Below are 64,986 nucleotides of genomic sequence, written 5' to 3'. Positions count from 1 at the left end.
CTCTAAGGGGGTCCACGTGAGAGGGTCGTGATTGATTGAGCAAGCAGGGGATACGTGACTGGGGGCTGCATGCACCAGTAGTTAGAATGGAACAGAACAGGACAGGGATTTTCACAGTGCTTTTCTATACAATGTCTGTAATCGATAGATAACATAACGGATTAGGTCAGGGGTCGATCTTTAACTACCAGGCCCAGGGTGTGGCGCCGGGCTGTTTGCTTGTGGATTTCATTTCTGCCTTTTAGTTTTTACTTCTCCTTTCTTTGGAGGCAGAAATTGGGCATAAGACAATATGAGAGGTGGTCTCCTCCCTTATTCCCCCACTTTGAGAATCTCACTCAGTAGTGGGAGTTCTCACTTTCATTCTCACTACCCATGTCTTCTTGCCAGACAGATTGATAGTGATTCATATAGTACACCTGAGCTGAAGCATTTTGGTGAACTAAGGTAGCAATGAAGCTTTTTATCATTTGAAGAAGTACAGGTAGCAAATGAGGGAGCAGTAAGCAGGTTTCCATTACTATTATAACTCCTATTATAAGTGTTTAAAATCTTTTTAGTGCTGGGAACCATCTTCCAAACATAGTCCCAGGATCAAATCCATGCCATACTTGCACAGGCACATGTGCCAGTTTTGTCATATCTCTATGTCTTCAACTACTTGCCCTTGATCATCTATGTGTAGACAGCAATTAGTAAGGTTAAATTTTTTACAGACCCTTCCTTTGGCTGCTAGCAAGTAGTCAAGAGCCAATCTATTTTGATAGATAGCATTTCTCTTCTGAGTTTCTTGCCAGTCCAGAATAGTCAAGGCTCTGCCGGTCTTATTAGTGATTGTTTCTAAGACAGCTTGTAACCATATGATTCGGTTGAGCATGTAAATGGGGGTCCAGTATCTCCACGAGCCATCTTGTGCCCAAGTACCAGGCCCATAATATTGTATGATTCTCTCAGGGGGCCATTTATCATCTTTTTAATTTTTTATAGCTATGCTTCTCTTTTTGCGGGAAGCACGGACAGGGAAGCCCAGGAATTCACCTGTCTTTATGGACAGTAGGAAGAAAGATGGTTTAATAGTGCCAATAACACAACTCCCTGCCCACTGGTCAGGTAATTTGGTGTAAGCTCTATGCCCACATATCCAGTATAATCCAGTGGGGGTTGTCCTGTGCTGATGGGACTCTGGGTGGGTTCACACAGTTTGCAACTTTGGGAATTTACTAAATGGATTTTTCTTAGTGTGGTTTGAACTCCACTAGGTGGCTGTTTTTGTAGTATTATTATACAAGGCAGCTGAGTCTTCCCACAGGAAAGGTGAAGACCTTCCGCACTCTTGCTATACAGTATTGTCTAATGATTGAGGCTTTTAGGACCCAGAAGTTATCAGGGTGATTCTTTTGAGCTGGGAATTCATCAGGAACTGGGTCTGTAAGTACTAATTCTCGGGCTTCCCATGGCCATTGATCTCCCATTACAGCTTCTCTACATACATAACATGAAGTGACATTGAGAGACTGGGCTACATGCTCAGCTAATTGCAAAAACAAATTTCTTGTTTTTCTTGGAATCTCTGGTACTGGCACATTCAGTTTATCACAGAAGGTTTGAAATACTGGCTCAGGAGAGCATTTATAAACTTCTCTTCAAACCACAATACTTACTCAAGGATCCAGTCCAGTTCCATCGATTCCTAGGGTTACATGCTCCCCTTTTTTCCAGCGAGGATTAAGGGGGTTGGTTATTACAGTTCTAAGAGGTTACACTGGTACAGGAAGGGCCACTTTTTCCTTTCTGAAGGTGGACAGGATCCTTTTAATTTTTTATCTAAGTAGCCTAAATGACACAAGACCAGTATTCACATTCATTTCCACACAGTTCTAATTCATGACAAATTTACTTGTTTTCTGCCATATAGCCTCTTTCCTAATTAAAAGAACCACATCCTATTTCTAACTTATTACTATTAATGACAACACAGGCATCAAACTTCAAGGTGACTTGTTTGGGCACCCCTTTTTCTTCTGTTTTGGCTAACACTTTACTCATATCGTTTATGAGCCCCCACTAGTCCTCAGTCCTTAATCTTATTTCAAAAACTGTGGTCATGGGAGGCTCAGATGGATCATGGCACACATCAGGTTGGTCATTTCCTGGGCTACATACATTGCATAGAATAACATTATACAAACAAGTTTTTTTTTTTTTTTTTTTTTAGAGTGCCGGTACCTTAGAATAATCATAAAATAATAGGACTGCAGCAACTTTTTGTCCTACCTCAGTGACTTGATGTATACACTGGAAACAGTCCTCAATCTGAGGAAGGTCAGTTAAAGTCATTACTGTACACGTCCAAATTTTCAGGAAAATGAGGCCCGCAATGAGTTTCCTCATGCTTCAGCCACATATGGACCAGTTAGCTTCTGGGTGTGACTGGAGCATGACTTGTCGTCTTCTTCAGAGTCACTTTGCAGGGGCTGGCGAAGCTGCTCCTGTCCACGTACCACTCACAGTCTACTGATGTTCAAGGATGGTCTCAGAGGTTGGGCCCATTAGAATAAACTGAATCCAACACCCCTACACAGTTATGTTCAACTGGGCTCTCTGATACCGGGAGCAAGGTGGCAGGGTTTAGGGTGTTGCAAACTTCAGTGGTTATGCGGGGATTTTCACATAGCAAGCTTTGGTACTTGGTTAATCTAGTATTTGTTAACCAATGATGTCCTTTGGTAGTCATTAAAGCTACCACAGAAAGGGGGGCCTTTATATTCAGGTTTTGCCCAAGGGTTAGTTTATCTGCTTCTTGTGCTAACAAGGCCGTTGCTGCCAGGGCCGTTAGACATGGAGGCCAGTCTTTGGAAACCCCATGTAGTTGTTTTGAAAGACAGGACACTGCCTTGGCCAGGGCCCCACAGTCTGGGTTAAAACTCCAACTGCCATTTTTTCTCTTTCTGACACATAGGGTTTTGCCAGGTCAGGTAGCTCCAGGGCTGGAGCCAACATGAGTTTTTCTTTTAACTCATGGAAAGCTCATTGCTGTTGGTTATAATAGATGTAGTTTATCCAATTTACATTTTTATTAACTGTCATCCACCAAAATACTGACTGAAATCCTGCAGCTATTTGATTTCAAGTTTTAAATTGATCTGGTATTCCCCATGGGACTTCAATTGTGTCTAAATGGACATGAGAGTCGAAAGACCCACAAGGGGCTTTTCTTGCTTTACAATGTCTTATTTTTCCTCCCTCTGGCTGATGAAATGCCATGGTGAAAGGGATAGCCATTTGGACTAAAGTACAAGTGCCACTCCAGTTATTCGGCAGAGTGCCCAATAAATGTCCATCACAGTACCACTACACATCTGCTCAGGGATGAACAAGGGCTGGCTGATTGATAAGCTCTTGAAAATTTTTAAGCTCACTGCATCCTTTCAGGTCTCCAAGGAATGTTAAGTTTCCTTCCTGTTGCGAGAGACATGAAGTGAATTTAGTGTTGGGAGACGGAGGCTGCATGGCCCTCGGGGGCTGACCCGCAGGGTGCCGGACTTTGGGATATAGCAGAGAGAGCTGGGCACGACTTATTACTCCAGGCTGTAAAATCCTGGAAAAGAGCTACCATGTAGCCCATGCCTGGTCGACTGGAGGACCACCTTAGTGGAAAGGGGACAATCTGGGCATCTGGCCTGCCATGTGCACAAGCATAACAACTGTTTTTGTTTAATGTGTGGATGGAATATTTGATCCATTCCAACCAGGCATTTGCATCTTGGTATGCTGTCTTAATTGCCAAAGTTTGTTTTAAGTCTTTAACTTCTATGATCCTCTAGTAAAACGAATGTATGATTTTGGGAAATTACAAAAACCAGTTGGGGCAGTCCATCCTTGCTCGTTAGTGGTCTACGGAATGTTGGACCAACTACGGCATAAAAGATCTAGATTGGGGAGCAAGACTCCTGGTTGACACTGGAGTCTTTATCGAAATTTCCCCTGATTAAATGCTCCTAATTTACTAATGCCCTGTCTGAGGAGAGTCAGGAGGGACAGAAGTACTTTTCTGAAGTAGAGAGTTGTCTTTGACTTGGTAAGTCCCCACAGGGTATAACAAGGCAAGCATTAAATGCAATAGTTTGAGGTGAAATCGACTTGGTTATGTTAATAACCAGATGGTCAGCAATAGAGTGAGGAAAGAAGAAAGAGTAATAGAATAGATGAAAGAGTTAAATATTTCTTAGCTTTAGTTTGGTAGAGTTTTCCCCTGGGACTGTGGCCCACGACTCTGGAGGGGGTGGCTCTTTGACTTGGGTATGATGAGTCCATCCCTTTTCCACTGTATGAACAGCAGCTTCGGTGATTAGCAGCATAAGGTAGAGTCCTTCCTAGGCTGGCTCGAGTTTTTTTTCTTTCCACCCTTTGATAAGAAGGTGATCTTCAGGCTGGTGCTGGTTTACTGGAAATTCTAGGGGTGGTACCTGTGCTAAAAGACTTTTAGTTTTCAGGGAAAGGAAAGTGGAAGATAAACCAAGTATATAATTTCTAAGAAATGACTTTTTGTTTTAAATACAAGGACATCAACAGTGGACTTTATAGTCTTTGGTGCCTTCTTACTGAGAAATTTCCTTTAGCACCTATTTTTATTAGTTTTTAGACCAAAGAAAGCCAAACACCATTTTATATTTAATAAAGCTTCTTTTATGATTTTTATACCAGATAAGCTAAATTTCACCTTTATATTTGTGTGCTATTAATGTTAAACTTAGTTTTAGTAAAACTTTGTATATATATTTATTCAATTTTTAGTGTCTTATGGTCTATAAGGTAAGATTTTTATAGACTCTTTCTAACCTTTTATAATCTTTGTTAAAGAACAGGTTAGTGCTTTCAGAAAAACCTGTTGTGTTTTTACTTTAATGTCCAGTTCACAGAAAAACTGGATGATACCCCTTTAACTTTAGCTTATATGTTTACACACAGAATTTTTTAAATTAATGTTTTAAAACTTGTTTAAACCTTCAAAACAAAATTTTTTTAACCTTTTAATGTAGGTAAAAATTTACATTCTTTTGCCTCCTTATAATCCTTTTACCAAAGGTATATTTTGCTTTCCTTATACACCTTGCACATAAACTGTTGTTTTTTTTTTCAATAGTTTTACATTCAGGAGGCCTAGTTACTTTTAAATTATACAACATTTCTTGCATAAATTTTTTTATAACTTTTTTCACGACTTTCGCAGACATTCTTCGACATGCCTCAACTTTCTGACTTACTACAAACATTTCTGTCTTTAAACAACCAGTTAATTTATTTCAGGACAAGAATTTACCATATAACACTCTTTTTACATAAATTCTGCCCTGCCTTTTTTTCCCCCTTTTTTTTCCAAAGATGATAACCATTTTTTTCCAAAGCAAACTTCTTTTGTGTCTGTGGACTAGACTGTCTAAGGCCACAAGATTAGAAATTACTATAATACATGTTACGCTGTTAACTTTTAGCAAATTTTACTTTTGTTGAAAACCTTGTAAGTTTGGGATTTTAATTATCCTTTGTTATTAATAAGACCTTGTTTTGTCCAAATTAACTTAGAATTGGTATAGATGGCTTTTTTTTTCCCCCCCTTCAATTACGTTGGAGGAACCGCAGATCCTCCTGTCCTGAAGGGAGTTCCTCCTAGGTCTGGTCAGATCTTTGTATGGTAATTAAGATTTAGAACCCCTGTTAGGAAACCTGCTGGGTTAAGGGACTTTTCAGTGGTTGATGTTAAATCATCCTTTGTTTTTTGTTTTGTTTTGTTTTTTCCTTAGGATACTTCTGAACTGGTGAGGTGTGCTCACAATGAGGTTTCCTCTAAAAGTTTTGTTTTTTTTTTTTAACTTTTTTCTGTTAGCAAAGCAGTTGCCGCTGCAGATTGAATGCATTTAGGCCATCCGCGGGTTACTAGGTTAAGGATTTTTGATAGGAAGGCCTCAGTGCTTTCGGATACACCCTTGTTTACACTAACAACAAAGTGGTATTGTAGTGTTACAGGGTTATGGAGAATACCTTCAATTATCAATTATAGGTTTTAAATTTATCTTGGCTTTTAAAGGAATAGGGTACACTTTTTTTTTAACTACTTGTATATTTCTTTCTTTCTTTCTCTTCTTTGATTTTCTGTCTCTTTTTCTCTTTGACTTTCCTTTTGCCTCTGTCTCTTTCTCTCTCTCTGCCTCTCTTTCTCTCTCTCTTTCCTTGACTCCCTCATTGTCTCTCTGTCTCTTCCTCTTTCTCTCTCTGCTGGTCTTTCCTTGCCTCTGCCAGCCACTTATGCTGCTATTCTCTCAACCACTGGGGAGGTGAGGGCTGTCTAAAACCAGCTGTAACCAAGTGTCTATGTATGGGAACTGGTCTAGGTGCCCTGGCTTACAGGTTACCTTGTGCCATACCTTTGAAACAAGGGACCTATCCAGGCTTCCTTCTGATGACCAACCCACCTCTAATGCTGGCCAGTCTATCTTACACAAAGCTTTAAGTTTTCCTGGGGTCATAGTACTCCATAGTCTCCCTTAAATCCTTTCTTGAAATTTTTCAACATAGTTCCTAGTGGGGTAGGCTCACCTTGTGCCTGACCCATGCTTCTTCGAGACAAAACACCACGCTCACACCACACACACACCATAAAACAAAGAATGGGTAAAAGGGGCACACACACACACTTTCACAGTTTATGCCAAACTAGAATCAAAACCAAAATCAGAGTATCAAGAAATCCAAGCCAGGTCAAAACCAAAACCAAAGTATCAAGCAATCCAAGTCAAGTGAAAAACAAAAACCAAAGTGCCGGTATAGGCATGTCATGGGTGATCAGGCCATGCTTCCACTCAGATGGAGTGGGCAAGTTCCAAAGACCAGTCTTACCAAGTTTCAGATGTCTGGACTCCAAGTGCCAGTTCCCTCCTGGCGTTCAGCCACTGTGTTGATCCTTCATGGGGGCCTGCCACGCACTGCTCTGGCAAGGCATTCCACCGGGGCAATTGCCTACCCTAGCACGCTCTCAGGATCCGCGTCGCTCAATCCGGAGTCCCCCGCAGGGCTGCTCCACAAGGCAGGCCTAAGCCACCTAAGGGGCTGCCTTGACTGTCTATTAATCACCTCACTTTCCGATCAGGGAACCAAGAAATGTAGCAGGACAAGTCGCAGACAAAACCCCTCAGACACGGAGTTAAAGAAGGAAGGGCTTTATTCAGCCGGGAGCTTCAGCAAGACTCATGCCTCCAACAACCAAGCTCCCTGAATGAGCAATTCCTGTCCCTTTTTAGAGCTCACAACTCTAAGGGGGTCCGTGAGAGGGTTGTGATCGATTGAGCAAGCAGCGGGTACGTGATGGGGGGCTGCATGCACTGGTAATTAGAACAGGACAGGGATTTTTCACAGTGCTTTTCTATACAATGTCTGTAATCTATAGATAACATAACCAATTAGGTCAGAGGTCGATCTTTAATTACCAGGCTCAGGGTGTGGTGCCAGGCTGTCTGCTTGTGGATTTCATTTCTGCCTTTTAGTTTTTACTTCTTCTTTCTTTGGAAGCAGAAATTGGGCATAATTTGTGGTCTCCTCTCTTAAAGGCAGGCAGATCATTTGAGGTCAGGAGTTCGAGACCAGCCTGGCCAACATGGCAAAATCCTGTCTCTACTAAAAATACATAAATTAGCCAGGCGTGGTGGCACACGCCTGTAATCCCAGCTACTCAGGAGGCTGAGGCTGGAGAATCACTTGAACCTGGGAGGCAGAGGTTGCAGTGAGCTGAGATCATGCCACTACACTCCAGCCTGGGTGACAGAGTGAGACTCTGTCTTGAAATAAATAAAATAAAATAAAATAATGAAGGGAAAACACGCCTGGGAGAAGTCCAGGAGAAGTCCAGGAGAAATCAGGCTCAAGGTTCTCACTGTCTTCCAGTGGAGCCACATAGATAGCACCTAATTCTCCCAGCAAAGATATTTGAAACATGGACAAAGCATTGCCCACCAGGGAATCTCACCTAGCTTTGGTGTCTAGTATTTTTATTTTTTATTTTTGAGATGGAGTCTTGCTCTGTCTCCCAGGCTGGAGTGCAGTGGCATGATCTTGGCTCACTGCAACCTCTGCCTCCCTGGTCAAGTGATTCTCCTGCCTCAGCTACCTGAGTAATTGGGATTACAGGCATGTGCCACCATGCCTGGCTAATTTTTTGTACTTTTAGGAGAGATGGAGTTTCATCATGTTGGCCAGGTTGGTCTTGAACCCCTGACCTCAAGTGATTCACCCGCCTTGGCCTCCCAAAGTGCTGGGATTACAGGTGTGAGCCACCACACTCCACTGTGTTTTTAATTAAGTGTCAGTCACACAGGGATGCAGAATCTGCAGGGCTGATCTTAGCTCCTCAGTTTCCAGCCCCCAGAGGTCAAATTGATACAGTGTTGTTCAAGGTCTCAGCACTCAAAAACACTCTTATGGGGTAGGATATTCCAAGGGCTCACAGGTGATCTTCCAGGAGCTGGCCAACAGATGGGTCCTGAAGACCTTTGGCATGTGTAAGGTTTGGGAACCCCAGGCAGTTAACCTTTTTTGCAAAAATAGACTTTCATATGATTTTAAACTTTTGATTAGGATCATTCAGAGCGTCAAAAATGTCAATTAAGTATGTCAAATTTTGAAGCCAATTACTATCTTTCAAAGAAATTGCAAAGTAGGTTGGGTGTGGTGGCTCACACCTATAATCCCAGCACTGTAGGAGGCCAACGTGGGAGGATCGCTTGAAGCTGGGAGTTTGAGACCATCCAGGGCAACATAGGGAGCCCTCATCTCTACAAAAAGTAAAAATTAGTCTGGCATGGTGGTGTGCACCTGTAGTGCCAGCTACTCCAGAGGCTGAAATGGGAGGATCACTTCAGCCTGGGAGGTAAGTAAGCCATGATCATACTACTATCACCCAGCCTAGGATGACAGAACAAGACCCTGTCTCAAAACAAAAAAACACTGCAAAGTGAGAGTGACTCACAATTTTTAAATTTTATTTTTATTGTTTTTTAAGCTCATAACTCCTTTTTTTAAAATTATTATTTCTTAAACTCATACACTCTTAACAAAACTGTTCCTTTGGAGGATCAACCCATTTCTGTATGAAACAACAGATAATAATTTTGTTTTCTTATTTCTTCACACAAGGTTGAAAACATACAGGGCTGAGAGGCTTGGATTTTAATTCACCATTTTTTATCACATCATCTATTGTGGAATTCAGATCTTTTAGGAAACCTTTATGATAGCATGTCTGTGAATAAAAGAATGTGTGGTGAGGTTTGGGCTTCTGGTTAAATTTTTTTAAAAAAGAATATATTGCGGCTGGACACAGGGGCTCACACCTGTAATACCAGCACTTTGGGAGGCCAAGGCGGGCAGATCATCTGAGGTCAGGAGTTTGAGACCAGCCTGGCCAACGTGGTGAAACCCCATGTCATGCGTGTCCGTGTGAAGAGAGTCCACCAACAGGCTTTGTGTGAGCAACAAGGCTGTTTATTTCACTTGGGCTAAGTCCGATAAAAGAGTCAGCAAAGGGTGGGATTATCATTAGTTCTTACAGGTTTGGGATAGGCGGTGGAGTTAGGAGCAATTTTTTGTGGGCAGGGGGTAGATCTCATAAAGTACATTCTCCAGGGCTGGGAGAATGTTACAAAGTACCTTCTTAAGGGGGCAGGGGAATATCACAAAGTACATTATCACAAGGGCAGGGAGGGTGTATTGTCATAAGGTCAGTTGATCAGTTAGGGTGGGGCAGGAACAGCTCACAATGGTGGAATGTCATCTTTTGTGGTTCTTCGGTTGCTTCAGGCCATCTAGATGTATACGGGCAGGTCACAGGGGATATGATGGCTTAGCTGGGGCTCAGAGGCTTGACATCCCATATCTACTAAAATACAAATTAGTCAGGGTGGTGGCGTGCACCTGCAATCCCAGCTACTCGGGAGGCTGAGGCAGGAGAACTGCTAGAGCCTGGGAAGTGGAGGTTGCAGTGAGCTGAGATTGCACCACTGCACTCCAGCCTGGGTGACACAGCAAGACTCCATCTCAAAAAAAAAAAAAAAAGAGAATGTATTACTTCAATCGCAGGATTTTTGAAATGATCTTGTGAAACCTTGATACCTTTTGTAGCCACTGGCTGCAAACACAGACTCATCCAGTGTAGACACAGATCTTAGTCTATTCAAAATGCTCATTTAGGCCAGGTGCAGTGCCTCACACCTGCAATCCCAACACTTTGTGAGGCCAAGGAGGGAGGATTGCTTGAGGCTAGGAGTTTGAAACCAGCCTAGGCAACATAAGAAGACCCCATCTCTATTTTATAGACTTTTTTTTTTTAATGCTAAAACGAAAAAGTACCAGATTCAAACAGAGACAATTTCCATCCTTCCACAACGTGACTTAACTTCTTCCCTGTAACCACTGATCTGACTTTTATCACTGTGGATTAGATTTGTCTGTTCTAGGACTTTGAATCAATGGAATCATACAGTACTTACTCTTTTTTTGGCTTTTTTCTCTCAATATCATGTTTGAGAAATCCATCTTTGTTGTTGTTTAAGGCTAAAGTTTATTTCTTTTTATTGTTAAATAGTATTCCATTATATGGATATACCACAATTTCTTTATTCATTCACCTGTTGAACATTTGGGCTGTTTCTAGTTTGGGGCAATAACGAATAAAACTGTTACACACATGCTTGCACATATCTTTTTGTGGGCATATGCACCTGTTGCTATTGAATGAATAGTTGGAACTAGAAACACTGGGTCAGAGTAGGTATATGTTAACTTTAGAAACCTTTTTTTTTTTTTTTTTTTTTGAAGCAGGGTTTCATTCCCATTGCCCAGGCTGGAGTGCAGTGGTGCAATCACAGCTTACTGCAGCCCCAACTTTCCAGGCTGAAGTGATCTCCCCGCCTCAGCCTCCTGAGGAGCTGGGACTACAGGGACGCACCACCACACCTGGCTAATTTTTGTATTTTTTGCTGGAGACAGGGTTTCACCATGTTGCCCAGGCTAGTCTCCAACTCCTAGGCTCAAGTGATCTGCCCACCTCAGCTTTCCAAAGTGCTGGGATTACAGGTGTGAGCCACCGCAACTGGCCCATTTTTCCATTTTTAATAGCAAACAATAACTCATCTTGAAATTCCATCAAGAATCACACTGTAGGCGGCTGGGTGTGGTGGCTCACACCTGTAAACCCAGCACTTTGAGGAGGCCGAGGTGGGCAGATCACTTGAGGTTAGAAGTTCAAGACTAGCCTGGCCAACATGGCCAAACCCTGACTCTACTAAAAATACAAAAATGAGCCGGGTATTGTGGTGCGTGCCTGTAATCCCAGTTACTTGAGAGGCTGAGGCAGGAGAATCGCTTGAACCTGGGAGGTGGAGGTTGCAGTGAGCTGAGATCATGCCACTGCACTCCAGCTGGGGCGACAGAGTGAGACTCCGTCTCAAACAAACAAACAAACAAAACCCAAATACATACACACACAGAAAGAAAACAAGATAGGATTTGTCACATGGAAGACTGGCAAACTGGAAAAAGCTTTATAACATCCAGTGCATTTGAGTGGGAACAGGAATAGGTGCTCTCACAGAATGTGGGAGGCTGTGTAGATCTATAACTCTTTGGAGGGAGTGTTGGTTACGGATGATGCCCACTGGCATGTAACAGAAAGCCAGACTTCATCAAATAGGGATTTATTAACTTTCAAAAAAAGATGCTAAGTCTAGAGACAGGCATCCCAGGCTAGTGCAGCCTCTCTGCGACATCACCAGGGTCTCAGGCCCCTCCACCATGCTTAGTACGAAGCTTTTACTCTCACATTTGCCTCATTGTGACCTCATCGTTACAAGATGACTGCTTTACCCCCAGCGTCGGGTTCACATTCCAGGCAAAAAGAAGGAAGTGGCGAGGAGAAAAATGTGGCGCCTCTATCAGGAAATCAATGCTTTCTTAGATGCCTCCAGCTGACTTTTATTGACATCTGAGTGTATGGAACTGCATCCACCCCTAGATGCAAGAAGAGCTGTAGATTTTTTAGCTCAGCACATTGCCTATTTGAGTGAAATCAGATATTGGTTTACCTGATCTGGCCTCAGCTGACTATCTCTTCTCTTATGATTCTACTCTAACTTCTGTTCTTCAACCTCACTGACTTTCACAGGTACTGTTAGCATTTTACCCAGATCCTTTTAAGATCCCCTTTTCCTCCATGTTGTGTGTGCCCCCAACTTTGCTAAGCTTTTTCTCTTAACACTTAGTACTTAGTACCCAACACCTAGCACCTAGTACCTATGGCTCTTTGGATAGGGCCCTACTGGAGCCCACTTTGCCCAGAGGAAGTGCCTGAGAATTTACTTGAAAAAGTTCCCTGGGATGACCCTAGCCAGGTGTTGATGGGAGGAGAGTTTGAAAGTCTCAGCAACCTTGCCTTAGGTTGGAACAAACACTGAGGTGTAACTTATGTGCCAGCACTCCCCTTCCTACCCCACTCTACCTTACCCCGCTCCGCCCCTCCCCCGTAGGATCAGGCTGAGACTACCTTCCTCTGGATTTTGCATGAAATCACACGCTTGCTTGGTTTCCTCCTCTTCCCTGCCCTGCTTCCCCTACGCCCTTGCTGGTTATTCCCCACCCTACCCCTAAGGGAGCACTAATGAATCACTTATACAGGAATCCTCTCAGAGTCTGCTTCCGGATCCCCTGACCTAAAACACCAGCCAACTTGCAGTTTCTAGAGCATGCTAAGCACGTTCCTATCACAGGGCCTTTGCACGCTGCAGGAATACCTCCCCCCAGACACACGCACAGTTCACATCTGCACTTTGTGTCTTTGCTCAAATGCTACCTCATCAGTGAGTATTTTCTTTTTTCCCTTTTTTTTTTTTAGACGAATCTTGATCTGTTGCCCAGGCTGGAGTGCAGTGATGCTATCCTGGTTCACTGCAACCTCCACCTCCTGGGTTCATGCAATTCTCCTGCCTCAGCCTCCTGAGTAGCTGGGATTACAGGTGTGTGCCACCATGCCCAGCTTATATTTGTATTTTTAGTAGAGAAGGGGTTTCACCATGTTGCCCAGGCTGGTCCCAAACTCTTGACCTCATGATTCACCCGCCTCAGCCTCCCAAAGTGCTGGGATGATAGGCGTGAGCCACCACGTCCGGCCATCAGTGTGTATTTTCTTAACCACACTGCCTGAAATAGAACCACTCCATCAACTTCTATCCTTTACCCTGCTTAATTTCTCTATGCCATTTAGCATGGCTTAACAGTATTTAATACACAGGGTTTTGTTTATTGTCATTCTCTCCTACCATAAGGTAAGCTCAGAGGCCAGGAACTTCATCTTGTTTTATTCTCCTCTGTATCCCCCTCACTGGGATTGACTAATGCCTTCCAGAAGAAAGGCCTTGACTAGGTGTGGTGGCTCACACCTGTAATCCCAACACTTTGGGAGGCCCACCTAGGTGGGCGGATCACCTGAGGTCAGGAGTTTGAGACCAGCCTGACCAACATAGAGAAACCCTGTCTCTACTAAAAATACAAAATTAGCCGGGCATGGTGGCACATGCCTGTAATCCCAGCTACTCGGGAGGCTGAGGCAGGAGAATCGCTTGAACTCAGGAGGTGGAGGTTGCGGTGAGCTGAGATCATGCCACTGCACTCCAGCCTGGGCTCAAAACTCTATCAAAAAAGTAAAAAAAAGAAAAAAGAAAAAAGAAAAGCCTCAGGTATATTTGCTGGTTGAATAAATTATTGAATATCTAAGGAGCTATGCAGACTTAGGTAGTAGACAGTGGGTTTTAGCTTTGAAGAAGGAAAACAGCTTTGTAGATTCCAGCATTTATTGATACACCAAAGCTGAGTCAGGAGCCGGAGGGAGCTCATGGTCTCAAGGAGGACCCAGACCCCACTCCATAGTGGCCTGTGCACTAGGCTATACAGACACAAAGGAAGAAACAATCACTTTTGCCTAGGAGAATCCAGGAAGGCTTCATGGAAGAGGCCATATTTGACATTAAAAAGGATCAGTTTCTCTGGAGGAGAAGGTGGGGTTGCAGTCCTGTTAGCAATAGCTTGTAGGAAGGCATAAAGTCCATGACCTGTCTGGTATGGACAAATTAAACAGTGCCTGAGGAGAGCCACAGGATACTGCAGGACAGAAAGCGATAAGTCACCAGAGGACAGCCAAGGACCTTGAATACTGAGGTTTGTCCAGAGGGCAGTGGAGAGCCAAGTGCGGGGCTTAAGCTGGGAGAGGGGTAAAGGCGAGTAGGGTCAGAGCTGGGTTTTAGCAAGTTACTCCTGATGGTGACATGGACGAGGTTGAGAGGGGAAAACCAGGGACTGGGAGGTCGGTTGAGGTCTCCCTTGATGTCACCCGTCCAATTTCAGCTCCAGGTGCAGAGCTGAGATGTTGGCACCAGAGGGCGCTCTGACCCAGAACATGGCCCTCCTGCCATTCCCGGACTGCTCCCGCCGGGCACTCACACGGCCCTGTCAGAGACAGTTCACACCTCCAGCCTGGGCGCGACCTGTGGGCTCAGCACACAGGCCTTGGGAAATCTTGTACATTACGTCCTGTTATTTGACTTTGTCTTTCCATGTAATGGCTGAGACTGTGAGGTGCTGCTGGAGGTGCAGTGGGGAACAAATAGGCAAGATCCCTGCTGTCCTAGAGCATGTGGTCTAAGCCAGTGGTTCAAAGTGTGTTCCCCGGGTCAGGAGGCCTGGCGTCTCCTGTGAATGTGTAGAAGCACACATTCTCAGGACCCACTGCAGACCTGCTGAATCAGACACTCTGGGGCCCGTGGCCAGCAATCTCTGTTCTAACAAGCCCCTGTGGTGATTCTGATGATGTCAAGGGTGAGAGTTGCTGGTCTAAGAAAGCACTGCACACTATAGCAAGTGCCTTCAAAGGACTGATCCAGCAAGCTGTGGAAAGGCACTGACTCAAGGGAGTCAAGGGCCAAGCACAGAAGGCTTCCTGGAGGCAGTGTCTAGGAGTCAACCAGATAAAAAAGGGAGAGAAAGTCATTCCAAAAAGACAGAACAGTCTGGGTGCAGTGGCTCACACCTGCAATCCCAGCACTTTGGAAGGCCAAGGTGGGAGGATCGCTTGAACCCAGAAGTTTGAGACCAGAATGGGCAACATGGCAAGGTCCTGACTCTTAAAAAAAAAAAAAAAAAAAAAAAAAAAAAAATTTTTTTTTTTTTAAATTAGCCTGGCATGGTGGCTGGCATCTGTGGTCCCAGCTACTCTGGAGGCTCAGTTGGGAGGATTGCTTGAGCTCAGGAAGTTGAGGCTGCAGTGAATCATATTCTTGCCACTGCACTCCAACCTGGGCTAACAGAGTGAGATCCTGTCTCAATCAGTCAATCAATCAGTTCAAAAAGAGAGAACTGCGCCAAGACCCAGAAGGAGAGCTTAGTCTCTTATTGAACTCCAGCTCAAAGGGGCCTGACACAGAGAGGCTCAGCGTTTGTCCCACAAAGTTCGCTCTTGTGACTTCTAAGTATGGTCTCACGTTTTCTTCTTTTTAGATTTTTTATTTGTTGTTTTTAGTTGACCTTAAATACTCTCCATCCAAGAGGTCTCATGTTTTAAAAGATGTTGCTAGCCTGGGCAATCTAGTGAGACCCCGTCTCTATAAAAAACAAAAATTAAAAAAAAAAATTAGCTGGGCGTGGTGGCTTGCACTTGTACTCCAGATACTCAGAAAGCTGAGGTGGGAGGATTGCTTGAGCTCAGGAGGTCGAGGCTGCAGCCTGGGCAACAGAGCGAGACTCCATCCCTATTTGAAAAAAGACATCATCTTCCAAACAAGCTGCCTTAAATAATTAATCATTCATTTATTTCCTACTATTTATGAATCTATATATATATATAGCTCCTACCAGAGTTTTTGATTAGCATGAGATGTTCAGACTCCCTCTTCTGCATTAATCATTATAGCAACTACCATTTGCAGAGGGCTGACTCTGGGCCAGCCTCCATGCCAAGTGCTTTACATGTACTAGCTCATTCAATCACCACTAGAAACCTCTGAGTGGGGTCTTATCACCCCCATTTTACTTAGGAGAAAACTGACACTCAAAAGAGGCTAAGTCACTTGCTGAAAGGCACATGACTGACTGTGGTCTAACCCTGGCCCGTCTTCCTGTAGAGTGGACTTGATTCAAACGCTTCCCTGTTCCTTGGGAGTGATGGAGTTCCAGCCCGATAGAAAGATACCTGGCCTGTCAGCACATACAGTTTTATCCTAAGTAAATGCTTATGCATTCTTGTTATGCATTTAGAAGTCCTAATATAGTTCATGGTACCCATTCTATCTTGAGAATTCTCTAGGGTTCTGGGACTCCAGGTCAGAATCACTAAGCTAGTCCAACCTTTTATCTCTCCTTTTGCCATACTCAATATACAGATAAGAATGCGGAAGCCCAAGGAGGGGCAGTGAAGTGGAGGCAGCCTTCCAGGAATCCCCTCAAAGGATCCCCTCATGTCATAAAACTAGGAAAGACCTTCCTCAGCCAGACACGGTGGCTCACGCCTATAATGCCAGCATTTTGGGAGACCAAGACAAGAGGATTGCTTGAGCTCAGGAGTTCAAGACCAGCTTGAGCAATATAGTGAGACCCTGTTTCTACAAAAGATTTCTTCTTTTCTTTTCTTTTTTTAAAAACAAATTTCCAACACTTATTTTAAGTTCGGGGATACATGTGCAGCATGTGCAGATTTGTTATGTAGGTAAACGTGTGCCACAGTGGTTTGCTGCACAGATCATCCCATCACTCATGTATTAAGTCCAACATCCATTAGCTATTCTTCCCGATGCTCTCCCTTCTTCCACCTCCTACCCTCCGACAGGTCCTAGTGTGTGCTGTTGCCCCCCCACCATGTGTCTGTGTGTTAACATAATTCAGTTCCCACTTGTAAGTGAGAACATGCAGTATTTGGTTTGCTGTTTCTGCATTAGTTTGCTGAGGATAATGGCTTTGAGTTCCATCCATGTCCATGCAAAGGACATGATTTTATTATTTATTTATTTATTTTTTGAGATGGAGTCTCACTTTTCGCCTAGGCTGGAGTGCAGTGGCATGATCTCAGCTCACTGCAACCTCTGCCTCCCAGGTTAAAGTGATTCTCCTGCCTCAGCCTCCCAAGTAGCTGGGATTACAGGAGCCTGCCACTACACCCAGCTAATTTCCCATATTTTTGGTAGTGACAGGGTTTCACCATATTGGCTAGGCTGGTCTTGAACTCTTGACCTTGTGATTTGCCTGCCTCGGCCTCCCAAAGTGCTGGGAGTACAGGCATGAGCCACCATACCCAGCTGATCTCATTCTTTTTTATGGCTGCATAGTATTCCATGGTTCTACAAAATTATTTTTTAAAAATTAGCTGGGTGTGGTGGCACACACCTGTAGTTCTAGTTACTTGGGAGGCTGAGGCAGCAGGATTGCTTGAACGCAGGAGGTAGAGGCTGCTATGAGCCATGATCACACCACTAAACTCCAGCCTAGGTGACAGAGCAAGACCCTGTCTCAAAAAAGAAAGAAAAAAGAAAGAAAGAGAGAAAGAAAGAGAGAAAAAGGAAGGAAGGAAGGAAGGAAGGAAGGAAGGAAGGAAGGAAGGAAGGAAGGAAGGAAGGGAAAGGAAGAAAGAAAGGAAGGAAGGAAAGAGCTCCTTAGTCCTTCTGTCATTTTCCCCATCTCCTCCCTTTGTCCTCCCTCCTTACCTCACTCCCTGAATTCCTTCCTTCGCAAGCTTCTGGTGAGCCCCTGCTCTGTGCCAGGCCCCTGGTGCTGGGGACACAGGGTCGAACAAGTACTTCTTGCCATTCTTTCTATTTCTTGCGGGCTGTAGCACAGTGCCGCACATGCTACATTATTAAGTTATCTCCACCACAAACGCCGTTTCCACCAGATGCCATCAGTGGCAACACGATCTACAGTCTCACTCACTGGCGTTGCAGGATAGAATACAGCATAGCGCGCACCCACCTCCCCACCCCTCCATCCCTACCTACCTCTGCCCTCCTTCCTAAAAAGGGCAGACGCCATTTCCATTAGCCCTGTAGGGGGCACTGTCTGCCTCATCCCTTTTTTAAAAGGGACCAGCTGGTAGACAGACTTTGTGTATCTGCCTTTTCTCCTTCGTGCTTTCCATTGGTGACTCATGGCTAATCAATTTTCTCTCTTCCTTGTGCCAGCTTTATAGCCAGGCTTTGCCATCGCCTGGTGGGCGAGTTGTGTTAGTCTGTGTTTGTGTTAATAAATTAGTTCGAGTAACATTATCTGTGCTGGCTCCTAGGAATACAGACAACAGTGAGCCCTGGTGTCTGCCCTAGGGAAGCTCACAGTATGGTGTGGGAAGGCGAGGTTGCTATTCCCGCACTCTGTGAAAAGGCTGCTGGATAGGGTAGCTTCATTGTTAAGCGTGGGCTTGCACTGCATTTAGGGCCTATTTACTACGCCCCAAAGAGCCCTGGGCAACCCAAGGGCCCCTTTGGCTCTCTTGGCTCTGAAAGGAAGTCAGGAGTCTTGGTGGGAAACCTCTAACAGCCAGAGGAGGGAAACGTGGCCCAGGAGAAAACCCTATTTGTTAGCAGTCTGGGAGTCATCTGTCCTTCCAGACCGACTTTTAGTAAGCATAACATCAATTAAAATACTTTTTTTTTTTTTTTGACACAAAGTCTTGCTCTACTGCTCAGGCTGGAGTGCAGTCGTCGAGCTTGGTTCACTGCAACTTCCGCCTCCCGAGTTCAAGCAATTCTGCCTCAGCCTCCTGAGTAGCTGGGATTACAGGCGTGCGCCACCATGCCCAGCTAATTTTTGTATTTTTAGTAGAGATGGGGTTTCACCATGTTGGCCAGACTGGTCTCAAACTCCTGACCTCAAGTGATCTGCCTGCCTCGACCTTAAAATAATTTTGAATAAAGATGTTCTTTAACACTGTTACAAAAGTAGTAATGTGCTCAATGAAAAAATTTCAGTGATAGAGAAATAAAATGAATTTCAATCTTTGCCTTCAATCTATCTCACTGTCAGCACTTTAGTATGTTAATTTCCAGGTATACATAATACATATTATAATCATATAGATACATATGTGTATGTGTTTTTATATACAAATATATGTGGAAAGAGCTAGAGAGATTATTTTCTTTCTTTTTTTTATTTTTTGAGACGGAGTTTCACTCTTTTCACCCAGGCTGGAGTCCAATGGCGTGATCTCAGCTCACTGCAACCTCCACCTCCCAGGTTCAAACCATTCTCATTCCTCAGCCTCCCGAGTAGCTGGGATTACAGGCGTGCGCCACCATGCCCAGCTAATTTTTGTATTTTTAGTAGAGATGGGGTTTTGCCATGTTGGCCAGGCTGGTCTTAGAACTCCTGACCTCAGGTGATCCACCCCCCTTGGCCTCCCAAAGTGCTGGGATTACAGGCATGAGCCATTGCGCCTGGCCAATAGATAATTTTCAAAATATAAGTAAAAATATAATGAAATATTAGGCTGGAGGTGGTGGCTCACACCTGTAATCCCAGCACTTTGGGAGGCTGAGATGGGTGGATCACCTGAGGTCAGGAGTTTGAGACCAGCCTAGCCAACATAGTGAAATGCCATCAAACCCCGTCTCTGCTAAAAATACAAAAAATAAGCTGGGCATGGTAGCGGGCGTCTGTAATCCCAGCTACTTGGGAGCCTGAGGCATGAGAATCGCTTGAACCTGGGAGATGGAGGTTGCAGTGAGCCGAGATCGTGCCACTACACTCCACCCTGGGGGTTAGGGCAAGACTTTGTCTCAAAAAAAAAAAAAAAATATATATATATATATATATATATGTATGTATGTGTAATAATAAACATATAAAAATACCTGTTATAACATGTTATCTATATAATAATACATCTTATAGATATATAATATATGTTATTCAAATTGCTTTGTCTTCCAAACAGAGCACTAAGACGGGCACATCTTTCCACATTGGCAGGTGTAGATGGATCTCCCTCATTCTTTTTATCAGCTGTATAGTATGGACATATCATGAAGTAACCAATTCTCTGGTGATACACATGTGATTCCTGTCTTTTGTTATTATAAACAATGCTGCAAAGAACCCCTATATATTTATCTTTGCTCACTTTTGCCATTATTTCAATAAAATAAATTCTCAAAGGTGGAATGGATTTGATCAAAGGGCGCATGAATATAAAGTTCTGATGAAATAGATGAATTTCTTTCCAAAAATAATGTTGAAATTTGCATTTGCCCCAGGACTGATGAGAGACCAACTGACACTCTCCCCAGCACTGGGTGCCTTTTGATTTTTGCAGAGTCTGATACATACATGAAATATATTATTCCATTGTTGTTTTCATTTGGATTTCTATAGAGTCAAACATCTCTTCCTGAGTTGATTGGCCATTTGAATGTCATCTTCTATAAAGTGTATTTTCCCATGTCATTTGTCTATTTTTCTTTTCTTTTTTTGAGACAGTCTCACTCTATTGCCCAGGCTGGAGTGCAGTGGTGTGATCTTGGCTTACTGCAACTTCCTCCTCCCAGGGTCAAGCGATTCCCCTGCCTCAGCCTCCCAAGCAGCTGGAACTACAGGCGCCTACCACCATGCCTGGCTAATTTTTGTATTTTTGGTAGAGACAGGGTTTCACCATGTTGCCTATGCTGGTCTTGAACTACTGACCTCTATTGATCTGCCCGCCTAGGCCTCTGTAAGTGTTGGGATTACAGGTGTGGGCCACCACGCCTGGTCATATTTTTCTTACTCATGGTTTTCTTCCTTCCTTTGTACTTTTTAAATTTTTAAATATAATTTATTATTATTATTATTTTTTTTTTTTTTTGAGGCAGAGTCTCACCCTGTTGCCCAGCCTGGAGTACAATGGCGCGATCTCGGCTCACTGCAACCTCCACCTCCCAGGTCAAGTGATTCTCCTGCCTCACCCTTCCAAGTAGCTGTGGTCACAGATGCATGCCACCACACCCGGCTAATTTTTTGTATCTTCAGTAGAGACAAGATTTCACCATATTGGCCAGGCTGGTCTCGAACTCCTGACCTTGTGATCTGCGTGCCTTGGCCTCCCAAAGTGCTGGGATTACAAGCGTCAGCAACTGTTCCTGGCCTGTACTTTTTTTTTTTTAAAGTTGATTTGTAGGAAGTCTTTGCATATCATCTGCCATGTGGAAAGCAAATCAATACTTTTTATAGTTTAGTGTTTGTCATTTGCCTTGCATATGTTTTTTCCCCCTACATAAGTTTTAAAATATTTATGTAGTAAGATCTGTCCATCTTCTTTTTTTTTTTTTTTTTTTTTGAGATGGAGTTTCACTCGTGTTGCCCAGACTAGAGTGTAATGGCGCGATCTCTGCTCACTGCAACTTCCGCCTCCCTGGTTCAAGGGATTCTCTTGCCTGCCTCAGCCTCCTGAGTAGCTGGGATGACAGGCATGTACCACCACACCCGGCTAAGTTTTGTATTTTTAGTAGAAACGGGGTTTCTCCATGTTGGTCAGGCTGGTCTCGAACTCCCAAACTCAGGTGATCCACTAGCCTCAGCCTCCCAAAGTGCTGGGATTACAGATGTGAGCTACCACGCCCAGCCTGACCATCTTTTCCTTGAAAACTTCTGGGATTTGTGTCATATTTTAGAAAGATTTTCTCCACTCCATGATTAGGAAAACATTCTCTGATATTTTCTTCTAGCATGTTTATGGTTTTGTTTTTTACCTATGCATACTTAATCCATCTGGAATTTATTTCAGTGCATGCAGTAAGTTAGAGATTCAGTTTGGCTTTTTTCCAGAAGGCTCATCAACATGTAGTTTCCCCCTACATATGTGAAATGCCACCCTTATCGTACACCAGATTTTCTTATGTGGTGAGGTCTATTTGTGAATTCAATTCCACTCTACTTCTTTGTCTTCAGTTTCTGAGCTAACACGCTTTAATTATTGTAACTTTTAAGATGCTCACACTCTTTTCCAAACCTTTCTTACTATAATAGCAACAAATCTCCTGAGAAGCTGCACACCCTTTCTTTGGCTCTGTTAATGTCTCTGCAATGAGGTCAAACCGTCTCCTCAAGGTGACTGTAAATCTTTCTGCCCACTTTCCTTTGTTTATTCCACACTGAGCACCTGCTCTGTGTCTTGGCTGTGTGGGATCCGCAGAGACAGAGGGAGCAACACAGACGCAGACCCAGCTTTACATGCTGACTTCAGTGATTAACCCTCAAGGCCACCGTAATTTCCATGATGACAAGTTCAGGGACACTTCACCGTTGCTCCCAGGGACTCTCCTGGAAACCATGCCCAGATCTCATTGCTTTCGGATGCCCTCGAGCCATGGCTCAGCCAAGGCCAGTGGTAACAGAGCCAAAAGAAGTTAAATTTTAAATAAACCTGACTTCCTCTCCAACATTGTTAGAGAAACCCTGATCCAGTTCATTCTGTTCCCATTAGATAAGAAAAAGCCAAAAAAGATGCAGTCATTGGGAACTGTGGTATGCTGTGAGCTTTTGGAAATAGACCTCTTTCTTTCTTTCTTTCTTTCTTTCTTTCTTTCTTTCTTTCTCTTTCTTTCTTTCTTTCTTTCTTTCTGTCTCTCTTTCTTTCTTCTTTCTTTCTTTCTTTCTTTCTGTCTCTCTCTCTTTTTTCTTTCTTTCTTTCTTTCTTTCTTTCTTTCTTTCTTTCTTTCTTTCTTTCTTTCCTTTGTTTTTTTCTGGAAGGGAAGAAAATGGAAGAAAGACTCTGAGAAGCTAACTTATCTGGAAATGGTCTTTGAAGCTCAGCAGTGAGAAGACAGCATGGAATGGGTCTGGTCCTGTGACCTTGAGCACGTCATTGAACGTCTCTGGCCCCATTTCACAAACATTCAGGTGCAACAAACAGGCGCTGTGCCAGAAGCTTTATTTACGTACAGTCTTATTGGATCCTCAGAACATTCTTATGAGGTAGAATCATTATTCCCCGGTTTACGCACAAGAATACCAAGATTCAAAAGGGAAATAGACAGTATGCCCGAGGCCACTTATTTGGAAGGAGCAGAGCCAGCACAGGGTGCTTCTCTGTGTTACTGGGCAGAGTAGGGGGGTGGGGTGGGGCGGGGTTCCTCATCCCTGCCAGGAATCAGGACTCACGATGAAGCTACAGCCATTAAGACAGCATGGTATCCACACAGGGACAGACACGTTAACCCCTGAGAAAGAGTAGAGAGACCAGAATCAGTTCCACATATATATGGTATGTATATGCGGCAGGGGCAGCACATCACAGTGAAGAAAAGGAGGATGGGCCAATAAACAGAGCTGGAAAAATTACTTCACAGCATAAACAAAGATCCGCACTAGTTGGTTAAGGACCTAAATTTCAAAAATAAAACTTTAAAACTCTTAGTAGAAAATATAAGTGGTGTGCCTGTGGTCCCAGCAACTCGGGAGGCTGAGGTGGGAGGATCACCTGAGCCCAGGGAGGTTGAGGCTACAGTGAGCCACGATCGTACCACTGCACCTTGATACACTCATGTATGGTACACAATAGACAGCAATCAAGATGAATGAACTACAGAGACATGCCTCAGATATGAATTAATCTTGCCAATCTGATAGTAAGCGAGAAAAGTAGATCTCAAAAGATTATAGGCCAGGCACGATGGCTCATGCCTGTAATCCCAGCACTTGGGAGGCTGAGGTGGGCGGATCACAAGGTGAGGAGTTGGAGACCAGCCTGGACAACATAGTGAAGCCCCATCTCTACTAAAAATACGAAAAATTAGCCAGGCATGGTGGTGGGCACCTGTAATCCCAGCTACTCGGGAGGCTGAGGCAGGAGAATTGCTCGAATCTGGGAGGCGGAGGTTCCAGTGAGCCAAGATCGTGCCACTGCACTCCAGCCTGGGCGACAGAGCAAGACTCTGTCTCTGACAAAAAAAAAAAAGATTATATTATTTCGTGAAGTTAAAAATGACTAACATTAAAAATACTATTTTGAGCCTTCGAGCAACAGCAACACAAGATGGTAGTCAATTTATGAAAACAGAATATGCAGCTATAACAACAGAATATGGACCTAAATACTCCACAGCACCTCCCTTTGTAAGACTTGTAACAAAAGTTAGTAAGAATGGAGTTAGTAGTTCTAATGGAGTGGTGGACCAAGAACCTTATTAGTGCTAGCAAAATGGCAGAATCCATGTGACATCAAAGTTATCCTGCAAGAGCTTCAGTGTCTAATGAAGTCTAGTGAAAACATGAAATTCCCTCAGCCGCCTGAAGGACAGCATTACAGCAATTATCCAAAAGAAAAACCACAGGCCCTTTTCCTTCGAGCCCCTGGAGTTTGCTTTAAACGGCTTCATTTTCCACAGTAGTAAATTTTCTAGATACATCTTGTAGACCTCAAAGTACAGGAAAAGAAGCTCATTCAAAGGAAATTTATCTTAAGATACTGTAAATGATACTAATTTTTGTCCATTTGAAACATGTAAGTTGTGCTATAATCAAAAACGTACTCTTAAGGAATATATATCCTTGCAAGAAATTATAACAAGGAAAACGAGAATGGTGAGTAGGCAGGACCCAGGCTGATGGGGACCTGGTGCCAGGGAAGGAAGACTGACTCATCCATGAAGCACCATAGGCACCGTGCCTAGGGCCCACAATACTTTTAGGGGTCCATAAAAATGTGTTTTTTGTTTTGTTTTGTTGTGTTTTTTGAGACAGAGTCTCACTCTGTTGCCCAGTTTGGAGTGCAGTCATGCTATCTTAGCTCACTGCAACCTCCACCTCCCAGTTCAAGCGATTCCCGTGCCTCAGCCTCCTGCGTAGCTGGAACTATAGGCATACGCCACCATGCCTGGCTAATTTTTAATTTTTGTATTTTTTGTAAAGACGGGGGCCTTGCTGTGTTGCCCAGGCTAGTCTCGAACTCCTGAGCTCATGATCCACCCGCCTCAGCCTCCCAAAGTGCTGGGATTACAGAAGTGAGCCACCGCCCCTGGCCGTTATTATTATCTTTTTAATCAAAAGAAACTAATGAACTTTTTAGGTCAAAGAAAATGTTTTACTATATAACAACATATTCTTTATTACCAATGCAATCATAAAATATACGTATACATATATATTTTTGTACACGTGTGCTATACATATATTTTTTGTGCACGTGTATATGTGTGTTTAGGAAGAGGCCCACAAAAGCAAAATGTCCAGGATGCATGCTGCAGGGGATACATGTACAGTTATTTGAACCTAGAAAGTCAAGGTACTAGCTTTGGTCTGGGGTGAGATGTTACATTATTATTGTTTGTTTTTGAGAAGTGGTCTTGCTCTGTCCCCTAGGCTGGAGAACAGTGGCACGATCATGGCTCACTGCAGCCTTAACCTCCCAGGCTCAAGCTATCTGGGTCTACAGGCCTGTGACACTACACCCAGCTAATTTTTTCTATTTTTTGTAGAGGTGAGGATCTCTCTGTGTTGCCTGGGCTGGTCTCAAACTCCTCAAGCGATCCTCCCACCTTGGTGTCCCAAAGTCCTGGAATTATAGGCATGAGTCACTACCAGGCCTGGCCTCTTTTTTTTCTTTTCTTTTTTCTTTTTCTTTTTCAGAGACAAAGTGTTTCTAGAGACAGGGTCTCACTTTGTCACCCAGGCTGGAGTGCATTGGCACGACCACAGCTCACTTCAGCCTCGAACTTCTGGGTTTGAACAATCCTTCCATCTGGGCCTCACAAGCAGCCAGGAATATAGGCTCATGCCAACACACCCAACTAATTTGTTTTTATTTTTTGTAGAGACAGGGTCTCCGTATGTTGCCCAGGCTGGTCCTGAACTCCTGGGCTCAAGCCATCCTCCAGCCTCAGCCTCCTAAAGTGTCAGGCTTACAGGCATGAGCCACCATGCTGACCCTGGACCTGTTATGAACGTGCCATTGCCCAGGTGCGATGACTCATGCCTGTAATCCCAGCACTTTGGGAGGTCGAGGCAGGTGGATCACTTGAGGTCAGGAGCTTGAGAACAGCCTGGCCAACACGGTGAAACCCCATCTCTACTAAAAATACAAAAAAAAAAAAAAAAAAAATTAGCCAGGCATGGTGGCGTGCGCCTGTAATCCCAGCTACTCGGGAGGCTGAGGCAGGAGAATCACTTGAACCCAGGAGGCAGAGGTTGCAGTGAGCTGAGATCACACCACTGCACTCCAGCCTGGGTGACATAGTAAAAGACTCTGTCTCAAAAAAAAAGAATATGCCATAAACCAAGAATTATAATCATCTAATTTCATGGGCCTGGGATCCCCTTGAAAAACAATTAGCAAAGATATTAAATGTTGAATTTGTAAATACTTCCAAATAAAATCTTTTCAAAAGTTTTATTTCGAGATCTGAGCTTCCTTCTGTGCACATCACTTTTTAGATTTTGTGTTTGAAACAGCTACACAAAATTCCTGAGCAAAATTTTAAAGTGAAATTGAAATTTTAATGAAAGACTCTAACAGTACTTGCTTTTCTGGCGTGAATGAATGAAATTGCTCGAAATGATGTAAGTGGACTTTGAACTCAATTGAACTTTGTTGTGTCAAGTATTTCGAAACACTCACAATTTCAGAGAACCAAGCTGTGCAGCCAGAGTGAGTAGGGAAGAGACACAGCAGTTGTTGGCCGAGCACTGTGGAGAGTCTGTGGGCCAGCACCGGCACCCAGCAACTGTCAGTGGCCACAGATGCATGTGGCCCGTGTGCAGCAGCCAGCTTGGACAGGTGGCATCATGGATGAGGTGTTCTCCAAGGAGCTGGACCAGTGGATCAAGCAGCTGAACCAGTGAAAGTAGCTATCCAAGTCCCGGGTCAAGAGCCTCTGCAAGGAGGCTAAAGAAATCCCAACAGAAGAATCCAATGCGCAAGAGGTTTGGTGTCCAGTCACTGTCTCTGGAGATAAGCGTGGGCAATTTCATGATCTCATGGAACTGTTTAGAAAATTACCAGATGGCCGGGCGCAATGGCTCATGCCTGTAATCCTAGCGCTTTGGGAGGCTGAGGCGGCCGGATCGTTTGGGATCAGAGTTGGAGACCAGCCTGGCTAACACGGTGAAACCCTGTCTCTGTAAAAATACAAAAAATTAGCCGGGCGAGGTGGCGGGCCCCTGTAGTCCCAGCTACTTGGGAGGCTGAGGCAGGAGAACGGCGTGAACCCGGGAGGCGGAGCTTGCAGTGAGCCGAGATCACGCCGCTGCCTGGGCAACGAACGAGACTCTGTCTCAAAAAAAAAAAAAAAGAAAGAAAAGAAAAAAGAAAATTATCAGATACAGGCTGGACGTGATGGCTCACACCTGTAATCCTAGCACTTTCAGAGGCCAAGGCAGGTGAATTGTTTGAGCCCTGGAGTTCGAGACCAGCCTGGGCAATATAGCAAGACCCTGTCTCAAAAAAAAATTAATAGAAAATTACCAGATACAAATTACTTGTTTACAGGAGATTATATTGACAGAGTATATCATTTAATTGAAATAGTTATGTTGCTCCTAGCCCTTAGGGTTTCTTACCGTGAATGCTTCACCATTCTTCCAAGGGATCATGAGAGCAGGCAGATCACACAAGTTTATGGTTCCTATGATGAGTGTTTAAGAAAATATTGAAATGCAAATGTTTATAAATATTTTACAGATTTTTTTTTCAAAGACTGGGTCACCCAGATTGGAGTGCAATGGCACAGACCTGGCTCACTGCAGCTTCAATCTCCCTGGCCCAAGTGAGCCTCCTACTTCAGCCTCCCAGGTAGCTGGGACTACAGGTGTGCACCACCTTGCCCAGCTAATTTTTTGTATTTTTTTGTAGAGATGAGTTTTTCACCATGTTGCTTAGGCTGGTCTTGAACTCCTGGGCGTAAGTGATCCACCTGCCTTGGTTTCCCAAAGCGCTGGGATTACAGGCATGAGCCACCGTGTCCGGCCTTTACAGGCCATCTTCCTCTCACTGCCTAGGTGGATGGGCAGCTCTTCGGTCTCCATGGTGGCCTGTCGCCATCTGGAGATACACTGCATCACATCAGAACACTGAATTGCCTACAGAAAATTCCCCCGTGAGAGTCCAGTGGGTGACTTGCTATACTCAGATCCAGATGACCATGGTGACTGGGGTATATTTCTTTGAGGAGCTGGATACACCTTTTTGCAAGATAGTTCTGAGACATTTAATCGTGCCAATGGCCTCAGGTTGGTGTCTAGAGCTCACCAACTGGTGACGGTGGGACATAACTGGTGTCATGACTGGAATGTAGTAGCTATCTTCAGTATTCCAAACTATTGCTATCATTGTGGTAACCACACTGCAATCATGGAACTTGATAATACTGTAAAATATTCTTTTTTGCAGTCTGACCCAGCACCTCACAGAGGCAAGCCACATGTTACTCATTGTACCCCAGATTACTTCCTGTAATGAAATTTTAAGCTGGGCGTGGTGGCTCACACCTGTAATCTCAGCACTTTGGGAGGCCAAGGTGGGAGAATCACCTGAGGTTAGCAGTTCGAGACCAGCCTGGGCAACAAGGTGAAACCCCATCTCTACTAAAAATATAAAAATTAGCTGGGCATGGTGACATGCGTCTGTAATCGTAGCTGCTGGGGAGGCTGAGGCAGGATAATTGCTTGAACCCAGGAGGTGGAGGTTGCAGTGAGCTGAGATCGTGCCATTGTACTCCAGCCTGGGAGACAAGACCAAAAATCCATCTCAAAAAGAAAAAAGAAAAGGAAAAGGAATTTTAAATTTGAACAGGATTGCTGTGAATTATATATTGACTTAATGGAAATGGGAACAGCAACAGTAACTCCAAAGTGTAAGAAAATAGTTAACATTCAAATAATTTGTTTTCACATGGACCAAAAGCTGCGCCATATAAAAATACAAAGCTTTTTGTCACCAAGCCGTGATCACTTTAGAATGAACCAGTTCATTTTGTGCTGGAGCAACATGGTGTTTGCAGTTACTTTTGCTTTCTTTGAGAGACCGCACATAATAAGATGTAAATTCACTTTGTGAATACAATGTAACTTCCATCTAGCTATAGCTTTACTCAGCACGACTGTACATAGGGGTAGCAGAAAACAATCACTGGATCTTAATGAAATTTAAAAAAATAAATGCCAAGCCCTCCCCTCTACTTAAAAGTTTTGAAATCGCTCTGTTTATTTTTCAGGGATACCGTTTAATTTAATTATGACTTGCCTGTGCTCAGTTCGTCCCCTTCTCAAATCTCAGCCCCATGTCATTCTTCGTTATTGTCAGAACCTGGTGAGTGGTTTTGAACAGAGCTGTTTTTGCCCCTTCCTGTAAAATGATGTTTTATTGCACAAGAGCACTACAGAGTTTTTCATAATAAACTTGCAAACTCAGAAAAAAATACTCATGAAGCTCTTATTTGCAGTGTTTGTTATTAAAGCAGTCACCCTAAAGACTGTAACCAGCAGGGACAGATCCAGGTTTTGTGAAAGCCTGAGGTTTATATAATTGTGTGTGTGGAGGGGCGGGGGGGAAAGGAGGGCTCCTTATGAAAAAGATTGCAAAATTATAAGTACAAAATTAGGTACTACAGGAGATTGCATTACTGGACCCAATACTTCACCCCTCGTTTTGTCTACATTTTTGCCACATGACTTTGCAGTTTGGGCCACTAAAGAGTATATTTCTTGACTCTGGCCTTGGCTATGTAACTTGCTTTGGCCAATGGAATTGAGTGGAAGTAACAGCATGTTACTTCTGAGTCTGGGTCTTGCTTCCTTGTACCTTGTCATCAACATGAGGGCATTCACTGGTTAGCACAGCGGTCCCAGGAGGAAGATGAGGGGCACAGGGAGCAAAGCCATCCAGCTGACCCAGCCTAGATAGCCTAGCTCCCGACTGCTGTGGCCTAAAGCGGTAGCATTGCATTCCAGCTGATCTGCAGATCTGTGCCAATAAATGCTTGTGAGCCGCTGAGTTTGGGGGCCGTATGTTACACGGCAGTGCTGTACCAGTAACTAACAAATGCAGGTATAAACAGGAAGGTTTCTTTGTAATGGGAAAATAAATCACAGCAGATAAGATTTCAGCAGCTGACAAATAGTTCAAAAGTGACAGAATCCAGAAAAGTACATACATTTTTATTAATTGCCTGTCTGACATACCTCTGTAATATCCTATATGTTGGCTACATTTTCTTTGGTTGCTTCTCCAATATAACAACTTTTAACTTTTATTTTTTTTTTTTTTTTGTAATTTTGTGTTTCTACAGAGAGGAGGGAGAGAGGATTCTCTCTTTCTTCTGGCATGGTTTGTTGAAAAATACTTTTTAATTGGTAATTTAGTAAAGTTTCTTCTAGCATCATAACAGGCTTTGGGTCATGTTGTTTCAATTTTTAAGATTGTTGCCAAAGTTGTGAAAACCTCTGTCAAGTTTCTTTCAGGACGTTTTCAATTTTCTTGTGTAACAACTAATTGTAAATCTTTTAATTGATTCTCATTATCCTGTTTGTCATCAATGTCCTTTTGAAGTGGTATATTATAAATTTTATGCTTTCTTAGTTCAGTAATGTGCGTCAACTCAGCAAAAAATTAACTATTTTTTTCCATTGTGTCCATGATCTGCTCCTTATTATTATTTTTTTTTATTATTATTATTATTATTTTGAGACAGAGTTTTGCTCTTGTTGCCCTGGCTGGAGCGCAATGGTGCTATCTTGGCTCACCACAACCTCCGTTCCCACGTTCAAGCAATTCTCCTGCCTCAGCTTCGTGAGTAGCTGGGATTACAGGCATGCGCCACCACACTCAGCTAATTTTGTATTTTTAGTAGAGATGGGGTTTCCCCATATTAGTCAGGTTGGTCTCCAACTCCTGATCTCAGGTGATCTACCAGCCTCGGCCTCCCAAAGTGCTGGGATTACAGGTATGAGCCACCGCGCCTGGCCTATTTTTATTATTTTTAGACAGGGTCTCACTTTGCCACCCAGGCTGGAGTGCAGTGGCATCATCATAGCTCACTGTAACCTCTAACTCCTGGGCTCAAGTGATCCTTCTGCCTCAGCCCCCAGAGTAGCTAGCTGGGACTGCAGGTGCATGCCACAATGCCTGGCTAATTTTTATTTTTTATTGTTTTTGAGAGGGAGTCTTTATGCCATATCTTATGGGCTAGAAAGAAATGTATTTAAAAATAAAATGAAAGAGTTGAGGGTCTTTGCTACGTTGCACAGGCTGGTGTCGAACTCCTGGGCTCAAGTGATCCTCTCACCTTGGCCTCCCAAAGTGCTAAGCTTGCAGGCATGAGCCACTGTACCCAGCTATTCCTTTTTAGTAATTGGATTACCAAAGACTCCAGAAGGCTATTCATACCTGCTTTGCAAATTTATCTTTTCCTCCTACTGAGTTACTGCTTTTGGAATGATCTGAAATTCTTTTGTTACCATTTTCTTCCATCGATTTTCTATTGATTCCTACTGGCTTCATTGTTCATTTTTATGGCCTTTATTTTATGCTCTATTAAGCTTTAAATATTTTATGTCAGCTATTTAATATATAAATTTAAGGATAACAAAAGGAAATGTGTAATTTCTTAACTGTTTTATTGGAAATCAGATGTCTGTCCTTCAGAGAGGCCTTGACCACTCAAATTATGGAGCTCTTCCCAGCATTTTTCAACCCTTGGTTTGACTTTCTTTTCCTTTATAGCAGGTGATCTGATGTCAAATTACGTACTCACGTGTTTGTTGTCTGTCTCCTCCAGTTATAAGCTAAGGAATTAGCTCCTTGAGCCCTAGAACATTGACAGATAAATAGATATTTGTAAAGTCAATGAATGAATGAGTTTCCTAAGTGACAACCAGTGTCCACACCGTGATTTCTGTCCAGCTGCTCGACCCACTTCTAGGACTGGTAAGAGTCAGTGACTGCTGAGAATCCACTGTGCCCCGAACCCTACTAAAACTCCCCACCCCCATCTCCTTTGTACTAAACTGGGTCTCCATTTGTAACATCTTTTCCATTTAAAAAAAAAAAGTGTGGCCTGGAGTGGTGATCCCAGCACTTTGGGAGGCCAAGGTGGAAGGATCACAGGAGCCCAGGAGTTTGAGATCAGACTGGGCAACATAGTGAGACCCTGTCTCTAAATAAATAAATAAATAAATAAAAATTAAAAAGGGACAGACTCAGCCTTTTTTGATATATTATGCAAGTTATTTCTCTCTCAACCCGAAGTCTCTGTTCAACCTATAGTTACTTTGCCTACTTTTATATTCTTAATATAGCATGATTTGGCTTCCTGTATTATTCTCACTCCCCTTAAATGAGTAACCCCATTTGCAGCCTCCAACTCAGCATATCCTAAACTGAATGCATCACACCTCCTGCATGTGCGTGGGTTCATCGTCAGTTGCTCAGCCGCTCAGGCCGAGTCCAGATGCATTCTCAGCAGTTCTCTCTTCCAATTGCCGCCCATTCTCCATCAGTCACTTATTTCTATCATTTCTTTGATTTCCTCACCATTTCTCTCATGCTTGCATTTCTCTCCTTCCCCACAGCCAGCACCCCAGTCCAAACCCCTGTCTTCTCTCACCTGGATCAATCTCCTACTGGTATCCTCTATCAATCTCTGAAATGGTTTGTTAAGATGGAGATACGATGTGGTCACTGCTCTGGTTGAAACCTTCAACAGCTTCCCAGTGCTCCTGGGATAAAACCCTCAGTCCTCACATGCCCCGCCAGGGCCTGCACGGTCTGCCCCCCTCTGCAAATTCATCTTCTACCTCTGCCGTCTGGTTCCCTGCACTTTTGCCGCTCTGGCCTTCTCTGAGTTCTTCCAAAATGCCAAATTATTTCCTGACTTAGTATCTTTGCACACACTGTTCCCTCTGCATGGAATGCCCTTCCATCTCCTCTTGGCCTGGCAACTGATGCTTATCCTCAGTCTTAGTTTAAATGGTGCATCCTCCAGGAAGCCTTTCTTGAACCCTGGGACAAGACTGGGCCATCTGTTTTGTACTCCCATTGTGCACTGTACTTTTGCTTCTCAACATGTATCAAAAACATAAATAGGAAAACATAAATAGGGCCAGGCACAGTGACTGATGCCTGCAATCCCAGCACCTGAGGAGGCCTCGGCAGGAGGATTACTTGAAGCCAGGAGTTCGAGACCAGCCTGAACAACACAGTAATAGTCACTACACAAATTTTTAAAAACTTAGCCAGGCATGGTGGCTTAAACCTGTAGTCACGGCTGCTTGGGAGGCTGAGGCAGGAGAATCGCTTGAGCCCAGAAGATTGAGGCTGCAGTGAGCTATGATTGCACCACTGTACTCCAGCCTGGGCTACGGAGCCAGACCTCATCTCTAAAAAATAAATAAATACATACATAAATAGTTACTTGTATAATTGGTTATTCAATGTCTGTCTTTCCTATTAAACTAAACTCTGTGAGGCAAAGCTATTACAATAACAATCGCTGACACATCTATAGCTCTTCCTATGTGTTTGGGTCTGTTCTAAGCACTTTTTATGTATCATCTTATTGAATCCTCACAGTAACCCTTTAAGACAAATACTTTATCTTTCCCTGTTTTATGAGTGAGAAGACTGAAGCATGAAGAGGTCAAGTAACTTGTTCAGGGATGCACAGCTAGTAAGTGGCAGAACCAGGATTTAGAAGCAAGCTGTCTGTCCCAGAATCCTAGCTTTTTCCTACTTCCCTTATTGCCTTCCAGGTTTGTTGGGTTTCCCATTAGGCCCCCAGCATCCAGCACAGGACACATGATAGGTGTTCAGTAAATATGGTGGAATGTATGTCTAAGCACGCATTTACTGAGCACTTACTAAGTGCAAAGCACTGTGGAGAAACCAAAAATATGGACCTTACCCTTAGCGACCTTTTACTCTAACTAAAATCATGAGGAAAACAGATTTGATTTTTGATTTTTGATTTTTGATTTTTTACCTGACTGAGGAATACAGAAAAGGTTCTCAGAGGAAATGTTTTTTGGTGGTCCCCTGGGGACAGATAGGGCTCAAATGGATCTCGGGAGGGAGCAGGAGAGCAAGGGAGGCCAGATGCTGGGGAGGCGAGAGAGTGAGGGCTGGCAGCCCTGCAGGAATGCTCACAGTGCCGGGTTGGGAGAGCAAGGGTGGGGCAAAGGACACAGACTGAGGGACCCCAGGGGAGAGAGTCAGCTCTACCAACTGGAGGAAGGGTCGGCCAATCTGGGCCTCCTGTGATGAGTAAACAGGCGCTGGGGAGGAAGGGCTTTGTGGAAAGAAAGACCGGCCTGTGCAGAGCATGCAGGCAGGAAATTGCAAAGGGTGTTCAGGAAACAAAAGCATGTCCTGTGGGATATTAATGGGATTCTACAGTCAAACTCACTTGGGAAATTCTGCACTGAACAAGAGTACACAAATTTCTTTCCTGCAATGTTTCTCAGAACCCTTAATATGTTAATGTGCATTGGGTCTACAAGGCAGGGGTGTATGAGTGACATTTCCAAGAATGGCTTATTAACTTGACAGCACATTAGTTAGAAAAGGGTGGCACAAAAGCTGGCGGGTCAGACAGCTTGGGGCAGGTGAGGAGGGTCCAGGATGCCAAGCCAGGGAATATTCACATTAGCTTAGAGAGCACTGGAAGAATAAAAGATTTTTTAAGCAGGGTGGTGACGTACGCCCGACTGAGAGCTAGCAAGCTGCCTCCAAAGTCGGTGTGGGGATAGATGTAAGAAAGGAAAGAGACTAACATGTTGATATAGTTTGGATCTATGTCCCCACCCAAATCTCACATTCAATTGTAATCCCCAGTTTTGGAAGTGGAGCCTGGTGGGAGGTGATTAGATCATGGAGGTGGGTTTCTCATGAATGGTTTAGCATCATTCCCTTGGTACTGTCCTCTCAATAGTGAGTGAGTTCTCCTGAGCTCTGGTCATTTTAAAGTGTGATACCTCCCCCCAACCTCTTCCTCCTGCTTCGGTCATGTGACATGCTTGCGCCCCCTTCGCCTTCTGACGTAATTGTAAGTTTCCTGAGGCCTCCCCAGAAGCCAAGGAGATGCCAGCATCGTGCTTCCTGTACAACCTACAGAACTGTGAGTCAATTAAACCTCTTTCTTTATAAATTACCCAGTCTCAGGTACTTCTTTATAGCAATGCAAGAATTGACTAATACATGTGTATTGTTGACTTATGCTGTTCAGCTACTGTGCTAGCACTTCATGTATATATGTGCATTTAATTTTCACAACTCTGCAAGGGTAAATGCTATTGTCCCTACTTTAAAAGCTGGGAAAACTGGCCAGGCGTGATGGCTCATGCCTGTAATCCCAACACTTTGGGAGGCTGAGGTGGGCAGATCACATGAGCTCAGGAGTTCGAGACCAGCCTGGCCAACATGGTGAAACCCCATCTCTACTAAAATTACAAAAATTAGCCTGGTGTGGTGGTGGGGACCTATAATCCCAGCTACTCAGGAGGCTGAGGCCGGAGAAGTGAACCCAGAAGGTGGAAGATGCAGTGAGCTGAGATTGCGCCACTACACTCCAGCCTCAGTGACAGACTAAGGCTCTGTCTCAAAAAAAAAAAGAAAAAAAATTGAGAAAACTGAGGCTCTGAGAGGCTGCGGGGCCACCTGCCCACCACTTATTGAAATGTGTGTGTTAATTCACTGTGCCTCAGCATCTATCTACTTGGGGAAATGAGCCAGTTCCTGAATCTAGGTCAGCCAGGGAGCAAAAGTGTGGGCCTGGCTAGGGAAGGAGCTCTGGGTGTGGGAAGAAGAGCTGGATTCTGAGACCCTGAGCACTGTGGCCTTCTCCAGGACCTAAACCCAGGAACCAGCTGGGGCCTGAGGGAGCTGAGCATGCGGAGCTCCCCAGAGAGGCTGGAGAATTCACCCATGGGTGACACGGGCATCCTCACCCCAACTCCCCAAGAGAATAGAATCGGAGCCCCCATGGGCTGGCAGAAGGGACCTTGGCCTTGAAGAATCCTTTCTTTGGTCCTCTTGCCTGCAATGCACTGCCTGAGAACTGACAGACAGTCATGGTTCCAGCCAGCTCTGCCACCAACCTGCTGGGTGACCTGGCCGGTCACTCCCCCTCCCTAAGCCTTGATTACCTCATGTGTCAACAACATGATCCCTTTTGTTCCTCCCGGCTCTGAATGCCCTCTTCGGAACTCCTGTTCACATAGTTGCCATGTTGTGAAATCCTGGCTCTGGTCCTTCTTTCAGAAATTTTGGGAACTGCCTGTCATGTATCTGACAGATCAGCCTCGCCTCATCTTATCTCTCATAACAACTCCACGGTACATCCATTCAATGAGTATTTACCAACTCCCCACCCTTTGCCAAGTGCTGTTCTGAGAGCTGGTGTTCTGTGCTCACGGAGGTCCATCTTATGAAGCAGATATTGCTATAAATTCCATTTTTCTGATATGTTTGTTTATTTTAGAGATGAGGGGCCTTGCTATCTTGTCCAGGCTCATCTCAAACTCCTGGCCTCAAGCCATCCTGCTCTCCAGCCTCCCAAATAGCTGAAATTACAGGCATGAGCCATCGTGCCCAGCTACCCAGTTTTCCAATATGGAGTGTTGCCCAAAGTCTTGCCCTGAGTAAGACTTGAAATCAGGTCCATCTACACCAACATCCCAGCTCCTGACCACTCCGTGTCACTGCCACCCATGTAAGCCCAGGCTCGGGGCTGGAGCCCATGCCTGCCAGAGCAGGGATGGTGAGAGAGAAGGGGGCATGTTATGATCTCGCTGTGCCCAGGGTCATTCTTGGTTCTGCCACCTCCTAGCTGGGTCACATGGGGCAAATCACCTCACCTCCCTAAGTCTCAGTTTTCTCATCTGTGAAATAGCCCTACAGTACTTACCCCAAAGATTTGTTGGGAGAATCAAATGACGTCATGGATATCAAGCTCTTAGTACAGTCAATATTAGTTTTTCCATTTTAAAAATTTATTTTTCCCCAAAATAACCTGCCCCTTCTCATACTCATTTCCAAAGGCTTGCAATGAGTGATCCAGAAACAAATGAATAAATAAAGGGATTTCCTAAATTTCCTAAACTCTGGTATTGGAGATGTGCTGCCTCATGTATCTTTATATGGCCTGCATGACAATGATGACTCACACTTCTTGAGCATATCATATGCTCTAGAAACTTTCCTGGGTGTTTTACACACACAGCTGTTACAGACCAGAGCTAGGTGGTTTGTTGTTGTTGTTGTTGTTGTTTTGAGACAGATCTTGCTCTGTCACCCACGCTTGAGTGCAGTGGTGCCATCTTGGCTCACTGCAGCCTCAACTTCCTGGGCTCAAGTGATCCTGCCATTTCAGCCTCCTGAGTAGCTGGGACCACAGGCACACACCACCATGCCTGGCTAATTTTTAAAGTTTTTGTAGATGTGGGGTCTCACTGTGTTGCCCAAGCTGGTCTCAAACTTGTAGGCTCAAGCAATCCTGCCAACTCAGCCTCCCAAAGTGCTGGGATTATAGCAGTGAGCCACTGAGCCCAACCAGAGCCAGGATTTAAACCCACAAAGTCTGACTCCATGGCCTGTGCTCTTAACCACTCTGCTACTTTGGTCAGGAGGTCCAATATAAACTTCTGTGTATTAAACTGTGAGATCTCAGAGTCACAAACCATGCCTTATGTGGGATCCAGCATAGGCCTGGCCCTGAGTGAGTTTCAGAAGATTCTTTCATTCATTCACTCACATTCACTCAACCAGTATTTCTGGAGGACCTTTGCAGGTCAGACTGTTCTAGGAGCTGGGGATACAGCAAGGAAGAAGGTAGCAAAGACCCCCTGTTCCCATGGCAACTATTTCCAGTAGAGATCCAGGGTTGCATGGCATTGAGTGACTGGGTGGCTGCTCTTATTGGGTGGTCAGGATGGCCCCTCCAAGGAAGGGATGTTTAGCTAGGACCTCAGTGATAACAGGGAACCAGCCATCTGAAAATCAGGGGGAAGAGCATCAAGACAGAGGCAACCGCAAGTGCAAAGGCCCTGGGGTGAGAAAAACTGGGCATATTTGAGAAACGGAAAGAAGCCCATTGTGGAGTGTCAGTTGGGGAAGGGAGACAGCAAGGCAGGGGCCACATTATGGGGACTCCATGAGCCACAGGAAGGAGTTTTATTATGTTGTTCAAAGTGCAATAGGAAGCCGTTGGAAAGTTTTAAACAGGAAAATGACAAAATCTGATTTTTAGAAAATTAATAGACTTTATTTTTAGAGTAGTTTTAGGTTTATAGAAAAATTGGGCAGAAAGTACAGAGTTCCCTCTCACCCTCTACTGTGCACACATGCACACATACCACAATTTCCCTTAGTATCAGCATCCTCCATTAGAGTGGCACATTTGTTACAGTTGATGACCCAATACATTATTATTAACTAAAGTCCACAGTTTGCATTAGAATCTGCTCTGTATTGAACATGGGTTTTGAATAATGTATGACCTGTATCTCCTATTATAGTAGCATACAGATTAGCTGCACTGTCCTAAAAACCCCCTGTTGCTCCACTGATTCCTCCCTCCTCCCAATGCCTTGGCAACCACTTTTTTTTTCTTTTGAGACCGAGTCTTACTCTGTTGCCCAGGCTGAAGTGCAGTGGTGTGATCTTGGCTCACTGCAACCTCCACCTCCCAGGTCCAAGCGATTGTCATGCCTCAGCCTCCCAAGTAGCTAGGATTACAGACGCGTGCCACCACACCTGGCTAATTTTTGTATTTTTGGTAGAGATGAGGTTTCGCCACATTGGCCAGGCTGGTCTCGAACTCCTGGCCTCAGGTGGTCTGCCTGCCTCGGCCTCCAAAAGTGCTGGGATTACAGGTGTGAGCCACCACACCTGGCCACAACCACTGATTGTTATACTGTCTCCATAGTTTTTGCATTTCCAAAATATCATATTTGGAATCACACAGTATGTAGCCTTTTCAGTGGCTTCTTCAACTTGATCTGATTTTTTTTTTTCTTTTGAGACAGCATCTTACTCTGTTGCTCAGGCTGGAGCACAGTGATGCAATCATGGCTCACTGAAGCCTCAACCACCCAGGCTCAAGCAGTCCTCCCACCTCAGCCTCCTGAGTAGCTGGGACTACAGGCACATGCCACCATACCTGGCTAATTTTTAAATATTTTGTAGAGATGGTGTCTCCCTAAGTTGCCTAGGCTAGTGTTGAACTCCTGGGCTCAAGCAATCCTGCTTCTACCACACCCAGCTTGATCTGATGTTTTAAAAGATCAAATTGGCTGTATTGTAGGAACAGATTGGAAGGGGACAAAAATAACAACAGGAAGACCAGTTAGGAGATGAAGCAGTCATCCAGAGGCTGGATAAAGTGGTGGGCCAAGCTGGTGGGGAGAAGTGTGTGGACCCGGGGTGCACAGTGGAGACCCAGCTCTTGGGAGCTGCTCATTGAGTGAATGCAGGGGAAGGTCAAGGATAGGAATGATTGATGATGACATCACCAGGGTTAAACCAGGTCTGCACAGAGTGGGGTTTTCAAGTTTTCATAGATATTGCTGTGGTTTTTAATCCACTTAAATACCCTTGATATTCTCTTAGAAATTGAAGAATCAGGTCCAGAGGGATCTCCTGGACGGCCTAGGATCACAGAGCAAAGCAGAAACCACAGTGTCTCGGAGGACGGAACTCCAGCTCTTCACCAAGACACAGTCGTTGGATGGTGGCTTCAGGGCCCACTAGGGCCTTTGTTACCAGTTTTCTCTTCCCCGTGGTCCTTTTGCTGCATAATCAATAAACCACTCACAGAAATAACAGGCTTCCAGATTTATAGGCTGCTGATTCCCTGCCTGGAAAACCTTCCCCTCTGCCTTCCTTAAAATCTCATGGCTTCTTATTGCACATAGCACCTGGGGGAAAATCCACTTAGAATTTCATCTCAGTGAAACTGCTTGTTAACTTACCCGACCTCTGAGTTAGTTCAGCTTATTTTGGTCTCAAGTAACCACCTTAAGGCAAAACAACAACAACAAAACAAACAAACAAACAAAAAACAAAAAACAAACAAAAAAAACCTGGGAGGGATTGGTGGGGATGGACATCTTGGGAGCCACTGAGGCACCGCACAGACTGAAGGAAGAGGAGTTGAATCAATGATCATCTGAAGAACAGGTCTAGCATGTCTCCAGGGATCACTGCAGTAGAAGCCTGCCGCCCTCAGGGTACCAGGCTACTGTGACTCCAGAGGCTGCTTCGCTCCACTCTATTCAAGCTCCCAGAAGGCCTTGGATGATTCCGGCTTGTTCAGGAGTGCCCCTCCCCCGCTACTGAGATCAGTTATGTCTTGGTGGGAGCATAGCACCACACGGTACAAATGGAGTGGGATGGGACATTTCCAGGCAAAATCTTCATGAGAAATGAAGCTGTTAATGGCCCCCCAGCCAGTGTTAGTCATTCTGTCCCTGGTAACCCTATAGCTCAATCACAGCACTTCACAGATTGTCTTATAATGATTCGCCCAGGCTGGAGTGCAGTGGTGCAATCATAGTTCACTGTACCCTCTATCTCCCCGGCTCAGGCGATTCTCATGCCTCAGCCTCTGGAGTAGCTGGGATTACAGCACACACCACCATCCCCAGCTAAATAAAAAAATTTTTTTCATGTTGCCCAGGCTTGAACTCCTAGGCTCAAGCGATCTTCCTGCCTCAACCTCCCAAAGCTCTGAGATTACAGGGGTGAGCCACTGTGCCCAGCCAATTTCTTGACAGTGTATGTCACTTTCACTGGGCACTGGGTTCCTACAGGATTGTGGCCTTGACTTACTTAATCTGTTATGCTGCAGCGGTTTCCCTGTTGCTATTCTCCCTTCTTCTATATTAATAGGGACCTATTTTTGGCCGGGCATGGTGGATCACGTCTGTAATCCCAGCACTTTGGGAGGCTGAGGCGGGTGGATCACCTGAGCTCAGGAGTTTGAGACCAGCCTCGCCAACATGGCGAAATCCCGTCTCTACTAAAAATACAAAAATTAGCTGGGCGTGGTGGTGCGCACCTGTAGTCCCAGTTACTAGGAGGGCTGAGGCAGGAGGATCGCTTGAACCCAGGAGGCGGAGGTTGCAGTGAGCCAAGATTGTGCTACTGCACTCCAGCCTGGTGACAGAGTGAGACTCCGTCTCAAACAAACAAAAATAAATAGGGACCTATTTTTAGCCAGGCTAATGGCATCCCAAAGTCCTGACATGTCTTAGTCTAGCTTGCAGCTAGGGGTGTCCAAGCGACAAGGTTCTGGCCAAGGCATAAGGAGGGAGGTGGTGTAAGCAATTTCGGTGAGACCTTTCCTGGAAGGGACATGCCCTCCGCTTCCCGTCCTCACCCTGCTGACTGGAACATAGACATGGTGGTGTGCCCCATAGGACCATGTAGAAAAAGGTAACTCCCTAGAAATGCCACAGCCACCCCAGAGAGGGAGCCGCGGTCCCTGACACCTTGAAGCTGCCACATCGACTTTGAACTGCTTCCCCGCTGAATGTTCTGAGAGGCACTAAAACTTCTTTTCTCTTTAAGTCTTCCTGCAGCCTAATACAATCCACACGAATAGCCATACATGCCTAACATGCTGACCGACACTTAGTAAGTGCTTAATAAATTATGGTTGAGTTATTAAATCAATGACAAAGAGAGAAACCCTCAACCCAGCATTTAACACATCGACACTTTGCATATTCTCTCTACTCCTCTCTATATACATTTGATATTTTAACAGAGGTATAATTAGAGCAGAAATAGAATTTTACATCCAGCATTTTTCCAGTAATAGTAATTACATAATAAACATTTTCCGTGTCAAGTCATATTATCATCATTCTAAATGAATGTGTCATTTTCTTTTCTTTTCTTTCTTTCTTTCTTTCTTTCTTTCTTTCTTTCTTTCTTTCTTTCTTTCTTTCTTTCTTTCTTTCTTTCTTTCTTTCTTTTCCTTCCTTCCTTCCTTCCTTCCTTCCTTCCTTCCTTCCTTCCTCTCTTTCTCTCTCTCTCGTCTCACTCTATTGCCCAGGCTGGAGTACAGTGGTGCGATCTCGGCTCACTGCAACCTCCGCCTCCCGGGTTCAAGCAATCCTCCTGCCTTGGCCTCCTGAGTAGCTGGAATAACAGTCATCCACCACCACACCTGGCTAAGTTTTGCATTTTTAGTAGAGACGGGGTTTCGCCATGTTGGCCAGTCTGGTCTTGAACTCCTGACCTCATGTGATCCACCCACCTTGGCCTCCCAAAGCCCTGGGATTACAGGTGTAAGCCACCAATCAACCAAAATTTATGAAATCACCCCCTTATTATTTAGTGTATACATTTCCCCCATGTTTCCTAATTACATAGAATGCTGCAAGAAAGTTACTTCTTTTGCCTCTTCCTTTTGACAAGTCCCTTGAGAATGGGATTGTTGCCTTTTCTAATATTTTAGAACACTCTCTACCTTCACCGGCCACTCCTATTTCATAATTGCCAATTAAATTCTGAACAATGGTCATGACGAGAATAACAATTACAGCAACAACAGCTGCTGGTTACTGATCACTGACTATGTAACCATATCATGCTAGGCACTTTTCATCTTTTTGTTTCATGTATCTGCATATAGCTATACATACTTTCTCGTAATCTCTCTCTCTCTCTCACACACACACACACGCATGGGGAGTGGTACTTAAAAGTGCAAATTCCAAGGTCAGACTAAATTCAAATCTTAGTAAAAACGGCTTCTTCACTATGAGACCCTGCGTAAATTACTTAACCTCTCTGTGCCTCCATTTCCTCATCTATAAAATGGAGATAGTAATACTTTCTTCATAGGGTTGCTATGAGGACTAAATGAGATAACACAATAATAGCTGCCTTTTCTTGAGCACCTACTAGGTGCCAAGCACTATGCTAAATAAAGGCTTTACGTTAACTCACTTATTTCTTGCCAGATCATAAGAGCTAAGTATTTTCAGCCTCATTTTGCAGGGAGCTGAGCAATTCTCACCTGGGTCACACTGACCTCACAGCCCCAGGCTCCTCCCAAAAGATTCTTCTCTTTGAACCAGAGTCTCAAATGCTCAACTTCTCCGGCATAACCTCTCCTTCCGCCCGTACTCCCATCCCACAAGGTGCAGCCTTCTCTCAGGCATCCCCTCCCCACCATCACGATTGCAGCATGGAATGCCACAGAAGCTCAGTTAGAAACACTCCCCATTTATCAAGCACTTCCTCTGGGCCAGACCTTATGCTTGGTGCTTTATGTCATTATCTCATTTAATCCTCAGACAGTCCTGGAACATAAGCACCATTATCCCCGTGTTACAAGTGAGGAAACCCAGGCCCAGAATGCTAGAGCAAACTGCCTGGTGTTGCAGGACTATTGCATTCAGGAGCTAAGACTCCCAGTCAGGCTGAGAAATGCAAGTCTAGCATCTTGCTGCCCTCACCTACAGCTGCCTGGGATGGTGGTTCCCAGGGGATGGGGAAGATCGTGCTGTGATGGTTCCAGATGGCCTGATGGATCCCCCTGCCTGAGGGCAACCATGCAGAGAGTGCCAGCACAGTGTCCACTAGAATCTCCCGGCCTCTTAAGGCCCAAGGCCCAAGGCAGGGCCGAGATCCAAGGGAGAGCTGTCGGATGAGCTTTCTGTGCCACCCCTGAAATAGCCAGCTCAGCTCCCCAGCTCCTGCTCTGCAACTGCAGGCGGATCCCGGAATAGCTCTTTCCTCCTGCAAGGTGACCTAGTTAGCAGGTTCCTCTTGTCATGTGAGGTTGGCTGAGCAAGACATTTACCTGCCTCTCTGTACCCAGAGAAAGCCTGATCTAACACTTTCCTCTCCTCCTTCTCCCGATGCTGTTCCTGATTCTCTCACTGTTCACTCATTCTAGAAGTTCAGGAAATGGATGATAATGCACTAAGTGTGGTGCTTCAGGGCCTCAAACCACGTTCACAGACATTATCATACTTCCTTCTTATACCAGGCTTGGAGGGCGAATCTATTACCAACCCATTTCACAGCTGGGGAAATAAAGGTGCAGAGAGGGTAGGCAACATAAGCAAGGACACACAGCTGGGAGGAGGCAAAGCCAGGACCTGGACCCAGGCTCCTGACACTCAGACCAGTGTCCCTGCAGTGCTTTGAGCTTCCCTGGTTGTATGCACCTCTCTGAGGAGCCCCAGTAACTAAGCCTTCCTCACCTACCCACTGCCTGTGATGGATCTCCTGAACACCTATCTGGTTGTAGAACTGGGTGCAGAGGTTGAGATCAAGGACTTGGAGGTCCACCAGCCTCAGGGTGGAGCTAGGATTTGAGTTTCAGCATGTATCAGCTCTGTGGCCTCAGGCAAGTTGCTTTGCCTGCCTGAGACTCAGTTTCTGTATCTGTAAAATGGGCATAATAATCAAACCTGCATCCTAGGATTGCTGTAAGGATTAAATAGAATAGTGTACATAAAGTGCCAGCAGCTTCCTTTCATTTTGTATATTTTTGATAAAATAGCTATTGTTGGCCAGGCATGGTGGTACAAGCAAGTAATCTCAGCATTTTGAGAGGCCCAGGCAGGCAGATGGCTTGAGCCCAGGAGTTTGAGATCAGCCTGGGCAACATGGCAAAATCCCATCTCAACAACAATATAAAAATTAGCCGGGTGTGGTGGTGCACAACTGTTTGCCAGCTACTCGGGAGGCGAAGTTGTGAGGATCACTTGAGCCTGGGAGGTTGAGGCTGCAGTGAGCAGAGATCACAGCACTCCAGCCTGGGTGACAGAGTGAGCCGTGTCTCCAAAAAAAAAAAAAAAAAAAAAAAGCTATTGTTGTTATTATTATTGACATCCTAAATTTAATCCAAAATGGAAAAGCTTAAGATGGGCTGGTGCCAGTGAAGAGTTGCTGTAGTAAAGGCTGTTACGACTATTCCCATGCCATCATGCACAGGCCTGGAAGAAAGAGTCATATTGACAATAACATAACTCTAGCATATAGCAGCTTCTTCTGAAGCGTTGGCCCCTAGTTCCACTGGATGGCTGGTGGTTCCCTGTAGGAACCCACTGCAGGAGAGTAGAGAGGTATGGGCAGCCTTGGCTGTCACCCTAGGGGTGCTTATTCACTCTGCAAGTGCCACATCCCCCTGGCAGGGGGCATAGAGAAGTGCAGGGTGCCTACTGCGGTGATTCCTGGGTGCTGAGGGTCATGCAGAAGTGAAGATGGGGAAGGAGATTAGGGGCAGGTCTGGGGACCCCTGAGGACCATGATCAAATTAGCTAAAGGCAGAAGTGGCTGAGGGCTAGTGAGAATGAAGCTGGACTTGAGGGATCAGATGCTGCATTCAAATCCTGCCTCCACCATTCCTTATATGTGAGCCCACAGGTAAGTTGCTTAACCACTCCAAGCCTCAGTTTACCCATCTGTAAAAGCTGGGCATAATTTACGAACCTCATGGGAAGGTGGCAAGGCTTGGATGAGTTACCTACGTGTGGCACCAGCACAGTGATGGGCATGACGTGGGGGCAGAGTACGTGTTTGAGAATTTGAACTTGAAGTCCAGTCAAGCCCCAGGACCCAAGGTACCATCTTAGGAATTTGGAAGAAGAGATGAATGTGGCCTGGGGTAAACAAGGAAGGCTTCAGAATGATGGCATGACTGGCCTTGGGTCCTGAAATCTAAGTATAACAAGGATGCTGGAGAGGCTTGGGGAGGTCATTCAGAGAAAAGGCCCAGAGGGACGAAGCTGGGAGGAATGGGCATGGCACACAGACAGGACAGTAGCTTTCCATCACACCCCATGGAAGTTTTTTTTGTTTTTGTTTTTGTTTGTTTTTTTTACTTTTCTTTAGAGAGAGTCTCATTCTGTCACCCAGGCTGGAGTGCAGTGACACAATCTTGGCTCACTGCAGCCTCAACCTCCCAAGCTCAAGGGATCCTCTCACCTCAGCCTCCCAAATAGCTGGGACTACAAGCATACACCACCACACCTGGCTAATTTATATACACACACACACACACACACACACACACACACACACACACGTATGTGTATATATATGTAAAAAATACATAAAATGTATAATGTGTGTATGTATACACACACACACATATATATACACACACACACAAAATTGTAGAGACCAGGTTTCGCCATGTTGCCCAGGCTGGTCTCAAACTCCTGGGCTCAAGCAATCCACCCGCCTCAGCCTCCCAAAGTGTTGGACCACGCCTGTCCCTCAGAAAATTCACTCTTCACCATGGCCCTTCCTCTGTGACCTCGATTCCCAGCCCTTCTGGTCACTGTGCTCACTCTACCTCAGTGGCCTCCTCATGGTTCCCACACATCTATATCATGCCCTATTCTCTTGACTTGTGTGATTTTCTTCAGAGCACTTAGCATACTCTGATACTATACAATTTGTCATTTGTGTACATGTTTATTGCCTGTCTGCTCCAAAGAGACTGTGAGATCCTTGAGGGAGGGGGCTCCACCTCATTCACTGCAACATCTCCAGTTCCCAGAGCAATGGCAGCACATAATATAGGCTCAATAAACAGGGTTAAAGTAGGTGGATGGATAAGCAGTAGAGAGTCCAGCAGAAGGAGGGGTCACATGGGATGCGGTTGGGCAGGCTGATGCCAAACAGAGGGCTGTGAAGTCCAAATTAAGGAGTTTAAGTGGCTTCCAATAAGAACCAACAGAGCTTATAACCAACCCGGCATTGGGTTGGTCAGGTTCCAGGCCTGGGTGACTGGGAAGGTGGTAGCGCCATTCGCAGAAATTGGTTAATTTATTCCTTGAGACTGGGACATGCCCCTCTAGACCTATTTCTGGGTTAGGCACAGGTGTACAGCCTCACCTTGGCAGGTTCCCATTCTAGCAGGGCTCCATGGAACAGTGGGCATTCGAGCAGGACCTTGAAGTGGGTTTTAGCACTGAGAGATCTGGGACTGGACCTCCCATGAGTAATGACCGGGTAACCAGGGTGATGAGCAACAGTGCCCAAGCTCAGGAAAGAGCAGAGAGGAGAAGGGAAAAGGGTGGGATGTGGAGGCCTCCTCCAGGAGCTGGAGCGGTGTTCTGCCCCTGCTTTCCTCTTGGGTCCCTGGGGAAGGAGCCGTGGCCTGCTGCCTCCTACCTGAACTCCTCTCCTGAGGGCAAGGACACGGGGAGGGGGAGGGTGACGTGCTCAACAAAGGGGCATTCTTCTAGCCAAGATGGAGAATCAATAGAGGCTTGTTTGCCGTGCTCCCTGGGGAGCAGCCAGGCATGCTGACGGGGGACCTGGGCGGCCCGGGAGGAAAGGAACGCGGAGTCCGGCTGTGCCAGCCTGGAGCATTGTTTTGACCCCAGAGTAGCCACACCTGTGGCTTGGAGTGCTAAGCCCAAGGCTGGAGACAGTTTGGGGAGGAACTGGGCCACCTTCTTGGTCCCTCTTCCCTACTAGCCCTGCCCATGTTAGAGGAGATAGTCCCCTGCCTAAGGAGTGAATACCACAGAGTACCAGTCCAGCATTTTATTAAAAAGGGAGGGTTGGGACTGAGTTAAAAAAAATAAAATAAATAAGGCCGGGCATGTTGCCTCACACCTGTAATCCCAGCACTTTGGGAGGCCAAGGTGGGTGGATCACCTGAGGTCAGGAGTTCAAGACCAGCTTGGCCAACATGGTGAAACCCCATCTCTAATAAAAATACAAAAATTAGTTGGTCCTGGTGGCGCATGTCTGTAATCCCCACTACTCAGGAGGCTGAGGCAGGAGAATCGCTTGAACCGAGGAGGCAGACATTGCAGTGAGCCGAGATCGTGCCACTGCACTCCAGCCTCAGTGACAGAGTGAGACTCCATCTCAAATAGATAGATAGATAGATAGATAGATAGATAGATAGATAGATAGATAGATAGATAGATAGGGAGGAGGCCTCCAGACGGCATGAAGTTCATCTTCACTTGCAGGCAGAGCTTCTAGGGCTCAGGACGGTGATTTGCTCACGATCACTTGACAAGTTTGCTATGGGGCCTAATTTATCTAGAGCAGCAGCAGCAGCTTGGATTCATTAGAAACATTGATTGGATCAGGAATAAGAGACCTGAGCCCGCCAGGCCCAGTGGCCCACATCTGTAATCCAGTACTTTGGGAAGAGAAGACCTGAGTCCCAACTCTGCAACCTCTTTCAACTCAGTTTCCTCATCTGAAAGATGGAAATAATTATACCTTCATCACAAGTAAGAATTGTTGAGTGGGTCCAAAGAGGCTTTTGTGTGCAAAATGCTTTGGAAACTCTAGAGCGTCTGCACGTGTTAGGAAAGCTGGAAAGATAGGCTCCACGGGAGAACTCTGCAGAGAGGGTGACAGCCTTGTCCAAGGCAGCGAGGCGGCCAAGTAGCAGAGTGTGTTCACATGGACGTGACCCACGCTGAAAGCCCAGTGCTTTTGGGAAAAGAGTCTCACCTTTAACCTGCTCAGCAAGCTGGGCTGCCTGAGACCTTCGCTTCTAGCACCATCTCCTCTCTTTGCCCCAATCAGTCTCTGATCAATGTTCTTTCCTTCCTACACTGGCTATTTCAGACTGAGATTTCTTTGGGTTGCAAAGAAGCGGCAACAGCTCCCGCTACCGAGAGCTCACTATGCCAAGCAGTGAGGACATGAGCTCAGTGAATCTCACAGCAACCTTAGGAGCTGGGCCCCATCACCGTTCCCATCTTACAGGAGACGAAACTGAGGTTCAGACATACGAGTGGACTTGGCTGATGTCATCCGCTAGAGTGTGTCTGAGCCTGAAGTGAAAACACACATCTGCAGACTCCAAGGTCAACGAATGCAGTTCCTCCCCAACCCAAAATCTGCCCCTTTCTCCCTAACACCTCTTCTCAGCTGCTGCCACATACCCCAGGGAGAGAGGTGGGCTGTCTCCTAGATCAGCCTGTTTTACTGGTGGATAGCTTTTTTTTTTTTTTTTCTTTTGAGATAGAGTCTCGCTCTGTCACCCACACTGGAGTGCAGTGGCGCAATCTCGGCTCACTGCAAGCTCCGCCTCCCGGGTTCAGGCCATTCTCCTGTCCCAGCCTCCCAAATAGCTGGGACTACAGGCACCTGCCACCACACCCAGCTAATTTTTTGTATTTTTAGTAGAGACAGGGTTTCACTGTCTTAGCCAGGATGGTCTCGATCTCCTGACCTCGTGATCTGCCTGCCTTGGCCTCCCAAAGTGCTGGGATTACAGGCATGAGCCACTGTGCCTGGCCGGATGGCTTTTTTTAAAATAATTTTTTAAAATGTACTTTTAAATTATTTTGTTTAGAGATGAGGGTCTCGCTGTGTTGGCCAGGCTTGTCTCAAACTCCTGGACTCAAGAGGCCCTCCTACCTTGGCCTCCCAAAGTGCTGGGGTTACAGGCGTGAGCCACTGTGCCAGCTCTGGACGGCTCTGTTTTAACTCTTTCTTATCTGGAGACATAATCGGCCCCTAGAAAATAGACTTGGCTCAGGTTTGAGGCAGGACACAGGATGGATGAGGGGGCAGGAGGAGGGGAAGGGGTGCAGCTCAGGCTGGCAGGGCCCATGGGAGTGCTGGGAGGGTGCGCTGAAGATGGCCAGGGTGACCTTTGGGTGTCTGGTTGCTACGGAAGCACCCTGCCCAGGTGGTGTCCTCTTCTGCCTCCCTAGACAATGGGGCGCTTCTGGAAAGCCAAAAATGAGAGAGAAGGATGTGAGGTTGGACTCACCCATTCTGTCATATATTACTGTAATTCATGTTTGTGCCCCCCAAGTGGGTCCCGGCATCCTGGCAATGTCATGATAGATCCCTGGCTCAATCACCCTCCCCGGTGACTATTTCCTACCTTCTTTTCCCTCCTCCATCCTCCACCCTCCACCCAGCCTCCCTTGGCTCCCCAGTCTCTGTGAAAACAGCAACTAACAGCATTGGTCCCATGATCAACAACGGGACAAACAGGGAAATGCATTGACTTGGGTTCCCATCTGCTACAATCATTCAGGAGGACTGAGACCAATCACGTGGCTTCCAGAGGCCTCAACTTGATACTTCAGGACTAGGAACGGTCCCACCTCCCCTCTCAGGTTTTGGGAAGGGATGGCTAGAATAAAAGGCTTTATAATAATGGCGGCAATTGTTACTCTTGTTGACAAAGTGATGACTTTCTCTGATGCCCACAGGAGACCTGCCCTGGGAAGACTGGGGGCCTCGGTGTTGGTGCAAGTTCAGTGGGATCCCCTGGCCACCCTAACCTTGTCCCCCATCTCTTCCTAAAGCACTAACTCCAGAAATCAGTTTTCTTCCAGGCCCCATGAGCAGAGCAGCTGGCTCAGATTCACTGTATGAATTGCTCATTAAAAGGTAGATTTCTAGGTCTTGACCCAAACTTGCAGAACCCAAATCTCAGGGCATGGCTCAGGAACCTGCCATGTGGGGCCTGCTGAGGCTGAGAACCACTGCCATAAAGCCCTTCCCACCACAATCAGAGACAAGGAGTGGAGCCAAAGTCTGGCAGAAGGAATGAGGATTGAAACTCACATTCAGGTGTAAATGACTGTTCACTGATCCTTTACCCAGACAGGATCTTTTCTTCCCCCACACTACATTGATGTACCAGACAGAATCTTGTTGGATTTGCTGAGGGCAGATGGAAAGGAGACAGAACCTGAGGGAACTAAGAAAAAATGAATCAGGAAGAGAAGAAAGGGGGTGGGAGGTGGTCACAGCCGAAGACTCCTAGTCCTGAAGACTCAGGCAAGGATTTTCTTTCTTCATACTTTCTTGGTGCCTTTATACCTGTCAACTTATCTGATCCTCATCATAACTTTAGAAGTAGAGAGAAGAGATTATTGTCCCTTTTTTTCTTTTCTTTCTTTCTTTCTTTAATAGAGATGGGGTCTCTCTATGTTGACCAAGGGGGTCTCGAACTCCTGGCCTCGAGCAATCTTCCCATCTTAGCCTCCCAAGATGCTAGGATTACAGGCATGAGCCATTGCACTCGATCCCCTTTTTTCAAGTGAGGAAACTGTGGCTGAGAAGCAAACCAGCTGGCCTGCCTAAGAGCATTTGTTCATCAAATATTTATGTGCATCTAGTCGGGCACCAGTCCTGGGACACAGAGCTGAATGAGGCCTGGCCCAAAGCTTAACCCAGGTCAGCAGACCAAAACCAAGAGCCTAGCCCACCAAGGCACCCTGCTGCAGCCCCGTGGTGTCATGTCTATCCCTGCCAGGTCCCACCTGAGATGAGTTCATTCTCCAACCTTGTCTCTTTAGCCATTCTCTTCTGCCTTCAAACCCTGGAGACTCTGTTTTATGTTCGACGAAGTGGGGGTGGGGGTTATGTTTACTAATGTCCAAAAAAAAGGGCATAGAAAATGAATCTCCATGAGAGGGAAGCATTATTTCTTTCTGTCTCCCACAGGCAAACCCAAGAAAAGTAGAAGCCAAGGTGCCTAAGGACAATGTTTGGTTTGGAGGGAAGGGTGATGGGCCTGAGGTAGGAGGAGCCGGGCGGTCCCTGCATCACTCTGTCCAAGGAGGAGGGGCAATGGGAAGGCATGATGAGAAAGTTGGGCAAAGGCAGGATGAGGGGTAATAGGAGATGGGGGGTTGGCAACCAAGAAGGAAATTCTGGGGCAGGAGGAGAAAACAGAGGTATCTAATCAACATTTTTATTAAGTTTTACTCTGCACTGTGCAATGTAACTCTGTCTTCACTCTTCTGATGAAATCTTCAGTAAAACTGGCTTTATGGCCTTGAATTAACTGTCGGAGTGTTGGATAATGTGCTAGGCCCTCCTTTAGGATGGGTGTCGGTTGCCAACAAAGGATGTACCTGGGGCTTTCAAAACTGGTTTCCATCTCCAAATAACTTTAAAATGTTTCAGCATAGAGCAGAAACAGAAAGACCTTTTGTCTCGAAACACAATGAATAATGAATGTTCCATGTGTCATATGAGCGATCCTCAAAAGTGATACTGCTTTTCCATAAGACTGGAGCTTTTTGGTGGCAGGTTATTTTTCCTCCTAGTTCTGTTTTTCCTGGCTCCCACCTCATCAGTAGAAGTGACTCTCTGTACCCTCTGCTTGCTCAGAGGACCACACCAGCCCAGGCCCTTCCAAATACCCAGATGCTCTGGCTCACTGCACACAAAGGGGCTTTGTGGGTTCCCAAGTGAACTAAGCATGAATGGGTGATGGGGATGAAGAAAAGCTTGGTGATTTGGTGTGCCAAGTCTTGCCAAGTCCCTATTTCAGATGTCGCTGTACCCTGGTGAGGTGATATGGCAGAAGGTCATTGTTACATGCTTCTGCACTGAAAAAGAACTCTCAAAGTACCTTCCTTCCTCTTTCTTTCTTTCTTTCTCTTTCTTTCTTTTTCTTTCTTTCTTTCTTTCTTTCTTTCTTTCTTTCTTTCTTTCTTTCTTTCTTTCTTTCTTTCTTTCTTTCTTTCCTTCCTTCCTTCCTTCCTTCCTTCCTTCCTTCCTTCCTTCTTCTTTCTTTTGTTTCTTTCTCTCTCTCTCTTTTCTATTTCTCTTTCTCCCTTTTTTTTTTTTTTTTTTTTTTTTTTTGAGACAAGTCTCATCATTTCAGACTGGAGTGCAGTGGCACGATCTTGGCTCACTGCAACCTCTGCCTCTCCGATTCAAGTGATTCTCATACCTCAGCCTACTGAGTAGCTGGGATTACAGGCATGTGCCACCACGCCCAGCTAATTTTTGTATTTTTTCAGTAGAGATGGGATTTCACCATGTTGGCCAGGCTAGTCTCAAACTCCTGGCTTCAAGTGATCCTCCTGGCTTTGCCTCCCAAAGTCCTGGGATTACAGGCATGAGCCACTGTGCCTGGCCTCAAAGTACTTAAAAAGATTTCTTTCTTTCTTTCTTTCTTTCTTTCTTTCTTTCTTTCCTTTTCTTTTCTTTTCTTTTCTTTTCTTTTCTTTTCTTTTCTTTCTTTTTTTTCTGAGACGGAGTTTTGCTCTTGTTGCCCAGGCTGGAGCGCAGTGGCATGATCTTGGCTCACTGCAACCTCCACCTCAAGCGATTCTTCTGCCTCAGCCTCCCAAGTAGCTGGGATTAAGGCTCCTACCACAACGCCCAGCTGATTTTTGTATTTTTAGTAGAGACAGGGTTTCACCATGTTAGCCAGGCTGGTCTCAAACTCCTGACCTCAAGTGATTCGCCAAAGTGTTGGGATTACAGGTGTTAGCCACCATGCCTTGCCAAAAATAATGTTTTCATATACATATTTTTAATTGAGACAAGGTCTTTCTATGTTGCCTAGGCTGGTCTTGAACTCCTGGCCTCAGGTGATCCTCCTTCCTTGGTCTCGCAAAGTGCTGGGATTACAAGTGTGAGCCACTGCTCCTGGCCTAAAATTGTTCTTATTTGAATTGAATTTAAAGTGTTGAGCAGGGGACTATGACTCACGCCTGTAATCCTAGTGCTTCCAGGGCCAAGGCAGGAGGATCACTTGAGGCTAGGAGTTCAAGACCTGGCTGGGCAACATAGAGAGATCTGTCTCTGCAAAAAGCAAAAAAAATTAGTCGGGTCTGGTTGCACATTCCTGTAGTGCCAGCTACTTGGGAGGCTGAGTTGGGAGAATCACTCGAGCCCAGGAGGTTGAGGCTGCAGTGGGCTGTAGTCATGCCATTGCACTTCAGCCTGGGCGGCAGAGTGAGACTTGTCTCTATTTTATTTATTTATTTATTTATTTATTTATTTATTTATTTATTTATTTATTTTTTAAAAATAGAGACAAGGTTTCACCATGTCGCCCAGGCTGGTCTCAAACTCCTGGACTCAGGTGATCCACCTGCCTCGGTCTCCCAAAGTGTTGGGATTACAGGCATGAACCACTGTGCCCAGCTGAGGGACCTGTCTCTAAATATAATACAATTTAAAAATAAATAAAAAGGCTGGGCGTGGTCACTCATGCCTGTAATCCCAGCACTTTGGGAGGCCGAGGTGGGCAGATCACCTGAGGTTGGGAGTTCGAGACCAGCCTGACCAACATGGAGAAACCCCGTCTCTACTAAAAAAAAGTACAAAATTAGCCAGGCATGGTGTGCCTGCCTGTATAATCCCAGGTATTCAGGAGGCTGAGGCAGGGGAATTGCTTGAACATGGGAGGCAGAGGTTGTGGTGAGCCAAGATTGCACCATTGCACTCCAGCCTGGACAACAAGAGCAAAACTCCATCTCAAAAAACAAAATAAAATAAAATAAAATAAAATAAAATAAAATAAAATAAAATAAAATAAAATAAATGTGACTTGAGTACCCCCTGGGAAGACTGGCACAAAGTCCAGGATCATCCTTTGTGGGCAGTGCCTCTCCTCCCTCAACACTCTGACAATTCGGGTCATTCAAGAACAGCCAGAACTTCTAAAATCCAAGAGAAGTGGACCTGCTCTTTCGCTCCCAAAAGGGGGGAAAGAGTCTTAAAGCCCATGGGGCAGTCATCTGATGCCATCTTCACTGTCAGGGGGCACGGCTCCGGCTCTCCAGTGTGGCCCTCCTCACTCTGATGAACTCTCCATCATGCTCTAAGCAGCGAGAGCTGGCGGGGCTTCAGCCTGGGCACCACGCTGGGTCCTGGCTGGGCCTCTTAGTGTCGCAGGACCCATAGTGTGGGAGTGAGCCTCTCGTTCCCACCTTCAAAGATGTGAGCAACTCCTCTTCAACAATAGATCCTGAGTTGCCCCTAAGCAGGACCCAGAACTTAGAAACAAAAGGTTCACCTGTGGGGATGGAGGTGGGTCACAGAGGATCCACCTTGCTTCCCTCCTCACCCTTGGCAGGAGAGGAAAGGGGGAGTTTCTGGAACCTTTTATGCTGAACTAGAAAAAAAAAGTGTTTAGCAGATTACTCCCACTTTCATTTTTTATGAAAGAGAAGTCCTGCTTTTTTCTTTTTTATGTATTTATTTTTTCTCTTTTTTAAAAAAGTTTCTTTTTGTAACGGTTTGTTATCTTCAGAATTTTAGGAAGTTTTGCGACATCTAGCAAAGTGGACCAGACAGTAATTCTCAAATGGGGATGTTACAGGAAAGGGGTCCCAATCCAGACCCCAAGAGAGGGTTCTTGGATCTTATGCAAGAAGGAATTCAGGGCAAGTGCACAGTGTAAAGCAAAAGCAAGTTTATTAAGAAAGTACAGTGGCAAAAGGACAGCTACTCCATAGAGCAGGATGTTCCTGAAAGTAAGAGGAGGAATGCATCCACCTTACGGGCCACGCTTGCATGTATGAGGAGATGTGCTCTGTTATAAGGGTTTGTGGTAAATAATTAATTTTCTTAATTACTATGTTTTGCAAGAATCAATTTTATTATCTTTAAAACAAAATTAGAAATGCCTTCATTCTCCAGATATTGGGATATCTGCACACTCCCAAGTCTGGGTCTGCTTTAGTAAATATTGTTAATTCGCTCCCTTAACCGTAAACATCTAGAGGCGGGGAATGCCTGATTTTCTGGGAAGGCAGCCCAGCAAGTCTCAGCCTCATTTTCCTCGCCCTCACTCAAAATGGAGTCACTCTGGTTTGAACACCTCTGACAGGGACCTTGAGACAGTGTTTTGGGGGAAAGTATTGTCCAGTGACTATTTCTGAACAGTCATACCTTGTCAGTCAAGTATCTTAAGATATCTAATGTTTGTTTCTGGGTAACTACATAAATCTGTTTTGTTTTTTTTTTTCTTTTTTCTTTTTTTTTTTTTGACCTGTCTTCCTCTTGCTGTAAAGTTAGAAAAACAACTATCCAACCCTCCTGGTATCAGAATGTTTCATCAAGTAGCCAAAGGCCTCTGTCAGGTCTATATCAGGAGCTCCCAACCTGCAGGCTGTAGAATTCTGGAAGGCTTAGAGTTGTTGCAAGGGATTAGAGGGTGCTCACATGTATTGCATGTTTATTATAGAGGTGCTGACACCAGGCTGCCTGGGTTTGAATCTCAGCTCCCCCAACATTGTATCTGTATGATTTTTTTTTTTTTTTTGACAAAGTCTCACTCTGCCACCTGGGCTGGAGTGCAGTGGTGTGGTCTCAGCTCACTGCAACCTCCACCTCCCAGGTTCATGTGATTGTCCTGCCTCAGCCTCCCAAGTAGCCGGGATTACAGGCGTGAGCCACTGAGCCAGGCTGTGTGTGATCTTAAAATGTGTTACTTGAATTCTCTGAGCCTCAAGTTCATTATTTGTAGAGTGTGGGTGATACTAAAGGCGTCTAACTCATAGATTTAATGTGAGAATTAAAATAATTAACATATGCAAAATGTTTAGCTCTGAGCCTGACATGGTAACTGGTCAATAAATGTTTATTACTACTGTTTTTATCATTAATAGCACTACCATTTATCAAATAGCTATTTTTCCCAGGGACTGTGTCAGAAACTTCACATTTATGATCTCAAATCCTCATGACATCTCCATTTTGTATAAAATGAGCTTATGCGACTTGCCCAATGCTAGACTGTTCCAGAACTTGTATTCCATACTAGTTTTCAAAACCTACTCTTACTGGTTCTAAAGACTGCTTTCTCTGAACCAGATCAAACTATGCCTGAACCAAACTGTAGACTGATTATTTAATATGTCTCGCTTTGGCCAGTTGTGGTGGTTCATGCCTGTAATCCCAGTATTTGGGGAGAATGAGGCAGGAGGATTGCTTGAGCCTGGGAGTTCAAGACTGGCCTGGGCAACATAGTGAGATTCCGCATGTACTGAAAAAAAAAAATAAAGCCAGGCATGGTGGCGCATGCCTGTAGTCCTAGCTACTCAAGCGGCTGAGGTGGGAGGATCGCTTAAGCCAGGGAAGTTAAGGCTGCATTGAGTTCTGATCATGTCATGGGACTCCAGCCTGGGTGACAGAGAGAGACCCTGTCTCAAAATAATAATAATAAAGGGCCAGGCACGGTGGCTCACGCCTTTAATCCCAGCACTCTGGGAGGCTGAGGCGGGCGGATCACCTGAAGCTGGGAGTTCGAGATGAGCCTGACCAACATGTAGAAACCCCATCTCTACTAAAAATGCAAAATTAGCTGGGCCTGGTGGCACATGCCTGTAATCCCAGCTACTCGGGAGGCTGAGGCAGGAGAATCGCTTCAACCCGGGAAGCGGAGTTTGCGGTAAGCCAAGATCGCGCCATTGCATTCCAGCCTGGGCAACAAGAGCGAAACTCCATTTCAATAATAATAATAATTAATGTGTCTTGTTTTGTGGATACCCAAAACTTGGACACTAGTCAAGTAATTAACAACAATTCCAGCACAGGATTGACCATCAGAATGGAGGCTGGCCCAACCCCAAGCTGGGAGTGAGAGGCGGGCAGTATTCTGGTCCTGAGCCAGGTGTGCTGCTTTAGTTACTGGATCGTGGGGAATACACAAAATAGTGCCAAAGCCCATGTCCTCGCCTTAATGATATAGGGTGATATGTTCTTTTTCTTGTTCATCTAATAGTAATTATGCTGGCCATTCTCTTTTCTCATAAAGTGTCCCTTCCAGGAGTGGATCTTTGGATTGGCCCACTAGAGACCTTTCCCCTTGCAGCAAGATTGTAATAAAACTCTGACATGTACTTGTGTCGGAAAAAAAAAACAAAAAACAAAAAAACGTGTTTTTCTCCTACTCTCACACACCACAACAATCAACACAGAAGACTTCTGTGATCAAATGTGAGGGGAAGTTTTCCTGACACACCAACCAGCGGATAGCAGCTGGATGTCCTCCAGTTAAATTCCAACACTGTCTCTTTGCAGATAGCGTGAGATCCCACGGTTGAGAGCTCAGTCCCCAAGACGGTTCCCCCATCCCTAGATACTAGTTGCAAGTCCGAGCCTCCAAAACTTCTTGAAGTCAGTGGGGGGACTGGCTTCAAGCTGTGGTCCCATGACCCCCTTTTTGGGTTGGATTAATTTGCAGGAGCGACTCACAGAACTCAGGGAAACACGTTAACTGCTTTATTATAAAGGACGTTACAAGGGATACAGACAAAGAGACGTGGAGGGCAAGGTATGGGAGAAGGGACTCAGAGCTTCCAGTCCTCCCTGGGCATGTCGCCCTCCAGGAACCGCCACATGTTCAGCTACCCGGAGCTCTCCCAACCCAGTCCTCTTGGGTATTTTTGTTTTTTTAGTTTGTTTGGTTTTTTCTTTTTATTTTCTTTCTTTCTCTTTCTTTCTTTCTCTCTCTCTCTCTCTCTCTCTTTCTTTCTTTCTTTCTTTCTTTCTTTCTCCCCCTACTTTCTCCTTCCTTCTTTCCTTCCCTCCTTTCCCCTTCCCTTTCCCTTCCCTCCCTCCATCTCGCCCTCCCTTCTCTCTCTTTCTTTCTTTTTTTTTCTCTCTCTCTCTCTCTCTCGACAGAGTCTCACTCTGTTGCCCAAGCTGGAATGCAGTGACGTGATCTCGTCCCACTGCAACCTCCGCCTCCCAGGTTCAAGTGATTCTCCTGCCTCAGCCTGCCGAGTAGCTGGAACTACAGGCACCCACCACCACACCCAGCTAATTTTTTGTATTTTACTAGAGACGGGGTTTCACCATGTTCAGCAGGCTGGTCTAGAACTCCCGACCTCAGGTGATCCATCTGCCTTGGCCTCCCAAAGTGCTGGGATTACTGGCATGAGCCACCGTGCTCGGCCATGTTTTTTCTTTTTTTGTAGACAAGTTCTTGCTCTGGCCCAGGCTGGAGTGCAGTGGCGTGGATCACAGCTCACTGCAGCCTTGACCTCCTGGGCTCAAGCGATCCTCCTACCTCAGTCACCCAAGTAGCTAGGACTAAAGACTTTTGCCACCATGCTTGGCTAATTTTGTAATTTTTTTTTTTTTTTTGTAGAGGCCAGATCCCACTATGTTGCCCAGGCCGCTTTCAAACTCCTGGGCTCAAGCCTCCCACCCCAGCCTTCCAAAGTGCTGGGGTTACAGGTGTGAGCCACCACACCTGGCCATTTTGGGTTTTTTTAATAGAAGCTTCATGACGTCAGCATTCCTTCCCTCAGTGTGTACAGGGTCTTAATACCCACAGGCAGAAAGGTGGGAGTAGATTAGAGGCCCACCGTGGGGCAGATGAAAGGAGGGCAGAAGAAAGAGAGATTCTGTTTCCTGAGGCCTGCCCCAAGGCCTAACACGCCCAACATTATAACAAAAGATTGTAACAAGGACTGTGGGAGTTATGAACCCCGAACTGTGCACAAAAACCAATTCATGTCATAATACCACAGTGCACCCAACAGAAATGTCTAGAAAGTTGTTTTTAACTGTGGAGTTGTTTCCCAAGAGTTGGGCAGAAATGGGACTTAGAACAGAGTAGGGACAGAAGTCTTTCAGTAATTCAAAGCTAATATGGCCACAGGTCCCAGCTCTGAATCAGCCCTGAATACAGCACATTTTACATTCATCTAGACCATGTAGATTTTATTGTGGTTAGTACAATCTAAGACCTGATTTCACAATAGCTTGTTGACATTATATATTTTGTCATACAATGGATAATATGACATTAGTTATGTTAAAAAGGCAAGATCCACTGATGAATGCTAAAAGAGTGAATGAAATGTTAAGGAGCAATAGAACATTTGGATAGCCTCAAAGCATTTTCTTCAAAATATTAATTACCATGGTAGTTTTAACGGATGTCCACAAATTCTTTGATACACCTCCTCCGGGAAGTGGGACTTAATTCTTTTCCCCTTTGGTGTGGACTGGACTTAGTGACTTGCTTCTGGAATATGGAAAGAGGAAAAATGGCAACTTCACAATGGAGAAACTTGGCAGACATAACCTTAACCAAGTAATTAAGGTTAACATCACCAGGAACAAGTTACGTTGATCTCATATATCCCCAGATATGATTCAAGGTGAGGGGCGCTTCCCCTCTGTGGCATTCCCCAAAATCCATGACTCCAGTCTAGTGAGAAACATCAGACAAAGCCTCAGGGACATTCTACAAAATTCCCAACCGGTACTCTTCAAAAGTGCCAATGGGACTGGGCGCGGTGGCTCACACCTGTAACCCCAGCACTTTGCGAGGCTAAGATAGTAGATCACTTGAGGTCAGGTGTTTGAGACCAGCCTGGCCAACATGGTGAAACTCCATCTCTACTAAAAGTACAAAAATTAGGTGGGCGTGGTGGCACGTGCCTGTAATTTAAAAAAAAAATTTTTTTTTTTAAATTAGCCGGGCACAGTGGCACGCTCCTGTAACCCCAGCTATGTGGGAGGATCCCTTGAGCCCAAGAGTTCTAGGCAACAGTGATCTACGACTGTGCCACTGTACTCCAGCCTGGCTGATAAATTGAGACCCCATCTCTAAGGAAAAAACAAAAACAAAAAAACACCAAAGAAAAATGCCAAGGTCTTGAAAAATCAAGACCAGGAAATTGTCACAGATTGGAAGAGAGTAAGGAGATATGGTGGTTAAATGCAACATGGTATCCTGGAGGGAATCCTGGAACAGAAAAAGGACATTGATGGAAAAACTGGCAAAATCTAAATAACATTTGTAGTTGTGTAGTTAATAGTGTTGTGCTAATGTCAATTTTTTTTTTAAGACAGTCTCACTCTGTTGCCCAGGCTGGAGCGCAGTGACACAATCATAGCTTACTGCAATCTCGAACTCCTGGTCTCAAATGATCCTCCCGCCTCAGTTTCCCAAAATGCTGGGATTACAGGCGAGGGCCACTATGCCCAGCTGGCAATGTCAGTTTCTTAGTTTTGATTTTCCTGCCATGGCTATGTAACAAAAAGGGAAGATGGGTGAAAGTTATATGGGAACTCTCTGTTCCTTTTTACAACTCTTCTGTAAATCTGAAATTATTTCAAAATAATGGGTTAAAAATACCAACAGGAAACCTGGTGCGGTGGCTCACATCTGTAATCCCAACACTATGGGAGGTTGAGGTAGGCGGATTGCTTGAACCCAGGAGTTTGAGACCAGCCTCGGCAACATACCAAAACTCTGTCTGTACAATAATGATAATAATAATAATAATACAAAAATTAGCTGGATGTGGTGGTGCTCGCCTGAAGTCTCAGCTACTCAGGAGGCTGAGGTGGGAGTATCTCTTGAGCTCAGGAGGCAGAGGTTGCAGTGAGCCGAGATCGCACCACTGCACTCCAGCTTGGGTGACAGAGTGAGAACCTGTCTCAAAGACAAACAAACAAACAAAAAAAAACAACAAGAATAATAAAATTACAAAGCCTTCAAATTTCCCAATTAAACAAACAAGCAAACAAAATGTTTTCACAAATACTGGGACTGCAGTTTACCCAACATGCAAATAGCTAGATGAAAGACTCCAACAATAATACTAACAAAAATCAGTAGGTCACGCAGATGTTGCCAACCATCCCAATGCACGTGCAACCGAGTGCAATGGATGTCCTCCTTCTTTTTTCTTGAGACAGGGTCTCACTCTGTCACCCCGGCTGCAGTGCAGTGGCATGATCTCGGCTCACTGCAATTTCTGCCTCCTGGGCTCAAATGATCCTCCCACCTCAGCGTTCTGAATAGCTGGGACTCCAGGTGCTCACCACCATGCCTGGATAATTTTTTTTTTTTTTTGTATTTTTTGTAGAAATGAGGTTTTGCCATGTTGCTCAGGCTGGTCTCAAACTCAAGTGACGCAGTCACCTCAGCCTCCCAAAGTGCTGGGATTACAAGTGTGAGCCACTGCATCCAGCATGATGGGCTGGCATTATTCACACTCAGAACTGTGATCTAGGGTGAGAGGCCAGCATGGACAAGTCCAAAGCTTGAGGTTTCTCAGTGGGTCAGGGTGGGAAGACGGAAGGTAGGTCTGTGTGTTCCAGCAGGAATGGAGGGAGGCAATGGATTAAAATAATAAAATAAAATAATTAAATTAAAATAATTCACACATGGAAAGTGCTTAGCCCTGTGCCTGGCATAGTAACCAGTCAATAAAAGTTAATTATTATTATTATTATTGTTCTTTTTGAGATGAAGTCTCACTCTGTAGCCCAGGCTAGAGTGCAGTGGTGCGATCTCAGCTCACTGCAACCTCCGCCACCTGGGTTCATGCAATTCTCCTGCCTCAGCCTCCCATGTAACTGGGACTACAGGCATGTGCCACCATGCCTGGCTAATTTCTTGTATTATTAGTAGAGAGAGGGTTTTGCCATGTTGACCAGGCTGGTCTCGAACTCCTGACCTCAGGTGATCCCCCCACCTCAGCCTCCCAAAGTGCTAGGATTACAGGCTTGAGCCACTGCGCCCGGCAATAAACATTAATTATTGTTTTGTTTGTTTGTTTGTTTGTTTGTTTGTTTTTGAGACTGAGTCTGGCTCTGTCGCCCAGGCTGGAGTGCAGTGGCCGGATCTCAGCTCACTGCAAGCTCCGCCTCCCGGGTTTACGCCATTCTCCTGCCTCAGCCTCAGGAGTAGCTGGGACCGCAGGCGCCCGCCACCTCGCCCGGCTAGTTTTTTGTATTTTTTTTTTTAGTAGAGACAGGGTTTCACCGTGTTAGCCAGGATGGTCTCGATCTCCTGACCTTGTGATCCGCCCGTCTCAGCCTCCCAACGTGCTGGGATTACAGGCTTGAGCCACCGCGCCCGGCTAATTATTGTTATTATTAGTAGTAGTACCATTTATCAAATACCCATGATTTTCTAGGCACTGTGCCCAAAACTTTACATCCATTATCTCAAATCCTCACGACATCCCTGTTTTACATAAAGTAAACTTACATGACTTGCCCAAGTTAGACTGTTCCAGAACTTGGATTCAATACTGATTGCATAGTGGCCTCCTGGGCCTCAGTTTATCAAAAGGTAAAAGGCCAGAAATGGCCCCAGAAAAGTGGGATAGCCCAGTGGGAAAACTTCGGGCTTTGAAGTCAAAGAGACCTTCCTACCTGCTTCACAGGAATGTTGGAGGGAAAAACAGAGCAATTGCCTCCCTCCTTAACACATCCAAGCACGTAGTACTCAGTTCACGGTAGTAGAGCAGGGTCGTATTTGGAGCTTTTTAATTGAGCATTTTTCTTCCTCACCAACTTTTTTTTTTTTTTCTGTTTAATAGCCCTTTGCCCATTGTCTAAGGGGGCACTGGAGTATAGCCTGAGAGAAAGAAGTCATTGTTCAGCCCTGAAAGTCAAATGGGACTCTAAGTCCAAAGCAGAATTATATTAAAGATCCAGGCACTCAACTACAAAGTCAATATATATAGGAGAGACACATTTTTTTCGAAATCTTCTCTTTAGATATTCAAGAGATTTATTAACAGACCAAGGAGGATAAAAAGAAAAAGAGAAAAAAAAAGAGAAAAAAAGAAATCAAGAGATGAAACTTGGATGACCCAAGGACTGAAAGTTTTCCTGAAGTCATCGAGTAGGTAATTTCTCAGATCAGGCGAGAAGCTCCTCCTGGATGGACTGAGAAACACGGAAAAGAGAGCAAGTGCCTGGGATTCGGGTCTCACCTGCTCAGGGTGAATACCCAGTGGAAGTAGTAGAAGACCAAGGAGTTAAGGGGCGTGTGCCTCCTCCCGCAGCAGGTGGAATGGTTGTGAGGCCTATTGAGGGAGAGAGAGAAGCAACGCTCCCTCTGGCCCAGCCCCACAGCTCCCCATCCCCTCCACGTACCGATTCTGAAGTATCAGCCCTTGTCCCCAAACCCAACCTTGTATGTGCCATCTGGTGAAGCTGGGGCTGGCATTGGGGCCCACCCTATTTCTGTTCTGCCAACTGTTTCCAGGATAGGTTCTGCCAATAGGGGACCCTACAGAGTGCAAGGCAGTCCCAGGAAGAAAGGTCTCAGCTTGCCATTCCATCCTGTCACCATCGCCTCAGCGATGGCCCTTCATTCACCCTGGCAGAGGAAATTGATTCCAGCAGCAAGGGGTTCTAGTTTCTAGGTTTTCCCCACATTCCCAGAACCAGCCTCACTGTGGCCCCTTGGAGACACCAGCAGCAGTTACAGCCATACCCTCCTCCGAGTCTTGGTCCCAGCTACTAGGTCCTGACACCTAACTTCCTCCCTTGTTCTCCCTTCACTAGCGGTGGTGTCTGTTTCCTGCAATTACTACCTCCGCGCTCATGCTGTCAGCTTTTCCATCTGTCAATTAATGTTTAGTCAATTCTTTTAAAAAAATTTAAATTTTTTTTTGTTTTTTTTCTTCTCCATCAAAACTCCTGTTGAAATAGGCAATTCTTTCTATTCAATTCCCTCTCTTAAAGCAACCAGTCTGCTTTCTGTGTTCCTGATGAGACTGACTCATGCAAACGCCTGACTCCCCTGAGGCCTTTGTGGGACGTGGGTAAGCATCAGAAGTTTCCAGTAGGACACATCTAAGCCCTGAGGAACCTGAGGCTTGGGGTCAGGATGAGGAGGGCTCAGAGCACACAGCTTTGGCAACAGACACCGTGGCTGGAGGCTTCAGGAGTGACACATGCCCAGGCCCAAAGCCAGAAAGGACCAGTGACACCAGCAGAGAAGCAATGGGGAGAAGCTGGCACCAGACACCACAGAGAGCAAGGCAGCCCATAGGGCCATCAAGCCCGGAAGCCTAGGCCCAAGCTGATGGGTGTTAGGTAAGGCTCCTCTGCCGCCCGATGTAATCCTTGGGCAGAAGGAGAAGGCACTGCTGAGAGACAAGCAACCCTAATCGCAAATTCAGATCCTGAGCTGACGATTTTTCCAAACAAGACTAAATATTTCTGTCTAAATTTTTTGGTATTGACATAATTTCAGATTTATAGAAAAGTTGGAAGAGTAATGCAAAGAATTCTGAATCCCTTCATTGAAATTCCCTAAATGTTAACATTTTACTACACCTGCTTTATTCTTCTGTTTGTGTGCACATGTGCATGTGTATTTTTTTCTGAAATGTTTAAAAGTTGTCCACATAGTGCCCTTTTACTCTTAAATACTTCAGTGTGTATTTCCTACAAACAAGGACATAACCCTACATATCCACAGTACAGTTATCAAACTTGGA

General features: G+C 45.2%; 2 pseudogenes; both read left to right on the top strand.

Annotated features, from left to right (window-relative positions):
* Positions 1 to 22,324: 22,324 nt before the first annotated feature.
* On the top strand, positions 22,325 to 24,806 carry LOC101002252 (annotated as a pseudogene).
* Positions 24,807 to 26,242: 1,436 nt separating this feature from the next.
* LOC101011703 lies at positions 26,243 to 28,585 on the top strand (annotated as a pseudogene).
* Positions 28,586 to 64,986: the final 36,401 nt, after the last annotated feature.

This window comes from Papio anubis, chromosome 1 (genome assembly GCF_008728515.1).
Source record: "Papio anubis isolate 15944 chromosome 1, Panubis1.0, whole genome shotgun sequence".
In the NCBI taxonomy this organism is placed as follows: domain Eukaryota; kingdom Metazoa; phylum Chordata; class Mammalia; order Primates; family Cercopithecidae; genus Papio; species Papio anubis.
The sequence above is the reverse complement of the archived record's forward strand: the minus strand, read 5'-3'. Positions and strand labels throughout refer to the sequence as shown.